Genomic DNA, 71212 nt, shown 5'->3' with positions numbered 1-71212 from the left:
AGGGACAGAGAATCTTTAAGCAGACTCCTTGCTGAGTGCAGAGCCTAATGCAGGCTCAATCCCAGGACCCTGAGATCTTGACCTGAGCCAAAATCAAGAGCCAGCTGCTTGTCTGACTGAGTCTACCCAGGTGCCCCCATTTGTTTTTAGACACACGATGTATAAAGATGTAATTTTATGACATCAACAACTGAAAGGGGTCGACAACAAAGCTCAAATTAGTTTTTATATGCTATTGAAGTTAAGATTATATAAATTCAAACAAGTGTTAAAACCCTAGAATGTTAAATGTAATCTCCATGGTAACTATAAGGAAAATAGCTAAAGAATATATCCAAAAGGAAATGAGAAGGGAATTGAAATGTTTCACTACCAAAAAAAAAAAAAAAATCTACACACAAATGAAGCTAGTAATGCAGGAAAAGAGGAATAAAAAAGCTACAAGGCATATAGTAAACAAATAATATGATGACAGAAGTAAGTCCCTCCTTATCACTGTAATTACTTTAAATGGAAATGAATTAAACTCTTCAGTCAAAAAAAAAAAAAAAACAGAACTTAGCAGAATGGTAAAAACACACTATCCAATTATACACAGGACAAGAGACTTACTTTGATCCAAAGATACAAACAGATTGAAAATTAAAGGATGGAAAAGATATTCCAAAAGAGAGCAGCATTGGCTATAATATCAGGTAAAATAGATTTTAAATCAAAAAAGTTTATGTGAGGCAAAGAAGGACATTATATATTAATAAAAAGCTCAATACTGCAAGAATATATAACAATTATAAACATTTATACACCTAATAACAGACCTTAAGTTTTCACTTACATCCTTGGTACAGGATGTAAGGGAGAAATAGACAGTTCTTTTTTTTAATTTTGTATTTAATTTTGTATTTATTTTTATTTTTTAAAGGATTTATTTACTTATCTGAAAGAGAGAGAGTGAGGGGAGGGGCAGAGAGAGAGGGAGAGTGAATCCTCAAGCAGACTCCCTACTGAGCATGCAGCCTGATGCAAGGTTCAATCCCAAGACCTCAAGATCATGACCTGAGCTGAAATCCCAAATCAGCCCCCCAGGTGCACCAGAAATAGTTCTATAATAATAGTTGGAGACATCAATACCACACTCTCAATAATGGACAGAATAACCAGGCAGAAAATAAGTGTGGAAATAGAGGACTTGAACAACTCATTAAACCAAAGGGACATGTACAGAACACTCTACCCAATAACAACAAAATACAAATTTTTCTCAAGTGTGCATGGGACATTTTCCAGGACAGACCAGGACAAGCCATACATTAGGTCTCAATAGATTTTAAAAGATAGATATGATACCAGGATTCTTCTCTGACCATAATAGGATGAAGTTGGAAACCAATAGCAAAAGGAAAACTGGAAAATTCACAAATCTGTGGAAGTTAAACAATACATTGTTAAACAACCAATGGGTCAAAGAAAAAATTTCAAGTGAAATTGGAAAATACTTACATATGAATGAAATGAAAACATAACACAACTTATGGGACACAGCAAAAGCAGTCCTAAGGGGGAAATTTATAGCTATAAACACATTTAAAAAGATGAAAAGATCTCAAATCAACAACCTCGTTTCACAACTTAAGGAACTAGAAAAAATAATAACAAACTAAACTCTGCTGGTAAAAGGAGGGAAATACTAAAGACTGTGGTAGAAATGAATGAAAGAGAGACTAGCATAGAAAAACTAGAGAAAAATCAGTGAACCCTAAAGTTGGTTCTTTGAAAAGATCTACAAAATTGCAAACCTTTAGTTTGACTGACTGAGAAAAACAGAAAGAAGGCTCAAATTACTAAAATCAGAAAATGAAAGCAGGGACATTAGTGATTTTACAGAAATAAAAATGATTATGAGATTACTATGAATAATAGCATTTCAACAAATTGGATTATCTAGATGAGATGGACAAATTCCAAGAAACACAAAACCTATCAAGACTATATCATGAAACACCAAAACAAATGATGTAATATATGGTGATTAACATAACAATAAAAAAATTTTTAAAAAAAGACTATATCATGAAGCAATAGAACATCTGAATAGACTTTTATTTAGTAAGGAGATTGAGTCAGTATTTAAAAATCTCCCAACATTAAAAGCCCTGGATCTGATGTCTTGACTGGTGAATTCTCCCCAACATTTAAAGAACCAACACCAATCCTTCTCAAAATTTTCCAAAAAATTTAAAAGCAAAGAACACTTTCTAACTTATTCTGAGGCTTATTATATGATATTATACTTATTCTATGATACTAAAGCCAAACAAGGGCACTGCAGGAAAAGAAAACTATAGACCAATATCCCTATGAATATTGATTCAGAAATCCTCAACAAAATACTAGCAAACTGAATTCAACAGCATATTATATACCATGACCAAGTGGGATTTATTTCTGAAATGCAAAGATGGTTCTATATACGAAAACCAATTAATATAATACACATTAACAGAATGGAGGAAAAACCCCACATGATCATCCAAATTGATGCATAAAAGGCATTTGATAAAATCCAACAATCTTTCATGACAAAAAAATCACTCAACAAACTAGGAGTGGAAGGGGACTACCTCAACATAGCAAAAGCCATATATGAAAAACCCAACGCAGAAATCATATTCAATGGTGAGAGACTGAAAGCTTTTCTTCTATGATTAGGAACAAGGCAAGGAAGTTCACTTTCACCTCTCCTGTACAACACAATACTGGAAGTTCCCTCAAGAGCAAGTAGGCAAGAAATAAAAATAAAGGCATCCAAATTGGAAAAAGTAAAATTATCTCTGCTGGCAGGTAGTGTGATCTTAGATCTAGAAAACCTTAATGATTCTCCCAAAAAATTTTTGTTAGAACTAATTAGCAAATTCAGCAAAATAGTAGGATACAAAATCAACACACAAAAATCAGTTTCTCTTCTATATACTAACAATGAACAGTCCAAAAAGGAATTTAAGAAAAACAGCTCCATTCATGATAGTATCACAAAGATGCTTAGGAATTATCTTAACCAAAGAGAAAAGACTCATACAATGAAAACTACAAAATATTGCTGAAAGAAATTAAAGAAGACATAAATGTGAAGACATCCCGTGTTTATGGAATAGAAGACTTAATACTGTTGTGATGTAGATAGTACCCCAAACAATCTACAGATTAAATGCTATCAAAATCCTGACAACTTTTTTTTTCATAAATAGAAAAAAAAATCCTAAAATTCATACTGAATCTCAAGTGATCCTGAGTAGTTAAAATCTCTTGACAGAACAAAGGTGGAGGACTCATACTTCCTGATTTCAAGACTTACCATATGTTACAGATATAGTAAATACAGATATTTACTTTACAGATAAAGTATGGTACTGGCATGAAGACAGTCACATAGACCAATGGAATAGAATAGAGAGCCCAGAAATAAACACTTGCATATATGGTTAAATTATTTTCCACAAGAGGTCTAAGAGTTAAAAAGATAGTCTTTTCAACAAATTGGGCTGGGAAAACTGGATATAAATACATAAAAGAATGAAGTTGGATTCTCACTCAATATCATATACAAAAATTAAAAATAATTTAAAGGCCTAAACTTAAGGCCTAAAAATAAAAAAAGAAAGAAAATCTTAGAAGAAAACATAGGGCAGAAGCTTTATGACATTGGATTTGTTAGTGATTTCTTGGACATGACATCAAGACACAGGCAACAAAAGCAAAAATAGACAAATTGAACTTAATGAGAATTAAAACTTTTGTGCAACAAAAGATACCATGAGCAGAGTGAAAGGCAACCCACAGAGTGCGAAAACATATTTTCATATCAGGTAACTGATAAGCCGTTAATATCCAAAATGTATAGAGAACTCCCAAAACTCAACAACAGTAAAACAAACAACCAATTCAAAAGTGGGCAAAGGACTTTTCTTCCTGAAAAGAAATTATACAAATGGTCAATGGGCACATGAAAAGATGTTCAATATCACTAATCATTAGGGAAATGCAAATCAAATCTATAATGAGATACTATCTCATACCCACTAGGATGGCTACTATTAAAAAAAAAAATACCCGGGGGCGCCTGGGTGGCTCAGTCGTTAAGCGTCTGCCTTCGGCCCAGGTCATGATCCCAGGGTCCTGGGATCGAGCCCCGCATCGGGCTCCCTGCTCCACAGGAAGCCTGCTACTCCCTCTGCTTGTGTTCCCTCTCTCGCTGTGTCTCTCTCTGTCAAATAAATAAATAAAAATCTTTAAAAAAAAAAAAAATACCCGGAAAGTAGTAAATGTTGGTGAGGATGTGGAGAAATTAGAATCCTGTGCACCATTTGTGTGAATATAAAATAGTACAGCTACTATAGAAAACAGTATGGAGATTCCTCAAAAAACTAAACATAGAATTACCATATCATCAATGGTGTTGGGAAAACTGGACAGCAACATGCAGAAGAATGAAACTGGAGCACTTTCTTATACCATACAAAAAAATAAATTCCAAATGGATCAAAGACCTAAATGTGAGCCTTGAAACTATAAAAGTCCTAGAAGAGAACAGAGGTAGTAACTACTTTGACATCAGCCATAGTGACTTCTTTCTAGATATGTCTTCTGAAATCAGGGAAACAAGGAAAAATAAGCTATTGGGGCTGCATCAAAATAAAAAGCTTCTACACAGAGAAGAAAACAATCAACAAAACTAAAAGCCAACTTACAGAATGGGAGAAGATACTTGCCAATGACATATCTGATAAAGTGTTAGTATCCAAAATATATGAAGAACTTATAAAACTCAACACCCAAAAACCAAATAATCCAGTTTAAAAATGGGCAGAAGACATGAATAGACATTTCTCCAAAGAAGTCATTCAGATGGCCAACAGACACATGAAAAGATGCTCAACATCACTCATCGTCAGGGGAATACAAATCAAAACTGCAATGAGATATCCTCTCACACCTGTCAGAATGGCTAAAATAAAAAACAAGAAACAACAGATGTTGGCGAGGATGTGGAGATAGGGGAATCCCCTTGCACTGTTGGTAGAATGCAAACTGCTGCAGCCACTGTGGAAAACAGTATGAAGGTTCCTCAAAAAGTTAAAAATAAAACTGTCCTATGGTCCAGGAATTGCACTACTAGGTATTGACCCAAGGAATACAAAAATACTAATTCAAAGGGATATAGCACCCTCATGTTTATAGCAGCATTATCTACAATAGCCAAAGTATGGAAACAGCCCAAGTGTCCGTTGACTGATCAATGGATAAAGAAGGTGTGGTGTATATATATAATGGAATATTACTCAACCATTAAAAAGAATGAAATCTTGTCATTTGCAACAACATGAACGGAGCTAGAGAGTATAATGCAAAGGAAATAAGTCAGTCAGAGGAAGACAAATACCACATGATCTCACCCATATGTAGAATTTAAGAAACAAAACAAATGATCAAGGGGGGGGAAGAGAGAGAGGCAAACCAAGAAACAGGCTCTCAACTACAGAGAACAAACTGATGGTTCCCAGAGGGGAGGTGGGTGCCGGGGATGGGTGAAATAGGTGATGGGGATTAAAGAGGGCACTTGTGATGAGTACCAGGTGCTGTGCGGAAGTGTTGAATCACTATATTGTACACCTGAAACTAACATAATACTGTATGTTAACTAAACTGGAATTTAAATAAAAACTTAAAAAAAAAGAATTACCATATGATCCAGAAATTCCACTTTTGAGTATATACTCAAAAGAATTGAAAGCAAGGTCTTGAAGTGATATTTATACACCCATGTTTATAGACGTATTATTTGCAATAGCTAAAATGTGGAAGCAACCCAAGTGTTCACTGAAAGATGAATAAATAAATAAATAGGGTAAATACATAGAATGGAACATTATTCAGCCTTATAAAAGAAGGAAATTATTGACATATGCTACAACATGTATGAACAGTGGACATTATGGTAAATAAAGCAAGCTAATCAAAAATAGACAAATATTGTATGATTCCACTTAAATGAGGCACTTAGACTGGTCAAAATCATAGAAACAGGAAATAATGTGATGGTTACCAGGGGCTAGGGGTAGATGGAAAAGAGGAATTTTTGTTTACTGGGTATAGAGTTTCAGTTTTTCAAGATAAAAGAAGGTCTGGAAATGGATAGTCACAGTCACACAACAATATGAATGAACTGTACACTTAAAAATGGTTAATATGATAAATTTTATATAATGTGTATTTTACCACAATAAAAAATTGAAAAAAATGATAGTAAAGGATTATAACCCACTGAGAAAGATGGAACCCCCAAGTCCATGCTGATAAAAACAAATAAAAGGAAATAAACAAATAATTGGAGAACAGAAAGCACTTGTTTACTTTAGAATGTCAATTGATTAATGTACAAAGAATGATATAATCAGAAAATCACTATTTGGCAATCAATATAGTAATACTTGATCTAGGCAAGAAACAGCAATGGATGCTAAAACTTGGCAGTGCATGTCTAATGAGGAATAAAATATTAAATAGTCTCAACATATTTTCCCACAAACTACTCATTAATTAAGAGGGAAATTTACAGTGTAGAAATCTGTCAGACACCACCTTAACCAAGCAAACAGTTAACAGAATTGATGATAAGACAAATCACTTCTGTGTTTCTTCTAATGCAATAACCTCAGAATAAAATGAGAGTTTGATTTTTTCCTTTTCAATTCTTCCACATATTATATCTTTTTTGTACTTGACTGAATTGGCAAGGTCCACAAGTAAAATGTTGAATAGAAGTGATAATAGTAGAACTTTTTCTTGATCTCAAAGGGAAAGCTTTCATTCACCATTCCTCCACTGAGTATGATGATTTCATACATATATATATGAATCATATATTTACATATATATAAAACATTTCTTTTATGTATTCATATATATTACATACACATGCAATCGGATAAAACATGTTTCCTAGGATAAGTTCGCTAAGAGATTTTAAAAGAATGGTTGCTGAATTTCACCAAATGTTGTTCCTGTACTGACTGATATAATCATACAATTTTTCTCTTTTATTCTGTTAATGTGATCAATTACACTGATTGATTTTTCAAAAGATAACTTGCATTCCTGGATTAAATCCAACTTATTAATGATTTAGTATCCTTTTTAGATATTGCTGGGTTCAATTTGCTAACATTTTGCTTGAGATTTTTGCATCTATGCTCATAAAAGCTATTTTTTTAAATATTTCTCATGATATCCTTGATGTTTTTGGCTTTCAAACTATACTTACTGGCCTCGAGAACTAGTCAGGGAGTACTCCTTCTTTTTCTATTACCTGGAAAATATGTGTAAGATTGTTATAATTCTTCTTAAATGTTTGGTAGAATTCACTGGTGAAGCTGTCGGGCCCTGGACTATTTGTGAAAATGATATTTTTATGGACTCCTCTGGGAAAAGAGTGGAAGCCTGAGAATCTTCCCTTGTCCAGGGATTTCTGAGGGGACTGAGATAGAGAGAGCTGGGGGGGTGTGGCATTTCAACGGCCTGACATTTTTCTAAAAGGACAGTGCCCTTTGTTCTCACCTCTCTTACCACCCTCTTCCTGAGCAGTAGGTCTACGGGGTAGTGGGTCGATGAGCATCAGTTCTCAGGCTACCTGATCCCACCTTCCCGAAGACCCAGACTCAGGTCTTTCAGAGGAGAAGCCTTGGTGTTGGGCAGAAAGCAATGAACGGGAAGAGGGAGAGGGACTGGTTCAACCAGACAGAAGTTCTTTGTTTGCTCTGTTTCTTTGCAAATGAGGCAACATTTGGAAACAACAAATATTGGTTCAGAGAGCCAATGCATTCCTGCCCGTCCCCTTAGGTCAGCAACTCACCCCTCACCCCCTGCACGTACACACAAGTTCAGCTCTTTCTACAAGAGACCCAATCCCACTGAAATTTAAGAGCTTTATTCAGTTTATGGTGGAAGATTTGGGTCATGACTTGGCTCGGTCTATAACTGGAAGCTTTTTTCATTCCCCTCAGCCCCTCTTACCTCCTTCCTTCCCTTCTTCCCTTCATTGCTCCCTTCCATTTCTGGATAAAGAAAGAGAAGATGAATATCCAGAAGGCAGCTGTAGCCTAGAGAAGGCTGGGACTTAGGAGATTTGAGTTCAGGTCCCAGAGCTCTATGAAGGAGGATGTGTCATTTTAGTGTAGTGTCCACATCTGAAAATTGGGGAACTGATCTCATCTCTCGAGGTAGTTGGTCAAGATCACAAAAATCTTACGCCAGAACAGTGCTTGGCACATGGAAGGACTGAAAATGTGATACTTTCTTTCCATCTGAGCATAATAAATTTGTGCATGCCTGAGGTTCTGCAGTTGGGGCACTCAGCCCACTCCCAGATGGACAAACCTCTCTGCAAACTGAAATGTGGGATGGCGTGTCTGTGAAGAAATGTCAGGGCTGGGAGTGCCCTGTCTGTCCCTCTCAGTGTGATCCCAGATGAGTCCCTTGGTCTCTGTATGTACCTATTTCCTGGGACAGTCAGTGTCCCTGGTGGATGGGTACATGCACTCTGGAAGCAGACTGCTTGATTTTGCATCTGACTCACCGGTTGATTTTGGACAAGTTATTAATCCTTCAAGGCCTCAGTTTCCTTATCTCATCTTTAAAATGGGGATTCTAGTACACCGGCCAGAAAGTGCTCCCTCTGAGGGGCTCAAGCTTGGTTGTGGGCCTGTCCCTGAAGGAGCTGCCTCAAGAAAGTCTCACTAACCCCTCTGGTATGAGAGTAAGTGTGCAGTAGAGGCCCAGGGGCGGGAATCATGGTCCATCTGCCTTCCATGGCCTCCACGGAGCTTCCCTGAGTTTGTGGGTTATTCAACATTGGGCAACTCTCCCTCCTACTTCTGGGCAGGCCCTGCAAGCTCACTGCATGGCCTAAGGAGGCATCAGCTGAGTGCAGTCTCCTGTGATGACTCCTCCCAGCCAGCCCTTCCCCTCACTTTCTCCCTCCATCTTCATCTTTGTACCTCAAGGTCTCCCACAGGAAGCCAGGCCACTCCCTAATATGCCTGCTGCAGGGGGATGTAGGAATATGCCCTTCCTGCCATGATTCTGGGTTTCCCACGGCTTAAGCAGGAGGGCCCATGAGGGGCAGAGACCGAAGGAGGGCAGCAGCAGCTACTCTTCCTCAATGGTGAGGCAGGCTGTCTAGGCTTGTCTTATGTCTCTACTGTAAACAGAAAGTCCCCGCTATAGCTATGCACTCTAAAGTGGGATGTGTGTAACCCCTTGTATATGAGACAATCTAATGGGGTATGGGAGAAGAGAACCTAACTTCCAGTTATATTTATTCTTAATGTGAAAGATTAACAAATGAACATTCACTACTATTTTGAATGAGGATTGGCACTGTCTCCCACTGGTCTGTAGGCCAGACAGACACAGGTCTTGTAGAACCTCTAAAGTGTCTGAGGGAAGATGGGGGAACACCTCAAAAGGGGAGGGGTGGGAAAGGGGGTAATGGATGGTTGTGACTCTCTGACCTGTCCTTTGTTCTTGGCTTTTGTGGTTCCACATTTTGTGGTTTTCTTGTGCCCAGGAAATTGGATGTACAGATTAGGTGATGTGGTATAACTCACCAAACCTCATAAAATGCACAAGTGCCTTAAAAACATTTCTGCAAAGAAACTAGAATTAGAAGATGATTCTGATATCACAAACACAAGTGAACAAAAATAAAATGACAATACTGGCATCTTAGAAGGACTGGTATAGATTAGTTAGTGTAGATAGAGCCCAAAACCACAATCATCTGATCAGACTGGATAAGTAACTTTTCGAGAAACCTAAAATTATCTTGATGACTTTCTGGAGTATTGACTTACATCTACTATCAGGACCCTTGCCCTTTCTCTAAGTATATTATTTTGCCTTGAGATATTATTCAGTGTATACAAGGCAGGATAAACAAAGGAACATCTAAAAAAGAATGTTTCATCTTTGTTTTATTGCTTTATAAATTTATATTCCTCACATGGTTGAAATGTACACAATATATTAGTTTAAAAAATACATACACAGAATGTATAACCTATTTTTCCTAATAAGGATGTGTAATCAAAGCCAGTTGGAAACTACTTAGCTGGAGGGAGACAGCGATGACCCAGCCATTGAGACCAGGCTACATCCTCCCCTGGGCCCCTTGCTTTGTGCTGGTGTATCACCTTGTTCTGAGTCTCTAGACTCTTCATCGCATTCTTGGGTAGCTTCTTGTGGGAGAGAATTTGTCTCCCCTGTGAATCTGTCCCTCGGCCAAGGTGTCCAGCCCGCTGCATGGAGGAAAGGAAGGTTTTTAATCCAGGAGTTTTAGTTTAGTGGGGCATATAGAGAGAGAGCAATTCCTCAGTTAGGAGGGCCTTTGAAAGCCCAGCAGCAGGGTTTCTGGGGACACCTGGGAACAAGCGAAGGGTGTTGAACTTGTCTTTGATTTGAGACCAGCTTTATTCTTCTCTGACACCCTCTCTCCGGAAGGTCTTTGCCTATCATTCTGCATTTCTACTCTAGATCTAAGGTAGCTCCTTCCCTCTTTTGTCTGTGGAATGAATACATAGGACTGGTGCAGGACCAGCTCTGGCATCCTGCGATTCAGGAGCAGAGCCACTGGCCCCAACCCCCGCCCCTACCCGCTGTAGCCCCGCTCCTGGCACGGAGAGAGCACGCATTAACAAAGGGTTGATTTTTCTTTAATTCCCTTACAATCAGCATTTTTGTGCTGGAAACCATTCGTGGGTCTTTCCAGAGCTCAGGAAATGGGGTGATCGGCCTGGGGAAGGAATGAAGGGGGAGGGATGAGGGGTGATTGGGCAAGAGGGCTGCGCAAACACAGGAGGTCAAAGATTCTGCATGGCCCGCTGAGCCGAAGATAAAGGGGCACCGGACGTGGGGAGACTGCGCAGAAGCCCACAGGTCTGTGCTCCCGGCTCCTAGCCACAGACCCAGGAAGATGAGGCTCGCCGTCCGCGCCCTGCTGGCCTGCGCGGTCCTGGGTGAGTGCCGGCGCAGGGAAGGTCCGCAGAGTCGCCAGCCCGGTAGCTCTTTGCACCCTCCACTGGGCCACACAGGCTTCTGGGTTCCACTCTTGGGCTGGAAGCCCGGAGCACTTCCTTCGCTCTTCCCCGCCGCATCCCTGCACCTGGTTCAGCACTGCCTTAGGTTCAGCTCTGCGCCTGCCCGCAGCTGCTGGTCCTGCTAGTGCCTCTGCCCCTTTTCGTGCCCTCCATGCTTCCTTGCTTCCTCTCCTTGCTCTCCTCCTCCTTGTCCAGTAAATCTTGTAGTATTAGAATACAATAAGAGCACTTCCATCATAGTTTATCAGATCCCTTCTATGAGGCCTCCTGAGTTGAGTCTGAACTGCTAAGCATGGCATTCAAGGCCTCCCAGATCTGACCGCGCCCCCTCCCCCTTGGCAGTCTGATGTCCCATGGGTGCCCTTGGCGCTGAAGATGTCCTGCTAAGAAGCAGGGCTGCTGAGAGGTTCAAAGCATATTTGAATCCAGGCTTCTTGGGTCCTCACCGGTGAGAGGGCTGGGGCTGGGAGGGTCAGGTGAGGGTAAATGAGGCCATGGATCCAGGCACCAGTGGAGTGGAGTTCGTTGCACACATCCCTGCTGTGGGGCCTGTGACTGGATGGCCTCTGCCACGCCCATCACCTCCTGAGATTGGCTCCCTTTGTCCTTTAACTTTTGCCTGCCTCTCCTGGTGCATTTGTTATACCTTTGGAGCCTTATGTTTAGATATTTGTCTCTCCTGGAAAAGTTTACCCTTGGGAGTTGGCCCTGCATTACTTGCCTTTGCCCCTGGCCCCCTCCCACCCTCAAAGCACCTCATAGGGCTGTGCAAGGTAAATGCAGGACTCAGGACAAATTCCTGCCCATGAGACCTCAGGAGGAGCAGTTTAGCAGGGGTCTGCCACTGAATCCTGATGCCTCCCATGACTTCTCATGGGCAGATGTGGGATAAAGGGTGGTTGGGGCATGGATTTCCCTGTGGCCCCTCCTTATGCATCCTGGAAAACTGTTGCCCTTTCCCTTTCCTGCTTTGTGCTTTGTGGATATTCATCAGCTTCCTTGAGTCAGCCCTGTGCTGTTATCCACAGAAAGTGGAGATGACAGAGGTCTTTGGGAGCAGTGCAACCACATGATTTTAATAGCTACAGACATGGCTGGTTTTAGTTTCTCCTAATGGCAGCCCAGAAGACTGATGAAAATTGAGAAAGGGGTCATTGGAAACAGAAAGAACCACTGAATATGTGGAGTTCTAGTTATTCCTGGGACAGAGGATGATAGATGAGTATCTCAGGCAAATTCATTATTTCATCAATCATTTATCCCTACCTACTGGCCAAGCAGATGGAAAATAACTCAGAATGTCATCTTCTTTTATTCCCTGGGCAGAGACAAAAGTCTGGAGACCTGGTTTCTAGGCCAGTATTGGCCACTAACAGGCTGGGTGACCTTAGGTGGAGCATCACTCTCTGAGCCCAGTTCCATCATCTTTAAAAGATGGTAATTCCTACCTTGCTAGCTTCCCCAAGTTGTCATATCAATCCAATGCCTTCAAGAGGCTGAAAAGGTCCAGTCACACTGATGAGGCTTATGTCCCTTGGCAGTCCCATGATGGTGAGATAAGGAGGCAGGGAAAACAGAAAAAAGCAGATTATTGTGGTCTCCACTTGAGAGCTGATGGTCAAGCCAGCATCCCTCTGGCTAGCACAGGGTGGTTAGCAGGTGACTAGGAGGCCATTAGGGTTCCATTCTCTTGTCCCCAGCCTCAGAAGGCAACAGAATCTGTGCTCTGTGGTGTTAATGGGAGGAGGACCAGATGGAGGGGATGGAGACTTCAAGAGCCGTCAGAGGGTGTTCTGTCTCTCCCACTAGCACAACCTCTGGCCTCTTTCTCCTAGGGCTGTGTCTGGCTGTCTCCCCTGAGAAAACTGTGAGATGGTGCACTGTTTCAAATCATGAGGCCAGTAAGTGTTCCAGTTTCATGGAAAATATGAAAACTGTCCTTGAAAATGGTCCTTTTGTCAGCTGTGTGAAGAAAACCTCCTACCTTGAGTGCATCAAGGCCATTTCCGTAAGTCACTGTTGCCTAAAAGAGAGTGGAATAAAATCCATACTTTCTCTTCTGTCATTTTGGAACAACTCTTTACTCACAGGTAGGAGGCTGGTGTGTGGAAGAGTCAACCCCCAGTGCTAATAAAAGCACTTCAGAAAGGGAAATTGGAGTGGTTATCTTTAAGGAGTCTTAAAATCCAACACACTCTGAAAAGGGGACTATTTTGAGGCACGAAGTTCTCTGAATTCAGGGAAAAAACAAGAATGTTTACTATCAAAATTTCCATATGACATTGTTTTGGAAGTTCTTGGTACATCATGGGAACTAGATGAATGATGCTCACAGGGAAGAGGAATACAGTGCCAACTGCAGATGTTTGCTGATCTCTTTGTTTTCTAGATTTTCCAAAAACACTTCACTCCTTCACTGTTGTCCCTGCACATCTGAATGTGGGTCAGACACTGTGCTGAGCAATGGGGCTGCGGCAGTGAATTTAAACACATGTGGTCCTTACTCTTGAGGAGCTTATAGTCTAGCCAGGAGAGAAGAAAAACATGCAAACAAATAAATTGTAAATTTCAAATTGTGTGATGTACAACAAAGGGAAAGAGTAGAATGCTCTGACAGAGGCTTTCAGAAGAAACTTGCTTTGGACTGGGTGTCAGGCACAATCTGCCTGACAGGGAAGCAACGAAACTAAGACCCCAAGGTTGAACATGGATAAGCCTGACAGGTGCCATTGTTGGAATACACCAGGCAGTGAAGAACAGTTTGTGCGAAGGGCCTGAGACAGCAGAGCTGGGCTTTCTGAAGTTGCTGTAGGGAAGTCAGGGTGACAGGAGTAGAGCAAGCAGGAGACTGGAAAGAGTAATGAGGTGGGAGAGATAGACTTAGCCAGATGGAGCATGATTGAAGGAATCAGTCATTTGGTAAAAACCACTGGCTTGTGTTTTTAAATTGGATCTCAGTTATGATCATGTTTTAAATTTAACCCTTGAATTATGACATTTATTCAGTTTTAGTCCATGTGTGCCCCTTTTTATTTTTAAATGTTGATAATATAAAATAATACTATCCATGAAACTAACATAGGTTCTCAAAACTTCATCAATACCAATAGCTTACTTCTAGGGCTGTTGTGTGGCAGCACTGGATTTTATGAGAATGGCACCCACACAGTGTGGTGTAACCCACAACTACTGATGTGTTTCTCCATCCCGAGCAAACTGAATCCTACAACTTTCTTGCCTTTTATTTTAGTTTTAAGATGTATATAGGTATGCGTGAACGACTGCACGGTTTTGATTCGTAAAACGTTTCATAAACATGGCATTACTATGTGTTGTCTTCTCCTTGTTTTTCACTCCTCGATATTATGCTAAGATTCACCCACATCGTTGAATATAGCCATTGTTCATTCATTTTCAGAGCTCTACAATAGTCTATTATGTTAGTATAACACAATTTATTTTTTCTTTTCTGGTCATTAGGCATTTGGGCTATTTCCAGCTTTTTGTTATTCTAATCAGGGTTTGACAAATATTTTTATACAAATCTCCTAGGACACAAATATTAATAGTTTTTCTTGAATATATATGTGTAGGAGCAGACTTGTTGTGCCAAGGGATATGTATGTGCCTTTTAAGACAATGCCAAATATGTTTGATTTTTTAAAAAATTAATGAATTAACATAGAGCGTATTATTAGTTTCAGAGGTAGAGTTTAGTGCTTCATCAGTTGCATATAACACCCACTGCTCATTACATCACGTGCCTTCCTCAGTGCCCATCACCCAGCTACCGTATCCCTCCACTTCCCTCCCCTCCAGCACCCTGTTTGTTTCCTAGAGTTAGGAGTCTTATGGTTTTTCTCCCTCTCTGATTCCATCCGATTTTATTCTTCCTTCCCTTTCTCTGTGATCCCGTATTGTTTCTTAACTTCCACATATGGGTGAAATCATATGATAATTGTCTTTCTCTGATTGACTTATTTTGTTTAGCATAATACCCTCTAATTCCATTCATGTCTTTGCAAATGGCAAGATTTCTTTTTTTATGGCTGAATAATATTCCATTGTATATATATATGCACCACATCTTCTTTTTTTAAATTTTTTATTGTTATGTTAATCACCATACATTACATCATTAGTTTTGGATGTAGTGTTCCATGATTCATTGTTTGTGCATAACACCCAGTGCTCCACGCAGAATGTGCCCTCTTTAATACCCATCACCAGGCTAACCCATCCCCCCACCCCCGTCCCCTCTAGAACCCTCAGTTTGTTTTTCAGAGTCCATCGTCTCTCATGGTTCGTCTCCCCCTCCAACTTACTCCCCTTCATTCTTCCCCTCCTGCTATCTTCTTCTTTTTTTTTTCTTAACATATATTGCATTATTTATTTCAGAAGTACAGATCTGTGATTCAACAGTCTTGCACAATTCACAGCACTCACCATAGCACATACCCTCCCCAATGTCTATCACCCAGCCACCCCATCCCTCCCACTCCCCACCACTCCAGCAACCCTCAGTTTGTTTCCTGAGATTAAGAATTCTCATATCAGTGAGGTCATATGATACATGTCTTTCTCTGACTGACTTATTTCAGTCAGCATAACACCCTCCAGTTCCATCCACATTGTTGCAAATGGCAAGATTTCATTCCTTTTGATGGCTGCATAATATTCCATTGTGTATATATACCACATCTTCTTTATCCATTCATCTGTCGATGGACATCTCAGCTTTTCCATAGTTTGGCTTTTGTGGACATTGCTGCTATAAACATTGGGGTGCAGGTACCCCTTTGGATCACTATATTTGTATCCTTTGGGTAAATACCTAGCAGTGCAATTGCTAGGTCATAGGGTAGCTCTATTTTTAACTTTTTGAGGAACCTCTATACTGTTTTCCAGAGTGGCTGCACCAGCTTGCATTCCCACCAGCAGTGTTTGATTTTTAAGTCAATTCAATGTGGGTTTTTTTTTAATTTACCCATGTAGTTAGTTACCTTTATTTCCTTAAAAATTTTTTTTAATTTAAATTCAATTTAATTAACTTATACTGTATTATTAGTTTCAGGGATAGAATTTAGTGACTCATCAGTTGCATATAATACCCAGTGCTCATTACATCAAGAGCCTTCCTTAATACCCATCACCCAGTTACCCCATCCCTCCACCCACCTCCCCTCCAGCAAATCTCAGTTTGTTCTCTATAGTTAAGAGTTTCTTATAGTTTGTCTCCCTCTCTGTTTCCTCTTATTTTATTTTTCCTTCCCTTCCCCTATATTCATCTGTTTTGTTTCTTAAATTCCACGTATGAGTGATATCATATGGTATTTGTCTTTCTCTGACTGACTTATTATGCTTAGCATAATGCCCACTAGTTCCATCCATGTCATGGCAAATGGCAAGATTTCATTCTTTTTGATGGCTAATATTCCATTACATATTCACACACCCCACATCTTCTTTATCCATTCATGTCGAGGGACATCTGGGCTCTCTCCTCTTTTTTGGGGGGGAGTGTTGTTGTCAATGTGATTATTTCAATTTCTACTCCTACCACCAGCATATGAGAGAATAATCCATATCATTCTGGGTGAATTTGGTATTTTATCATTATGAAATTATCTGGCAGTGCTTTTTGACTAAACTCTATTTTTCTGATATTAACATACTACACCAACTTTCTTTGCTTAGTAGTCGTCTCCTGTGCCTTTTTTCATTCCTTTATTTATTTTATTTTCAATATTCTGTGTGCTTCTGCTTTAGGTGCATCTTTTGAAAACTGTTGCTGGATTTTATTAATGCAATCTGACAATCATATTTATTTTATGTGAAATCTCATTTATTTTATTATTATTACTGGTAAATTTGGACTTATTTCTGCCATATTACTTTTTGATTTCTTTTAGTCCAGGCTTCCCCTGTTTTCTGATTTTTCCTTTTCTGATTTTTAAAAATTGAGTTTGCACATGTGTTTGTTCATTTGCATTGTTTTCCCTTTATTCCACTTTTCCTCCTACCGGTAATGAATTTAAACACTTTATTTATATTCCTTAATGAGTTCCTTAAATTTTTACTACATACTTTTAGCTTACCAATGTATTATAGTAAAATAATCCTGGTCCTCCTTCCCAAACAATAAAAGGACTCTGGGAAACAGTAGCTCAGACTTCCCTCTTCCCTGTTTAAATATTACCATTTAATATTTTATGTCTATCTTTTTTTTTTAAGATTTTATTTATTTGACAGAGAGAGCACAAGCAGAGGGAGACAGAGGGGGAAGCAGGCTCCCCGCTGAGCAAGCAGCTCAACGTGGGACTTGATGCCAGGACCCTGGGATCATGACCTGGGCCGAAGGCAGCCACTTAACCAACTGAGCCACCCAGGTGTCCCTTACGTCTATCTTTTTAAAACACTCAATGTAAATACTTCATGTATTTGTAGACACTATATATAAACATATTTGTGTATGTTTGTGTATGTCTATGTGTGTGTGTATACACACACCCAAAAATTTAGATAGAGAGAAAGAGAATACTTAGATTTATCTACATTTTTGTCATTTAGTCTGTTTCCCATTCCTTCTCATTTTTCAGACTATCTTTCTGGGATATGTGTCCTTCTTGAAATATGTTCTTTTGGTGATCCTTTCAAGCCAATCTCTTGGTGTTAAACTCTCAGGTGCTTGCTTGTTTTCTCTGCAAATGCTTTAATCTCTGGAATGATAATTTTGCTGAATGTATAATTCTAGTTTGACATTTTTACCCTGTTTTAAAATATTATTCCACTGTCTCCTGACTTCCATTGTAGTTGTGGAGAAGTCTGGTATTATCCTATTATTCCTTCAATCATCTCTGAATAATTTTGCGGTTTCATTTCCTTGGTCTGTGACATTCTATAGATTCACTGATATTTGCTGTTGTGAAAATCTTGGTACCTATCCTGCTTAGGGTATATCAGGTCTGTGGAATTGTGCTTTTCATCAATTCTAAAAATTTTGCAGCCATTATCTCTTTAAATACTGGCTTTTTTTCAGTCGCTCCATTTTTTTTTTTAATTTTAGGATTCCAAGATAACACATATTAGGTCTTCTTTAACTTTTTAATCCTTCTTTCACAATTTCCACCATCTATACCTCTTTTTGGCAGCATCCGGGATACATTTTTCAGATATAGCTTCCAGTTCACTAATTCTTACTTTAAACATGTCTAATCAACTTATTGCCCATTCATCACTTTTTTATTTCAATAGTTATATTTTTTGTTTCTAGAAGCACCAGTTCAAATAATTTTTCTTCTTATTTCTGATAATTTCCTTTTCTATGCTTTATCTCTGATTGCAGCCTTCAATTTGTATAGAAAAGTAAATACCTCATAGGCAGCTCTTTTCAACTTTGCATCAGACAGCTTCAACCTCCTTTGAGGGCCCAAGTCTGTTGTTCCTGTTGATGCTTGTGCATTGTGGCTTATATTCTTCTGAGTGTGTTTATCTGCATCTGGGAGGCCATACTTGATTTTAATCCTCCTCCTCCTTGCTGGTTCAAGTTCCCCTTGGAATCCCTGCTGCTCTAGTGGATCCCATGAGTTAGGCCTTGGCTCCTTGGTTCCTTTTCCTCTGAGGCTCCAGTGATTCCTGATCAGCATCTTGGTGTCTTGGCCACAAAGCCCCAATCTCATTGCTCTGGGAAAATTTGTTTGTTTGCTTATTTATTTTTGTTCTGTGGTGTGTGGGGTGGGTGGGGAGAGGCCAGAGGTTATACTTACCTTTTTTGATACCAAGGAGGCCACAAAGATTGTTTCTTGGTGTTTAGTTGTGGAATAGAGCTGTCCTTCACCAATGTGAATGTATCTAATGGCACTGAAATGTACACTTAAAAAAAGGTTAAACAGTAAATTTTATCTTATGTATATTACAATAAAACAACAAAAACAATCCCAACCCTTAAAAGTTGCCCCAAGATTAACTAACTAAATAACCAGCAAGTAACCGTAATGGAAGAAATGAACCCAGACGACCTGATTTTAAATCTAGCTCCATGACTTGTTAGCTATGTAGCCTGGAGAAGTGACAAACTTTCCATGCCTGTGTTTTTTCATCTGTAAAATGGAGCTGAGCTGAACAGTGGTGACCTGTGACATATCTGAGTAGTCCGTTAAACAAACAGTGAGCCATAATGGAAATAATAATCAGCATCTAACCCTTAGTTCATAGTATAAGAGAGGTAAAGCCCAAAGAAAGTACCAAATCCTTGAACAAGACTCTTGTAGTTATGGGGTCCCAGGACAGGAAGGAAAAGTACCAAGTACTGAATCAGAGTGGAGACAAGTGTCTTTAAGACTCCCCTCCCCCATAAGGAGTGCTTCACAAAGTGCCTGGAGAAGACCTCAGCAGAAGGCCCAAGATGAAGAGGTCACCAAATGAAAGCAACTGGATTCTCAATATAAATATGTGTAAGAGCATGGTTGCAACTTCCTTCAATGTCTGTTGTGCTTGGGTAGTGTACCCAGTCCAGGGTTGGGAGGGCAACTTTTCCCCATGAGGTCTGCCACGTAAAGCTTCTCTAATTCATGTTGATCTTGAAAGGTTTCTGAGCCAAGAAACAGACTCTTCACCAGGGGAAAGAGAAACATAATTCATTCCTTTATCTATGTGGGAGGAATAGGAATATGGTGGCCAAATCCCCTCACCAGGGAGGTGGAGTCAACTGAAGCTCTTGGTGTGGTATGTAGTTTGGCCAAGGTGAGGGTTCTTTTGGCCCCAGGTCCAAGAAGATCTGCCAGTCACCTTCACTTGCCTGGGTATAGGTGGACCTTCCTCAGAAGTAAGGACTTCATCAGGGTCTGGTCTGTTTCCTTTCAGGCAAATGAAGCAGATGCTGTGACACTGGATGCAGGCTTGGTGTTTGAGGCTGGCCTGAGTCCCTACAACCTAAAGCCTGTAGTGGCAGAGTTCTATCGGACAGAAGATGGTAAGTTCTTCCTGGGGACCCAGGAAAGAGTTTGTGGCTCTTGTTCTCTCCTGGTAAATGCTGAGTTTGTCTTGTCCAGGCAGGTAATGGAGATTAAATACTGATGGGCATTCCCTATTGGGTGTCAGTGGGGAATGAGAGGACCTATCAGCTGCCATAGGCACAAGTCAAGGCCTCTGGGGCTTTGGGATGGTTGAGGACTGGGGCTCCTGACACTGACCTTCTGGGCTAGGAAATGTGCTCCCTGGAGAAACAGAGAAGACTGTGTGCAACCTGACCTGAACCACTAGGGTTTAGAGCTACATAGAGGAGCCCTCCAAGAACCATAGGTGCCACATACAGGGGAGAGACCACACTAGAGTACATACTTGGAGCCCCAGCAGCCTTGCATTTCCTCTGAGAGCAACCAACTGTCCCTGGGCCTGTGTCAATGAACAGGAAATACTTAGAATGAATGTGGTCTCTGTGTTACAACTCCAATTTCTTGGTGGGCTTGAGTTGGTAGGTGTAGGCAGACACCCTGCAGGGCCATGGTAGGCCTGTGTTTGCTTGGACTATTATTACAAATGTTCTCTCTGCAGTCCTTTCTTCCCCCTGCTAGTCTAGGCAGGTTTTCCTGATCTCTCTCTCTTTGTGACCTGACCCAAAATATATGTGCCCTGTGGATTCCCTTTCTCTACTCAGGAGTCCAGTAGTGATGAGCAGTTTCCCTGTGGCCCAGGTTGAGGGTCTTTCATTCACACTGTCTCTTGACAGATAAAAAAACCCAGTATTATGCTGTGGCTGTGGTGAAGAAGAGCAGTGACTTCACACTGAATGAGCTCAAAGGCAAGAAGTCCTGCCACACGGGCCTTGGCAGGTCTGCTGGGTGGAACATCCCCATGGGCTTACTTTATTGGAAGCTGCCTGAGCCACGTGAATCTCTTCAGAGGGGTAAGTAGGCGAGAGGGTGAGTGCTATCAGGCAGGCCTACACAGGCCACACTGGGGTCACTCAGACATGATCAGGTGATCATGTGTGATGAGTCTGGGGGGTGGAGGTAGGGGTACACCGGCTTTAAACTGGTCAGTTCTGCCACACCAGCAGCCCTTGGGAGGTGTCAGCTGAGTTTTTTCTTCTCTGAGCTCCTAACACCCACCCAAAGGCTATCCCGAGGCGTTGGGGTTGGGGGGGGAAGGCCATCAAGCCCAACAGAAGGCTTCAGTCAGGGCCAAGTTTGCTGGGCCCTACTGATCACTTTCCTGGGGTTCTTTCCGGTCTGTGGCTGATGTGTTTCCCATTCTGCTGGAGCTTTTCTGGTGGCTATCTGCTGCCCATGAACTTGGCCTGTACCTCTCTATGTGGGTCTCCCATCTCTCAGATATGACTCCCAGAGGAGACCTCTCTCTGAGCTGTTCCAGTCTGACAACAACCTGAGACAGGCCTAGGTCAATGGCAGGCACAGGCCTGGTTCTTGGGGAGGGGGATGGGAGGACAAAGGTTAACTTGTCCCTTTTTGGAAAACCTTGATCTTGATCAGTGAACACACATAAGGATGTGCTGAGACTGGGTGTGCTGGTTTTGCTTTAGTCACTCTCTGTTCCTTAAGGAGTCTAGACTGGGAGCTGAGAGCTGTAATTGCTTGTAGCCAGGGTGGCTCATGACCTGTGCTACATGTCTTATGTTGAGCAGCAGCGTCCAGTTTCTTCGCGGGCAGCTGTGTTCCCTGTGCAGATCGGACAACCTTCCCCAATCTGTGTCAACTGTGTGTGGGGAAAGGGACGGACAAGTGTGCCTGCTCTAACCATGAACCATACTTCGGCTACTCAGGTGCCTTCAAGTGAGTGAGACCAGCTGCTGTTCCATGGTGGCCAAAGTGTCCAATGTCCTCAGGCCGGGAGACCCTACCTGGCCCATAGCAGAACCCAGCCTACAGAGGAGTCCGGGAGGCCTAATCCCCTCACAGTGACTCAGTGATCCAGCTGTTGGCCAAGCCAGTGCATATGCCTTTCTTGTGACATTTGACAAGGAAGCCCCTCTCCTGGAGATCTTTTCTATGTCTCCAGAGCCCTTGAACTTGCCCAGTGTGTTCTTTCGCTGGACTGGGCAGAGCCTAAGGGAACAGGCACATCCTTAGTGTCTGGACCATTCTTCAGTGACTGACCCTCTGCTTTCTATTGTAGCAATGTCTTCTGTTCAATGCACTGGCCTCTCTCCTGCCTTCCCTCATTGTCCCTGTGCAGACAGCTCATGTGGCTGATTTTTCACTCCCTCTTTTACCTTGGTTATATCCTAAAGTTTGATAGCCAACCAAGGGACATTTCCTCTGTAAGGAGACTAATGTCTTTATCTTCCATTTCAGAAACTTGAAAACTCTTTTCTGTATTAAAATATCTTCAGTGATTTTTTTTGCTACTTTGGGGCACATTATAAGGGATTTCTAGTTCCCATGAGCTCAACCCCCACCCCCCACCGTCTTAGTGGTATATCAGTGCCCCATAGTGCTTCCTCAGCTGTGGGTCGGCATAGAGGCCTCCACCAGTCTCTGCCCTTGTCCCAGGGCTGCGTGGTGTGATCAGACAGACCCTCAAGCTTGAAGTGAAGGGTCTTCCCTGCTGGGATCCTCCTAATGTATTTCTTTCCCACAGGTGTCTGATGGATGATGCTGGGGAAGTGGCCTTTGTCAAGCATACAACAGTGTTCGGTAAGTGACAGGAGAATCTACACATTCCCTCCAGGCAGTGCGTTTTCTTTTTTTTTTTTCCCCTGTACCCCTTTTCATGGACAGTAGTCAGATATGAGCATACTGTATTCCTCCTTTATCATTGCTTGGGTTTCTACTTGTGCAGAGTTGTGTGCCTATGGGGTCCTCACCTGGACTCCTGGGCTTCTTTCCATCATTCAACCGCCTGGACATGGGGATCCTTCTTCCTGGTCAATGTTGCCACAGCAAGGGATTGGGGGCATGTCTGGCTGAACTTGGCCTGAAGTTGGTCTGCTGAGATGAGACCTATTGTGGGGTATGGGGCAGTCACCCCTGTACTAGGCATCAGAAGCTTTCTTGCCTGTAACTTGTTGTGGGATCTTGAGCAAGTCAGTTCCCTTATGGGCTCTGGCCCTCAGTGTTTGCTCTAGGTATCTCAGCTCTCACATGCTATGATTCATTGGGATTGCAAGGGATGGGGAGACGGACTATAGTTCATGACGCTGTCCTGTCTGCAGTTGGCTCATCCAGGTTTTCTTCCCCCAGAGAACCTGCCAAACAAAGCTGACTTGGACCAATACAAGCTGCTCTGCCCAGACAACATGCAGAGAATGTCTGTAGATAAATATAGGGACTGCCACCTGGCCCGTGTCCCTTCCCATGCAGTTGTGGCCCGAAGTGTGGGGGGCAAGGAAGACTTGATCTGGGAGCTTCTCAACCAGGCCCAGGTACTGGATTCACTGTTCTCCCTCCTGCTTACTGCTCTCTGCTTGGATTTAAGGCATTTTCCTACATTCCCTTCTTGCCACTATGGAATACCTTGTTTTTAGGACATAGTGGGAACTGCGCCACATTCATCCACTTGTCCAAAAGTGCCCAGCAGGGACTCAGAGTCGCACAGAACCTAGTCCTGCATTATTGCCCGTCAGACCCTTACATTTTGGCCTAGTGACATGAAGATGCTCCTTACTGCTTAATTCTATTTCTTTCCATCTAAACCAGGACTTCTAGGCCAAGGGCAAATACTCCCTCCCCCATAAGGCCTTCCGTCACCTCTGCAGAAGGAAATGATCTCTTTCCTAATGTCCCTCAGGCTGACTGCAAGGAAGCCACACACATGGCCAGCTTTACTTAGAGCCTAGAGCATGCAGAATGCCAGCACTGAGCCAACCTCCTCTCATCTAGCCCTCCCGTCTGTCTGTCAAGGGTTTTAATGGTAACCACACAGTGTCAGCTTCTGAAGGAGAGTGCATTTCTTAGGCTCAGTGAGCTGTCAATGCAACCAGGGGGACAGGCACGGAAACATATCCTGTGAAATAGGTTGTTGCATGACTGCAAAAAGGCTGGGAGTGGGGATGGTGCCGGGTGGGAAAGAGCAGGTTTGACTGCCCTCTCTCCTGGAATCTTGAAAATTTCATGGTTTTAATTTCATTTTCTGGGGGTTTTGTTTTTCCTCAGTCCCCTTTTGCGGCCTTCCTTGCTGCTGTAGCCAATTACTATTGTGTTTTACTACACACAGGAACATTATGGCAAAGATAAATCTAAAGTCTTCCAGCTCTTCAGCTCTCCTTTGGGGAAGGACCTGCTGTTTAAGGACTCTGCCGAAGGGTTTTTGAGGATTCCCCCTAAAATGGACACGTGGCTGTACCTGGGATATGATTATGTCACTGCTCTTCGGAATCTAAGGGAAGATGTGCGTAAGTACTGGGGAAGGATCATGTAACCTTTTGGAGCCTGGAAACCTGTTTGGGGCAAGGACCAGCAATAGACTCTTTCCAGGTACTAAAAGCCCACCCTGACATTTCTTTATTCACCCTGCCTTCCTGCCCAGTGTTAGACTGATGCTAAATGGTGTCAGTCATCATGAGATGGGCCTGGACATCACCAAAAGGCATGAAAGGAAATTCATGCTTAAAATGACTTGGATTGATACTAGCATTATTTCCCTTGTGTAAATCAGGGCTACCCTACCCACTTTGTGAAGCCAAATAGCCTGTCACAAAGTAAGTGAAATAGAATAAAATTGCTACAGACTTGTACATCTGCAGCCAGTATTATGATCAGCATGTGCCATAGTGAAGCTGGAGCCCTGGACAGATTGATCCTGCTCCTGAATTTCCTTGGGTCATTGAATGTTTGCTTGATTATTCATTCATTCAACAGACAACTGTGCTAGGTGCTGGGCGTGCAATGGTGAGACAAATGTATATTAGATTCTGCTGTCATGGAACTTTCTCACCAGTGGAGAAGACAAATGTCCAATGAATAGTCACTCCACTGAATGATTGATTAAAAATGAGAGATTTGCTCAGAATAAGGGAAAACAAACTCAACAGAACAAAATATCATGGTCTGATGAGACCATGAAAACAAAGAAAAATAGCTCCTGGAGCTGCAGTAAGCCTTCCTTGAGGAAGTGACTTGAACTGAGCCCGACAGTCAAATAGATGTCCATTTACTCAGCAGACATTAACTGCACTGACCATAAGCCAGGCACTGCCTTTGAACAATGAGGGTGCTGTGGAGAGTAAGATAGGCACAGCCCTTGCCTGGGCTGAGCTTATGTTCTCCTGCAGGGAACAGACAAAAAACAATGCACAAATAAATAAGAACAACTCAGGTGGTTAAGTGCTATTTCAAAAAGAAGAAGGAAAAAAAACCAAAACAGAACCAAAAACAGCCTGAAGTGATTGAGGGTTTGGGAGGAAAGTTGGCTTCTTGGAAGAGATTATTTTAAGCCATACCTAAATGTTAAGAAGCCAACAAAGAGATTGTTACTGCCTTTGTTTTCTAAGATGATGAATTCCTGGAACGGGACCTGTTTGTATATTACTGGCAAATCCCAGCATTTTCATAAAGACAATTAGTAGCATTCATAACCAGCAGGAACTTCTGGGGCCTCAACTGAAATCTGGCTGTCTTTCTTATGCCCTAGGCCCGGATACCCCAAGGAATGAATGCAAGAAGGTGAAATGGTGTGCAATAGGTCACCACGAGAGGGTCAAGTGTGATGAGTGGAGTGTAAACAGTGGAGGGAAAATAGAGTGTGAAACAGCAGAGTCCACTGAAGACTGTATCGCCAAGATCGCGGTATGTCACTCCTGCCCCCGTAGGGCAGCATTTCTGCCACTGCTGCCGGCCTGTCCCTATGGCTGAGTGAATGTTCTTAGGGCTGATATAAGAACCTGTTCCCAAGGAACCTTGCCCTCATGTGGGAGCCCAGCCCCACAGGAGCTTCAGTACTTTTGAACTTATGGATCCGAAGGGCTCCTTGGGGCTCTGTTTCCTCGCAGTATTAGCACATGGTGGAGGGCGCTCTGAGCTGTGTCTGCTTACCGGAGGCTGGACCATGGTGTGGGTATGCCTGGGACCCAGGGTGTGGCATGATAGGTGTGACAGGGCTGTGCTGATTGTGTAAGCAGGTAGAAGTTTAGCTTTGTTGATCACAAGAGCATTCCATGTTTGCTTTTAGAGTTTTGAAAATCCTGAATGATATAAAAAAGAAAATGAGAAGTACTTGTAATCTTCTACGCAGAGAAAATCCTGTTAAATGGGATCATATCATATACACAATTTACTATACTTTTTTCACATATCTAGTTAGCTTTTCCTATGTCCCAAATCATTTTTCGAAAACATGATCTTTTATTTTTTTATTTTTTTTAAATTTATTTGAGAGAGAGCGAGTGAGAGAGCGAGCACAAGTGGGGGAAGGGGCAGAGGGAGATGGGGAGGGAGAAGCAGACTCCCAGCTCAACAGGGAGCCTGAGGCAGGACTTGATCCCAGGACCCTGGGATCATGACCTGAACAGAAGGCAGACACTTAACCAACTGAGCTACCCAGGCACTCGGAAAACATGATCTTTTAATGTTGTAATCTATTTTGTAGTGTGGATGTGATGCAATCTATTTAGCCATTTGTCCATATTATCTATAACATCATTTAGTCTGTTTCTGTCTTTTTTGCTGTTATGAATTATACTTGCATGTTTTACATTGGATGAATCACACTTGCACTTGTACTTTTTATCCAAATAGTTTCCCACATATTTGATTACTCCTTTAGGGTGTATTCCTAGAAAGTAGATTTCTAGGCCCAATGGAAAGCTTGGCAATCTTGTGGAATTTAAGCATCTCTATAATTCAGGGCTTCTAAACCTGAGAAATAGGTCATTCAAGAATATTTTACTCATTCATTAACACTTTGTCTACACCAAGCACTGAAATAGCACTCAGCCACATGGCCATGATTCAGGGCTAGAGCCCCATCAGGAGGCGCTCTATGCCACAGACATAGCCTCGTGTCCCTGACTCCACTCATCTGTCTTACAAATAAGCACTCCTGGTGTCAGAAAGTTGTTGTAGAAATGTCTCTGGGACAGTGTATCCTATGAGAGGACAGGAGGATTAACTGTGGGTCTATGCTCCTAAAGAAACTAAGCAAGGAACCCGAAATTAATCCTTAATTCATCATGGTTTGGGTGAAAATGAGAGTACATTTTATTTTCTCTGCTGGGTGTTCCTGACTGATAGATCCTTGGGGCTCTGGTACAGCACCTGCCATCTCCTGGGGCCTCTGTGGCCTGTGCTGGGAAGGCTGCCTCAAGGAAATGGCTGGAAGAGCAGGCAGGACAGGAGATGGCCTCTTTTCACCTGCTGTAATGTGCTGTGTCTTTGCAGAAAGGAGAGGCTGATGCCATGAGCTTGGATGGAGGCTTCATCTACATAGCGGGCCAGTGTGGCCTGGTGCCTGTCCTGGCAGAGAACTACCGTAAGTGGAGGGGGTGCCTCTCTGTGCTTTATTTCCTCTGGGCCAGGGAGAGAGGAGATGGGAAAATCATAGCCTGATTTACACCACATTGGCCAGAAAGCTCTTGTTTACTGAGCACCTCCTACTTCCTAGGTTCTGGGCTCCCTCATCTCTAATCCCCACAGTCACCTTGAAGGATAGAATCTTCTACCATACCTTCCACCAGGTTGATTGGAGGCTTTGCACTGGGAAGTTCCAGCTAAAAGTGACCTCTCTGCAGAGGACAGCTGGGATTCTCAGCTGGGATTCCTGGCAGGTCTTCTTGCTTCCCAAACTCACATTTCTGGTGCCCTGGTGCAGGGATTCAAGTATAGTTGGCAGGGACCACTGTGGCCACAGGTCAAACAGAGCAGGAAACTTGAAATTCACACTTTTGAGCTAAATTCCAGAGGCCAGTGAGCAAAAGTGAATTTGTATAATCCAGACAGCCTGGACTGTTTGGGAATTGGTGAAATGTAGATTGTCTTCCTGGTTCTTTTTATTCTGAGCTGCACATGGGAATGGCATGACTTCCAATGAATACATGTTTAATGACTTCTTCATTTTCTCCTCCAGAAACTACAGGCCCTAATTGTAGCAGCACAGCAGAGGAAGGTGAGTTGTGATTGGTAACCTCATGAGTTTAATTCTTATTGCTTTTGGGAAAGGGTAAGGTATGTTTAAATTCAAATCAAAAGTAGGTAAGGCAATGGAAGAGACCAATTTTCAGAATGCAAAAGAACCATAGAAGGATGATAATTGATAATATGGTTAATCTTTTATACTTGCCATGACTTGCACATAGGGTTTCTCATTTAATCCTGTAAGTGGGTACCGTCATCCCTTAAGGATGCCTAAGAGGACCAACAGCTCACAGAGGTTACAAGTTGTCAGGCTTCCTATACCCAGCAAGCAAGTTCACACCCTCCTCATCACTCCCAACTGCTTCACATTACATAAGGCCTGCACAGTTTTAGATGAGAGTTACACCAGCCAAGGAGTCTTGCTTATATGTGCCTGGCAGGGCTGAGCAAAGAGGCTCACATAGGCAGATGTCTAGGAGCATGAAATTACCCAGCCTCCCAGCCCAGGCTGGGCCCAAGAACCCAGGCCAATCTGGCTCTCAGCTAGTGCTCTGGTGGGGGGGTGGATCTGAAAAGATGGGACAGGAACGAGATAGGAAATCTTGCCAAGGTGATCACGGGGTTTCAGAGCCCCAGTGCTAAGACCTGTCTGGTCATTTTCCAGCCATTAGTGTGGAAGTCTGTCCTTGTGACTTCCCCTATTACAACCTCTCAGCCTCTCCTCCTCATTCTAGGACCCAGGCTCTTTAGCTGAAAATAGAAAGACTTGTTCTTGCTCCATGGATGATAAGGCTTCTCTGTTTTCTGCTGTAAATAGTTGACTAAATTAACTAATTTAAAAAGTTGAAATCATGGGTTGATCTATTTGTAGTTTTAAGAAGTAGCATGCATTTTTTCTGCTAAAGATGGCAGCTGTCTGGATTTTGAATTTCTACTTCACATACTTATTTTGGTGCAAACCTGTATTCTCCATATCCCAAAATACATGGCCAGAAGATTCCCTGTAATTTATTGGTCATTTACAACTCTTTCCTAATTGTTACTGTATAAAATTTTGGGAGTCACCCCCTGCTCCTCAGTATCCATTTCTCTGATATTCCACAGTGGAGGGTGAGTTGCTGGTTTATAACTTTTGTAGTTTTATGCATTTAGGGAAGGATTATACACCAGACATTGCTCTGATGATGATGTTTTCTTACTATTTTGTTTTAAATGTTCAGAATAATCTCCATCTGACAGAGTGACTCAGTCAGTTTTTGGGAAGACCCTTTCAAAGACAGAAGGAATGATTCAGGGTAATTTTGCTTTCACAGGGAGATGGCAGGCTTTGATTGTAGACTCATACTCTGGAGGGCCCAGGGGTGTTAATACTTTCTTTTTTGGTGTCTTTCTTGTAGGGTATAAAGCTGTGGCCGTAGTTAGAGCCTCAGCAGATGAAACCCTCACCTGGAACAATCTGCAAGGCAGGAAGTCCTGCCATACCGCAGTAGATAGAACCGCAGGCTGGAACATCCCCATGGGCCTGCTCTACAGCAGGATCAACCACTGTGAATTTGGTAAGTGAATCCTGGGAGGGTGCCGTGATCAGGACCAGGCTGGAAAGAGGTGTTCTGGGAAAAGAGTAGTATGGTAGAAAATGCTATGGCCCTGGTTCTACAGTCCTAAAATTTGGTTAAAGTGAACCTCAAAGAGATAACTAAAAGAGATGCTGGGGTTGAGAAGCTGAGTCAGAATGGTTCTTTTTGGCTCCATAAATGGCTTCAGTAAATATATGTTTACTTCCATTTCCCATGAAAAGAACCAGGTGAGCAGTCTATTCCTGATATGGTCATTAGAAGCCCAGGCTCCTTCTCTCTTTCTGCTCCACTATTCTGAGCATGGGCCTTCTGTCTTCAAGGTCAACCATGGTTGCCATCACATCCATAATCCAGGCAGCCTGGGTCATGTCATCTGTGGTCATTTTATTCAAGTATATGTCATCTGCGGTGATTTTATTAAAGAAGCTATCCAGGACATCTAAATCAGTTGCTTCAAGTAACTTTTCATTGCTCAAAACTCAGGCACATAGTCACACTTGGGTTGTCAAAGAGGTTCAGGAATGTCATCTTTTATTTGGGCATGTCTCTGTCCCAAATAAAGCTAGATCTTTGTTCAAAAATTAAAAATAGAATGACCATATGATTCAGCAATTTCACTTCTGGGTATTTAGCCAAAGGAAATGAAAGCACTAACTGAAAAAGATATATGCATCCCCGTGTTCATTGCATCAGTATTTTTACTATAGGCAAGATATGGAAACAGCCTGAGTGTCCACTGATGGATGAATGCATAAAGAAAATACAGAATTAACTATATATATATAGAATGCATAAAGAATGCAAAATAGACTTTTATTCAGCCATAAAAAGGGAAGAAATCTTGCCATTTGTGACAACATGGATGGACCTTGAGGTTATTATGCTAAGTGAAATATATCAGGCAGAGAAAGACAAATATTGTATAATCTCACTTCCATGTAGAATCTAAAAAAACCCAAGCTCAAAGACACAGAGAACAGACTGACAGTTGCCAGAGGTGGGGGGTGGGGAAATGGGCAAAATAGGTGAAGGGGCAAAAGGTACAAACTTCCAGTTATAAACTAAATAAGTCCTGGGGATGTAATGCACAGCATGGAGACTATAGTTAATAATACTGTATTGCATATTTCAAAGTTGCTAAGAAAGTAGATCTTTTTTTTTTAAAGATTTTATTTATTCATTTGAGACACAGATACAGACAGAGAGAGAGAGAGAGAGAGAGAGCATGAGCGGGGGGAGAGGCAGAAGCATGCTCCCCGCTGAGCCAGGAGCCCGATATGGGGCTTGATCCCAGGACCCTGGGATCATGACCTGAGCCGAAAGCAGACACTTAACCATCTGAGCCACCCAGGCACCCCAAGAAAGTAGATCTTAAAAGTTCTCATCATAAGAAAAAAATTTTAGGGGCGCCTGGGTGGCTCAGTCATTAAGCATCTGCCTTCAGCTTAGGTCATGATCCCAGGATCCTGGGATTGAGTGCCGCATTGGGCTCCCTGCTCAGTAAGGAGCCTGCTTCTCCCTCTCCCACTTCCCCTGCTTGTGTTCCCTCTCTCGCTGTGTCTCTCTCTGTCAAATAAATAAATTTTTTAAAAAATCTTAAAAAAAAGAAAAAACTTTGTAATGATGTATGGTGGTGGATGTTAACTAGACTTATTGTGGGGACCATTTTGCAATATATTGCAACATCAAATCATGTTGAACACCTGAAACTAATATAATGTTATATGTCAGTTGTATCTAAATAAAAAGTAATGGAGAAAAAATTAAAAGATTAAAACAACTAAGACTTTGTTACTAAGGAACAAGGGGTTCCAAATGGCTGTTGGGTGGACAATCCCTCCCACAGGCTTTCTAGGTAACGTGAGCATGTGGGATCCTGGGATCTCTTTAAGGTCTTGGCAGGCTCACTGAAGTACTGCCCAGCTCCTAGGCCCCTTTAAAGGGATGGGCATCAGTTTATTTTCTGTGTCCTCTGAATATCTTCAGGTATGAAAACTCTATGTGTCAGTTAACCACAGACAAATGTTTCCTTTCTTTTTTTTTTTTATTAAAGATTTTATTTATTTATTTGAGAGAGAGAGAGTGAGCAAGCAAGAGAGAAAGAGAGCACATGAGCGGGGGGAGGAGTAGAGGGAGAAGCAGACTCCCCAATGAACAGGAAGCCTGATGTGGGACTTGATCCCAGGACTCCAGGATCATGACCTGAGCCGAAGACAGACGCTCAACTGACTGAGCCACCCAAGCGCCCCAGACAAATGTTTTCTAATGGTTATTTACATGAGCTTTCTCCTTGCCACCTCCAAATATGTGCAACTGCTTTAAAAGGAGAAGTCTCTAGGGACACCTGGGTGGCTCAGTTGTTAGGCGGCTGCCTTCAGCTCAGGTCATGATCCCAGGGTCCTGGCATCGAGCCCCGCATCGGGCTCCCTGCTCCGCGGGAAGCCTGCTTCTCCCTCTCTCACTCCCCCTGCTTGTGTTCCCTCTCTCGCTGTCAAATAAATAAATAAAATCTTTAAAAAAAATAAAAATTAAATTAAAATAAAAGGAGAAGTCTCTAAAGACAGTTAGGAACCAGACAAGACCTGTGTGGGGACTTGGAAATGAGACCACATTTCTGCACTGGGGTATTCTCTGACACGAGAGGAAGCAAAATGTGGCTGGGGAGATATCCAGAAAGCTCTGGCTCCTCACCAGCAAGGGCATTACCTCTGCTTTTCTGAGCCTCCTGGCAATTTCACAGCCATGGGAGAACAGCTGAGCTGTGAGTAAAATCCCCTAGCCCTTAAGTGGGTTCGGAGTTTTAAGTTCTATTAAAGTCTCTTCTGAAAAATAGCAAGGGAAGGAAACTTCTGGAAATAGGTAGCACAAGCTTGAGGAGTGAGACCTCCACTTTTATCCTTTTTATGTCAATTTTTATGTAATTTCCCTCTCTTCTCTCTTTAGATAAATGGTGACACTATAGCATGTCCATGGAATGCTTTCTACCTGAATTGTAATGGTCTACTAACTTCTATTCCCAGCCTCAATTAAGTTTCTTTTTAAAGCCTGCAGGCTGGCAGGTCCTGAGTTGGTGGCAGGTCACTGAATATATTCCACCTATCCTGGGCCATACGCACCTGTTATGTGTTAGATGAAGGCTACTCATTTTGACTCACTTAGGAGGAGCTGACTTCCTCTGGTCCTTCCGTACAGATAAATTTTTCAGCGAAGGCTGTGCCCCTGGGTCTCTGCGAAACTCCAGTCTTTGTGCTCTGTGTATTGGCTCGGCAAAATTTCCAAGAAAGGAGTGTGTTCCCAATAACCATGAGAGATACTATGGCTACACAGGGGCTTTCAGGTGAGTCTTTTAACCCTGACCCAAATATAATAAACCCAGTCCTGACAAGATTTCTTTTTGGGAACTAAGGTGAGATTCTTACGTTCCTGGCCTGTTAGTCTTACATGTGTTAGGGTGCCACAGTTAGCAACTCTCTGTAGAACCCTGTGTGAAGGAGCATCCAAGCCCCTGCAAGACACTCTCTCCAGACTGGCAGTACAGTGCAGATTAGAAGTTCTCAAAAGGGGGTGATTTCCCCCTCAGGAGGAAGTTTGGCAGTGTCTGGAGTTGTTTTTGATTATCAAATGGGGTTGGGTGCAACTGGTATCTAATTGGTAGAGGCTGCTAGACATCTTACATGCATAGGACAGCACCCTACAATAAAGAATTGCCTGGCTCAAAATGTTACTATTGCCAAGGTGAGGAAACCCTGCCATAGTTGAATACAGGAGTCAGGGGTCTGGTTCATGCTCTTCCATGCACCTCTGGGGAACCTAGAGCCAGCCATACTTACCTGGAAATATACAAAAGTAAAGAACATGATTTCTACATTCCCAACTGCAATTCTATTTCATGGGATGTTTATTACTTTTATAAAGACACCTGTGTACCTTATGACCTTATTACTTTTTAAAAAGATTTTATTTATTTATTTGACAGAGAGAGAGAGAACAAGCAGAGGGAGCAGCAGAGAGAGGGAGAAGCAGGCTCCCCACTGAGCAGGGACCCTAGGATTATGACCTGAGCCGAAGGCAGATGCTTAACCGACTGAGCCACCCAGGCACCCTGACCTTACTACTTTTTAACTGTCTTTTCTGATTCAGGCTAGTGTTAGTTCATGAGTCCCTCAACTGCACAATGATGGTGGTATTGTAACTGAGCTTCTCAGTAGTGAAGGAGAAAACAAAGGTTATCCTAATTCTCCAATTAGAACCACCTTGTGAGTTTGTGCAAATACAATTCACAGTCCACAAGTTCCCAATTTTTACAAAGTAGAGTGTAAGGAATCACCTTAATGGGAAACTTCTCCTCTAATATCTCTACTGATGCCAGGGAAATGCTGTAGCTCCATTGGAGAAATGCCAGAATTTAGCACTCAGTGTGTGGGAACTGAGATTGTATAACCACAAAGCAATTGGAGGTTTTTTCTTGTCTTATTACTTACATGACTAATATGTAAGATTAGTGATAGAATGGGAGTCACAATTGCTGATATCAAATGGTTAGCCCTGGGCCTACAAGCTGACCCTCCTGAATGACACATATGTCTCTGACCTCCTCTCTTCTTTCTCCCTGTCTGGCACTCTGCAGGTGTCTGGTGGAGAAGGGAGAAGTGGCCTTTGTGAAAGACCAGACTGTCATACAGAACACTGAAGGTACATTCACATGCTCCTCTGTCCCCACAAATTGGGGTTGCTGGGCTCATTTATGCTTAGGATGCCTTTGTGGACATGTTATGGCCTCAAGTCCAGAGCTCTGATTCTCAACCTGTTTGTTCAGTGAGGAGAGAAGTGTTTGCCTGGGTAGGCAGAACGGTGAGGACTGTGAGGTTCTGGTGGTCCTGAATTCTCTCCCAGGAACCTTCCCATAGGTGTAGACATTGCCTTTCCCCTAAATACTTCAGAGCACATTTCCTAAGAATGAGGACACTCTTACATACCTACAGTGTGATCACCAAGATTGGGAAATTTATACTAACATGGATTTAATACTCACTGTGTTCACAGTCCATATTCAGATTTGGTGAATTATCCCCAAAAGGTCCTTTTTAACTATTTCCTATATTTCTGGGCCTAATATATATATTCCAAATATATTCTAGGTCCACTGAAAACACTTAGAGACAATAGTACACCAGTGGGAATAGTACACCAAGATCTTGGTTTCTAGAACCATACTCTGATAGAAGGAGCCAGGGCCCCTTAGAAAAAATAGATGATTCTAGGGCTGGGCTGGAAAAATATAAGGTGAGCCTGGAACATCGTGCTGAAGATGTTGGGATATGTCAAAATATACAGGAGCCTTCTTAAAGCCCTCCTACTGCCAAATCTGGGACATTTTGAGCACTAAAAGAAATAATAATGTTAGTAAGAATAAAGTAGGAATAAAATAGGAATACATGAGTCTATCCTGATTAAACAAATGAAGGTGAAGGGAAAGATCTTCCTTATTGTAGAACATGAATAAATGTAGAAATAATTATAAAGTTAAAAAACTATCATTTGGCAAATCATATAGTAATAATTGTTTCAAGCAAGAAGCATCAATGGGTACTAAAACTAGTGGGTGAATATCAGATGCTGTGACACTGAAAAACCAAACAAAATTTTTTTTTTAAGTTGGTAAGAATGAGCATTCCACCTGTCCCCTCTGTATCACTAACTGCTTAGAGAACCTGCTACAGGCCAGGCAGATATTACCTCACTTCCTTTCTCATGTTCTTTCACCCAACCTCAGCACTTCCCAGCAACTCATCTAGAGTGAACTAGCTCAGCACCGACTCCTCCAAGAAGCCTTCTCAGATGGCATCCATCCCACAATAGAATCTTCTGTCCCTGTGGCTAGTATTATTGAGTTTATCTCATTCTGTAATAAATTGTGGCCACAGAAACTCTTTTGAGCTCCTTTTTCCTACTCTTATATCCCAACAGTAACTATAGGAAGTGGCACACAGAAGCTGCTAAGTACTTACTTGAAGGAATACTGTATTGGCTAATTTTTCTTTCTTCTCTCCTAGTATTTATGCTTTTTCCTTTAAAGGCTGTCCTTTTTCCTACTACCTGAGTGTTACCCTGAGATTGGTTCTTTGTTATCCCTTGATTTTTTTTTTTTTGTACTCCTCTGAATAGGGCTTCTCTTTCTTGGCTTCACCTCTCTACCCCGCAATGACTCCAAAAGACTTACTCCCCGACAGGAATGTAGAGCAGAGGCCTAACCTCCCATCTAAATAACATCCCAGAGCCTCTATTTGCCATGTGGTCATTTTTATATACAAAGTTCACTGGCACTGCAACCTCAACCTCTGTAAGTCCAAACTCCTCATATTTCTCTCAAAATCCACTCCTCTTCTCAGGGCCTCTGTCCTTATTGAGGACTTTATCATATGCCCTGCCAGTCAGGCCTAGATTAGTCTCTTGATGGTCAGTACAGTGGTTAGTACATGTAACAAATGTTACACACCTAAAACCATGCCTCCTCCAGCCAGCTCTCCCTAATGAATATGTTCTCACCAAGCTGGTTCAGCTGACAGCATTTAAAGCGTGCTCTACAAAATATAAAATGTTATTATTATCTGTATCCAGAATTGGTATTTTTTGTATGTATGCTATTTTCCCCCTCCAATAAGACTGTGGCTTACAGAGGGCATGAAACATAGTGTTGAGTAAATTCTTACATTATGAAGTGGAGCAGAATTGGTTTGGAGAGAATGATGGTGGGTTTCATTTGTAAGGAGCTGAGTTGGAGGGACTGGTAAGAAAGGGAAGGAGAAATACTAGAAGGTGAGCAAAGGTGTGTGTAGTTAATTGTGGGAGAGACACAGGCAATTTGGAGTTTTCTATTAAAACTGTAATTACATATTTGGAGAGAGTAGGCAAAGAGGTATTTTTATTTTATATATAATATACAATTTTGTGATAGTGAAGTCACATAGTAGTTCAATTAGATAAAAAAAATAAATGAAAATTAAATGAAGAAAAAGATTTGCAATCCTGCCTTTTAGATGAGAACTAAAAATTGGGAAAACATATTTGAGAATTGCCTCAGGAGGAAGGAGTTGAAACCCTGAAAATGGGTGAGATTTTCTTTTTTTTTCAGAGAGAATACGGAAATGATGAAGCTAGGAGCTAAGAACAGGATATGCATCCGTATGCACAGAGGCATGTGCACATTTTCATGGGAACCAGTATGAGCCCGTCAGATTTAGAACACTGGTCCAGCTTGCAAAAGGGCCTCTGGTTAAGTTCTTTTGCTTGCTAATGCCAGATGGTATCACACAGAGATTATCAGCCTGCTTAGAGGGTCACATTCTTCGTGTGCTAGAGTAATAAGTCCAGATGCTTTGGAATTTAGTAGAAATGAAGATGTTTTTGAACATCATCCAAGAATATAACTCACTTTCTCCTGGTTGGGTGGGGCAGTTTGGAAGGAGTGGTTGCTAGGAATTCCTGGTTGAGTGTGAGTTGAATCTAACCTATGGACATGTGAGTGTCTCTTCCTCTCCCCATCACTGTGACCCCAGTGTGTGTACTTCTGCTGGCCAATGGCCCCAGGTCCTTCACAAGTCAGTGGGTTGGTCACATCCCCTCAATGAGGGCACCTTAACCAAAGCTGTAAGCTGTGACTGACCCACCTTCTCTGTCCCCAGGAAGGAACACTGAAGATTGGGCTAAGGATCTGAAGGAAAATGACTTTCAGCTGCTGTGCCCTGATGGCAAAAGGAAGCCTGTGAGGGAAGCTAATGACTGTTTCCTAGCCAAGGCCCCTAATCATGCTGTGGTCTCACGGAAAGATAAGGCATCTTGTGTTAGGGAAACATTACTTGACCTGCAGGTAAGGACCAGCCAGGGCCTCCCATTCTTTCCTCCTGGGTGGGTATGGATGATTTGGGGGAGTTCAGTGCTAAGTGCAGCCCATACTCAAGCATTTCCTTTCTGGAAACTAGGATCGGGAGGCCAGCGGATTGTGGAACTGGATTTCTTAGGCCCAGCTCTACTTATAACTCCGGGTCACTGGAGATTAGTTCCCATGTGATCCACCTGCTTTTGGGTCCACACATCTGCTTTCTTTCTCACCCCTGACCTTGCTCTGTGGTACCCTCATCTTCTCCACCTCTATCCTTTTTGAAAATGAAGGAGAGTGATCCTGTGTGCCAGTCTCCATGATATAAGTCATGAAAGGTGAAATGTATTTCTCTTGTTTAGAGAATCTGATCTATGGACAGGTCAGACTGAGAACCATCCCAACAGCCAGAGAAACACAGGATCCCTATCCTGAGGGAGCTTATCCTCCGGGGAGAACAATCAACCCAGGGCCAGCCTTGCCAGGGAGGTGGGGGGTGGGGTGGAGAGGCTGCCTGAATATTCTAAGAGTCCTCTACCTACAAACACCACTTTCCCCTCAACAACAGCTTCCTGCCTGCCATTAGTTTTCTTTTTTTTTTTTAATTAAGATAGCACATCTTTGTGAGTCCTCTTAAGGTAAATGGTAATAATAATTAGCATTTAATGAACATTTCTTAGGTGCTAGATGGAATGTTAAACTTTTCATAATCATGATTTCACTTATAATCCTACAAGGCCTAGAGTTAAGCCTCTTGCCCAAGATAGGATCAAAGATGCAGTCAAACATTAAATTTAACAACTACCTGTACCACCCCTCATGGGGGGGGGGCTCACATTTAATATCTTTCTTGACAGTAATACTTGGAAGGGACACACTTCTGTTTTCTCATTTCCTGGAAACAGTCCCCAAGGCCATAGCCAATGAAAGGGGGAAGGAGTGACTGGGTGGGTGGGAGGGACTTCCCAGAGGAGGTAAGACCAGGATGGACCCTATAGAGGGCCTGCTGGGGCCTCAAGAAAGCATGAAGCTGGGGCAAAATGGGTGAATGCCAGGTGAAGGAAATGGAAACATCCTGAGGCATCCTCTGCAGCTCCCTTTCTTCTTGGGGCTGGTTCCCAGCTTTTATCCCTCTCAACCCCATCCTTGTATTCTCAGCTGCTCACTGCCACAGGTCCTCATGCATTTTTCATCCATTTGACAGCCTTTGTTTGGAGGAAATGGAAACGACTGCTCGGGCAAGTTTTGTTTGTTCCACTCAGAAACCAAGGACCTTCTGTTCAGGAACGACACAAAATGTTTGGCCAAACTTCCAGACGGCACAACATATGAATCTTACTTAGGAGCAGACTATGTCAGGGCTGTTGCTAACCTGAGACAATGCTCCACCTCGAGTGAGTAGGGGGAGCAGCACGGGGGAAGCTGCCAAGCAAACACGGGGAGGGAGGGGGAGCAATTCTGGGTGGTGGGTAGATTAGGAGGAGTGGGCTGTGGCCCTCCTGGGATGAACAATGAAAATGGGCAAGATGAGATGATGAGAGAACACTGTAATCCCAGCACGTGTGAAAGCCTACTTATATGGGTAGATAGATGGTAAGGCAGACACAGGCTCAGGGCACTAAGGTAATGAACTGTCCAGACATGAAGAAATTCCATGTTATTACTAAGACAAGGAAGAGGTTGTATGTGCCCATGCCCATTGCTCTGCAGTAAACTCCTTTGTATACAGAGCTGCATCGTCCAATAAATACAGTAGCCTCTAATTACCTATGGTGATTTAAATTTAAATTAATTAAAATTAATCAAAATTAAAAATTTAGTTCCTTAGCCACACCAGCCACAATTCAAGTGTTCAATAGCTACACGCGGCTCCAGATAGGCGGGCAAACAGAACATTTCCATCATTGCAGAAAGTTCTTTTACACAGCACTACTCTTGTGAGCTTGAACAATGACAAGTTTTATAACCATAAAGTTGCCATACCTACTGCTCATCTAGAGCACTGGTTTTCTAAGCATTACAATACAATCAAACACACCTTTGCATTATAACTATGTTGGACATCATTTAAAGTCATTTGGAAGATGTGGGAGAAGAACATGTGAATGGAGGGAGATTGTGCTCTAACTTTTGTGTGCATATAAGTGAGCCATGGTCCTTAAAATACTGATTCCCAGGCCCTGGGGAATACTTATTCAGCAAGTCTGTGCCAGGGCCCCATAATTCCAATATAAGGAACGTGCTTACCCCGAGCCACTGCTGTGAGCATGTAGGTTACATTCACCTACGCTACATCCTCCATAAGGGGAGAAAGTTTGGCTCTGCTATTCTCTGCTCCTTCTCTAGCCCCTAGCATGGAAACTGGCATGTTCTAGGTGCTTGTTTTATTAGTTCCTCACCTCTCTAAGGAGATCTGAGAGGATAGTCCTACCAGACTCCTCCCAGCTACATGGATTTAGGTGTGGGAGCCCTGCCTATGAGACACAAGGTGGGGGATGATGCAGGGCAGGGAAACCATGTTACCATCCTTGGTGCATGGTACTGCCCAGAAAGACACAGGAGCTGTGCAGGCAAGAGAAGAAGACCACTGGGAGAATGGCCTGGTCCACCTATCAGACCCCAATGGGTCTGAGTGCTTTTATATCAGGCTTAACTATTCATTCACTCAACAGAAAATAAATATAGGTAGATTTTTGACTGTCCTACCTCTCTTCTCTGCCCCACAGAACTCCTGGAGGCTTGCACTTTCCACAGATCTTAAAATCCAAAAGGTGGAGCCATACCAGATGGAGAAGGGAGCTCTCGTGACCCATAAGCTTCCCTCTGGGTCTCACCGGCCTGAGTGGTTTGTTTGGTTTCACAGTTCAGTGGTGGTACCTCTGTAGAATATAAAATAAAAATTATTATTGGTGTTATCTTTTAAAAACTTCATTGTTTTCTAAATGTTTGGCCTGGAAGGATTTTTTTTTTTTAATACTATCTGACTAAATACATGTGCACTGAGCCCTTCCTTCAGAGCTCAATGTTCATCTGACCCTTTCCACAGCTTTGGTTGTGGTGCCACAGCCACACCTCCTGGGTACAGTTCAAGTAGAAATTCTTTCTGAAAGGGGTCTGCATGGTTATTATAATAGAATCAAGTGTATGTGGCTGGGTTGTGTGTGTGTGTGTGTGTATGCATGTGTGTGTGTGTGTGTGTGTGTGTGTTGCAAGGGAGGGGCAGGAAGGAGTATGCTGAGTGAGATATTGAGATGGAGTGTTCAAGGGAGTACAGAAAAAGAATATAGAGCAGGAGAGGATCAGTTGTCCTACCTCTCTTCTCTGCCCCACAGAACTCCTGGAGGCTTGCACTTTCCACAGATCTTAAAATCCAAAAGGTGGAGCCATACCAGATGGAGAAGGGTATCCATGAATCAGTTCCTGATTCTAGTGGGTTGGAAAAGTGAACCACTGGAACATCTGAAAATTATCGCTTGACCCTGATTCCCACAGTAATTCCTGCCCTATCTCCTTACCCTTTCCACGCCTCACTTATTAATGGTTGAAAACACAGAAACCAGTCTTTTGCTCCACTCACTTCCCTGTAGCTACCTTGGCCAAGGTCACTGCCCATCTGTCAACTATGAAAACCAATTTTAATTCTTTCAATCCTGAGTCTGTTAACCGCACTTGATACGGCTGACCACTCACCAATCATGTGACTGGTGTCCCTGAGTCTGAGATCGTTTCCACTATGCTTTGGAGCTACTGGGAATAGAAGAAGGGAAAATGTGTCTGGTGAATGAGACATTTTAATTAATGGAAGAAAGGGGAAAAATCGTGTCACTACATTTATTTCATTGTAACTCTCCATTTGCTATTTGAATGAAGAAGCACAACACTTTCAGCAAGCAGTAGTCAGTATCTGCCTGTCCTTCCTCTGGATTCATCTCCACACACCTCCTGGAAGTGTGTGTTTGTGCAGATGTGAGAGGACAAGAAGCAGCTGATCCTCTCCTGCTCTCATTCTTGAGAATGGCACTACCTTTCCACATTTCTTCTGTGCACATTTCTTCCGTCTTTACCCAGGAAACATACTGAAAAAAAAAAAGTCTGTGTCTTGTTAAAACTGTCTTTCTTTCATCATTCCCAAACTTCACCACCTAGGCAGAACTTTCTCATTCACATAGCTCTGACTAAAAATTCTTACACGGTGGGGACAGTCATGGTAGGTGTTCTCCCGTTTGGCCCTTCCTCCTTCCCTGCACTTTTAGCTCCTAGCAGAGGAATCAATGGTTATTATAAAGGAGCTCTGTGTGTGTGTGTATGTATGTGATGCACACGGTGGGTGGTGGATACAGAGCAGGGCTCAGGACAATAAGAAAGAAAAAGAGAATATGGTAAAATTACTGTCATTTCTGATAGTTTTAATTGATAATGCTAATTTAAAATAAAATAGTTGGTTTGTTTTCTTTAACCTCACATCCTAAACATCCTTTCTTAATCTGGAGTCCCTATTTGCCTACATTTATCAATGAAATGCCTGGAGAATGAATTGTACTATGTTAGAGCATAGAGTTAAGCATAAAGAAGCCCACTGCCTGGGCTTAATGGATAAATTCCTTAACCCCTGTCTCGTTTGCCTCTGTAAAATTGGAATAATGGGTTGCTGTGAGGATTAAGCAAATTAACAAATTAAAATGATTTAAAACAGTGCCTGGAACTAGCAAGCACTCATTAATGCTAGCAATTATCAGCATTACCCATCCTCTTCTCCATCTACCAGTCTTGCTTCCATACCCATGCCCCTACCCCCACCTTCATCTCACTGTTCCCTCTGAGTTCACTTTTCATTCAAGCCCTCATCACAGGAGCCCCTCTGTTACAAGAGATGCTGCTGACCACTTCCAGGACATGTCTAACTCTTGTGTCACTGACTCTTCCTTCCTAGGCATATTGGTGGGTTCCTTTCTCCTCACTTTTCTTTCTGTCCCTGATTTTAATGACCATTTATTTATGCCTGCAACTCAGATGAAAATACAGCACCTATTGCTGAAACTTTACATCTGTTTATTCTATCACCTGCTTAATATAAGATTTTAGAACTCCCAGAGGCACCTGAAACTCAATATATAGAAAAGAGAGGCAATTTTCATTCTGGTTATGCCCTCAGCCCCAAAGTCCTTCTCTAATTCACTTTATGCACTCTGATCTTTTCAGTACCCCACACCAACTGCTTCAGTTGCAGTTTTGGTAACTCTCCCATCTTAACTCAGCATACCCAATTAATCACCACATCCTATATATTTTCCTTCTCCACATCTTTCAAATCTGTGGCCTCCTTTCCGCACCTACCTCCACTCCTGGTTCAGACTCTCTGCATCTTTTACCAAAACACTGCAACAGCTCCCAGCTGGTCTCCCTGCCTCAGTCTTTTCCTCTCTCAAATCACCATTCTCCATTTATCTGCCAGTCATCTATGTTACCCCCAACTGAAACTTCTTATCTCATTCTGGATGAAGTCTAGGTTCCTCAGCATAGCACACAATCCCTTCAGGTCCTACCTGCCAACCTTTCCTGCTTCATCTCCTGCCACTTCTGCTGAAATGACATCAGCTTAGGGACAGACTGCAAACTGGCAGCCCCTAAGTGGGCCACTTCTGGCCCCCCAAGGTGTTTTATTTTATTTTTAAAAAAGATTTATTTGACAGAGAGAGACACAAGGAAAGAGGGAACACAGGCAGGGGGGTGGGGGAGGGAGAAGGAGACTCCCCGCTGAGCAGGGAGCCCAACATGGGACTCCATCCCAGGACCCTGGGATCATGACCTGAGCAGAAGGCAGACGCTTTACGACTGAGCCACCCAGGTGCCCCACTGAGGTGTTTTATTTGGGCGACAAGTTTTGTTTTGTTTTTAATTCTTTTCATTACTTGCTGAAATCTGAAAAGTAGGTCATTTCCCTTTCCGGCGTCTCTGGAAAAACTGGAAGAACGGGCCACTTTGCTCCCCCATGCCTGCCTGGCAGAGTAGAGGCTGTCCACTCTGAGCAGGAATGACTGCTGCAGTTTTCAACAGCTTCACCCCCACGCACTGATTTTCCTAGCTGCTTCCCGCAATGTCGAAATCTCAGTTGCATCCCTAGATTTACCGTATAGGGACACTGAATTGCTCGTTTTCTTCTACACAGAGTACTCTTTCTCCTTTTACACGTGCAGAGGCTGACCCATCCCTCCATGGCTCAGTTCCCGTCACTTTCCTCCAGGAGATTTCTCTGAACCAATAACGGACTAGGAGTCCCTTTCTGTATTCCCATATCGCACCATAATCCTCGGTCACATCCCATGCCACATTATACTCAGATGAAATGTTTGTGGAGTGCTTGAGTTCCTCACGAGACTCACCTCGCGAAGAGAGTGACTGGAAATCCTCATTGAAGATTTCTTAAGCCATTCATTTTATTCATCCATCATTCCGTCAACACCCATGAAGAGGGCGGCGATATTTAACTCATTTTTTAAAATTTTTTAAATTTTTTATTTTAACTCATATCTTAAGGGATAAGAGTGTCACTCGTGAAATACCGCGAAACGCCGCTCATTCGGCGGAAACAGCGTGCAAGACAACTGCAACTCCCATCAGGACCTTCGGCATCCCGGCCCCTGAAGGAGGAAATATAACTTAGGAACTAACACTCCCGTGATGCTCCGCTTCGGACGCCTGCGCAGAGTCCAGGGCCACGTCACTTTCGCGGCGCTGGAAACCACGCATCTCCGCAATGGCTTCCGTGGATTCCCGGCGGATGGCGAATGGAGGCAGTGTCGCCGGAGCCTTCCAGCCCCACCTAGACTCCTTGCGGCAGGAGCTGCAGCAGGGGGACCCCACACTGCTGTCAGCCGTGGTGGCGCTTCTCGCGGTGCTGCTGACGCTGGGTAAAGAGGCGGCGGGGTTCTGGACTTGGACTGGGCTTCTGCAGACCGCGGACGCGGGGCGGCGAAGGCACCTGGGGGGCATCTAGAGAGGGAGACTCACCTCATATACAAACCTGCTTTGCTGCCTGAAGCAGCGGGAGTAGCGCTGCATTAAAGAGGATCCCCTGCGACCCTTGGAGTGACGTCCTGGTCCTTGGGGGCGCGGATTACTCTTCCTTTATCGGCCCCTGTAAGCGCGCGGTACCCGCCCTCCTTCTTTGCTTTCACTACCAAGACTCGCGGTCTTTACTCCCAAATTTGCGTCCTGGGCGTTGGGGATACACAGTTAATAAGACAAGATTGCACTTGAGAAGTCCAGAATGAGCAGACACGGAAAGGTTGACAGTTGATAGTGGCAGGCACTCAGTGGAGTCCCTAATGATAGAGTAGGCAGTTAGTTAGACATGAGCTAGAGGCAAGGACATTGATAAATAGGTTACACATTAGAAGCCTGGGGGCACAACATCACACATTTATGGGGAATCCAAGAACCCAGACCTCCATTCACTCAGCGCAGACTCTCCCACCGGTAACACTAACAGTAACGATTATAATGGTAAAAACAATAAAAGTTAAGTTCCAGCTGAATGAGGTGTTCTGTGATAGACTTCTGTTAATTTCCCTACCCCAACCACCATACAGGTGTACTATTGATGATCAAGGCATAATTTTGGTTGTTTTTCTCTATTCTACAGTGTTCTGGAAGTTCATCCGGAGCAGAAGGAGCAGTCAAAGAGCTGTACTTCTTGTTGGCCTGTGTGACTCTGGGAAAACATTGCTCTTTGTCAGAGTAAATGTTTTGATTTACACCTCTTCTAAAGTTGATAGGAAATGTTAGGCCATCCCATTATTCCTGTGAGGTCATAGTTCATTTTGGAAAGGAAGCTGATGCTCACAATTGGGGACTTAATTCTTGATTCACTTGGAAAGACTTGAAAAACTTGAAAAGGCTCTTGAAAAATTCATAAACTGGAATTTCTTGACCATTTCTATTTTCTTGCACGTGCCAGATACTGACATTTAGTCTTTATCCCACTTAAGGGTTTTATGTAACTACTTTCATGTAGTGGCCAAGGATGCTGAAGATATAGAAGACAGTGATCTGTATAGGGTGTATAATTCTTGTGTAACAAACTCGTCTAAGAACTTGTCAAAGAAGTTTTTTAAAAGGTTGATTCTTTGACATATTGGGCTACTTAGCCATGTTTTCACTAATATTTAATCTGTTTAGTATTTTAAACGATTTTTTGTTATGGAGAGTAGCAGAGGTTTTCTTATTATTCCTTTTGAGAGGATAAAGTATTTCCTTTCCACTACAGAAAAATAATTTGTAATCATTTGTGATGATTAAAAATGTTTATGGAAGTTTGGTGAATTTGGCCACTAACCATTTGAAACTAGGTTTTTGGTTTTTGTTTTTGTTTCATTGTGAAGAGGGGAATGAAGATGCAATGAATTAGATTTTTCTACAAGGAAAAAATAATATCGTCCTTTTCAGTTTTTGCAAGCAATATTCATTTGTTTGACCTGACCCATTGGAGAGGTAGAACAAAATTACTCTCTTTAGGTTTGCTATTTATATATTTGTTCTGATCTTCCTCAAATTGTTTTTTTTTGTTTGTTTGTTTTTTTACAGTTGTTAACTGGCCTTTACAGAGATACTCAGACTTCTATCACCGACAGCTCTGCTCTGTACAGAGTCAACAATACCAGGGTAAGGGGTTTGTAGAATGTTGGGAGTCTGACAGTTTTACTTTACTTTGGTGTGTCAGGAAAGGACATTTGTAGGATGAATTAGTCTGAGGGTGTAGGTACCATTCATAGCTTATTTTTATGGATAAATAGAGTCCATGTGACAAATTCTGCTTTCAGCCATCCAAGCAGTGGTTTTAATCATGCCATCCCCTGTTTTATTGTACTTCATGCACACTGATGTTACATCACATTTTACTAGTTTTTGTTGCTATGTCTTCTCTTCAACTTTACCATGAGTTTTTGAGGGTGAGCATTAAACCTTTTCCTTTATATTTTGAATAGGTAATATATGTATGTGGGACAAAAATTCAAAAGGTTAAAAAGAATATTCAGTGAAAAGTAATTTTGCCTTTCCTGTCCCTGCTAGGTCTTCTCCTTAGAGGCAATAACTTATTTTCCTGTGGACCCATCAGATAGTCTGTGCATATGCAAACATATCTGTGTATCTGTTAATTTTTTTTTAAAGATTTTATTTTTAAGTAATCTCTTTACCCAACATGGGGCTTGATCCCACAACCCCGAGATCAAGAGTCTCATGCTCCACCAGCTGAAGCAGCCAGGCACCCCAATTATTTTCTTTTTAACACTTGGTTCTGCCCACTGTTTTTTGTTTGTTTGTTTTTTAAAGATTTTGTTTATTTGACAGAGAGAGACACAGTGAAAGAGGGAACACAAGCAGGGGGAGTGGGAGAGGGAGAAGCAGGCTTCCCGTGGAGCAGGGAGCCCGATGTGGGGCTTGATCCCAGAACCCTGGGATCATGACCTGAACCGAAGGCAGACGCTTAACGACTGAGCCACCCAGGCACCCCTGTTTGTTTGTTTTAAAGATATATTTATTTATTTGAGAGATAGAGTACCCATGCAGCAGGAGGGGGGTGGAGAGAATCTTCAGCAGACTTCCTCCTGAGCATGGAGCCCAACCTGGGGCTGGATCCTAGGACCCTGAGATCAGGACCTGAGCTAAAACCAAGAGTTGGGTGCTCAATCCACTGAGCCACCCAGGTGCACCATGTTTTGTTTTGTGTTTTTAACAGTGTGGCTGATACAGTTGGGTTGTTTTGTTTTTCTCCCTCATTTGTACACATAGTACTACCTGGTTGATTTGTGAACTACATAGTATTCCATTATGTGGCTGTACCATTCAATTAAGGTCTTATTTAATAAGAGCTCTATTAACATTTAGATTGTTGGTATAATCTTTTGCTTTTACAGTGTTACTTTGGACATGTGAAAGAGTATACATGAGTATATTTCAAAAATACCAGTAAGGAATAGTAAGGAATCATGAGAAGGACTTTTTATGTACCTGTGTAGCTCCAGAATGTGGATAGTGACTGCCAAGTTGATTGCAATGAATAATAAGTATTTGGTGAGTGGAAGAAAGGCTGGGGGGCTGGTTGGAGGGGTAGATGTATAGATGGATGAATGAGAATGGTTATCCTAGAGACCTTTTCTCCTTTTGTTTGCCCCTAGCCCCTTTTTCTGGTGCTTCCAGAATTAAACATTATAAACAAAGATAAAGAGACATTCTTCTAAATGTCTTACAGATATTTTTTGCTTTTTTCAATAATGGTACTCTTTCTAGCCCATTCCTTTTTAAATTCCCAAAATTTTAGATTTTGAAAGTTCAGGTTTGGGAGAGCTTTAATTCTTGGGAGACTTGTGCCAGATTTTTTAAGTGGGATATTCCAGGGTATACTTTAAACCTGTACTTTCCAGTGGAATAGCCTTGGCTCTGTGTGACTATTGAGCTCCTGAAATGTGACTAGTCCAAATTGAGGGGTGCTCTAAGTGTAGTATACACCAGATTTTGAACTTGGAATGAAAAGTAAAACATCGGGGCGCCTGGGTGGCTCCATCGTTAAGCATCTGCCTTCGGCTCAGGTCATGATGCCAGGGTCCTGGGATCTAGCCCCACATCGGGCTCCCTGCTTCGCGGGAAGCCTGCTTCTCCCTCTCCCACTCCCCCTGCTTGTGTTCCCTCTCTTGCTGTGTCTCTCTCTGTCAAATAAATAAAATCTTAAAAAAAAAAAAGTAAAATATCAACGATTTCTTGATTTTTTTTTACTTGTTAAAAAAGATATTTTAGATATGTTGGGTTAAATAATATATATTATTAAATTAACTTTTTATTTTTTTACTTTTTTAATATGGCTTTTGGAAAACTTAACGTTACATATGAGACTTGCATATTTTTATTGAAAATGTAGGGGTGCCTGGGTGGCTCAGTCAGTTAAGCAGCTGACTCTTGATTTCAGCTGAGGTCATGATCTCAGGGTTATGAGATCGAGCCCTGCATAGGGCTCTGTGCTAGGCATGGAGCCTACTTGAGATTATCTCTACCTGTCCCTCAGCCCCCACCCCCTGCCTGCTCATGCGTGCTCTCTCTAAAAAGAAAAAAGAAAAAATGTAGAACAATCCTCCCTTCTTTTTTTACTCCTCCTACCCCCCCACCCTCATATGTTTTAGATGTAGTCTCTCTCTCAAGTTAGTAATATATCTAGTAATATGTCTTTCTGAATTGCTTAGAGTGGTATAGTGCTAATTATGAAATGTGGTAATGGGTCCTAACCTGAGATCCCCAGACTCTTACCAGTATTTTTTTTTTTTAAGCTAGCATACATCATATTTTTACCCATTAAAGACTGCACAGACTAAGTAACAGGTCATAATGAATTCAGCTGTAATTATGTTAGATCTGTGCATGATCCTGACTCCCTCCTGCTGAACAGTGGTGAAGACTGGCTATGGATAAGGTAGAACATCTGAGAAATGTTCCTGGACCTGATGAGTGTAGCAGGATTATACCCGAGAGTCTTACTGAGCATAACCACACCCACATTGAACCTGAGCTCAAGAAGGAAGGCCTGGGGTGAATAGCTCTTAAGTGAGTGTTTAATGAGTCAGCTCAGTACGGGCACAATACCTCCCTGTTTCAGTGATTGACATAAAATATTGGCAGTTGGAACAGATAAACGGTGGGTCTAGTTGGCAGATATTTAAAAATTACGGTGGACACGTAAAGGGATGTTTTGTTGTTACAGAGATTGGGGATCCCTGTAATGGTAACATGCTATATGATAAAGTGTAGGTCTCCTGTTACATTATTTAGTTTGTGAATATTTACTACTATTTTCATATGTTTTTGTTTTTATTCATACTAATGTATTTCCCCAGCCTCAGGTGGACTGCACTTTTCCTGACTCCCCCCGACGGGGTCAGTTTCTCACGTACCCTTGGAACATTATCAAAGTTGTAACTTTACATTTATTTTTAATTTTACATTGTGTTGATCTTTCTGATTTTATTATAAACCCTGTTGGAACAGGGATTATGTCTGTTTGTGCTCACTGTTAAATCCCTGGAGCCTCTACTAATGATCTCTAAATAGAAGAGGCTTTGTGAACATTTGTTTGGTTCGTTAATTAATTATGGTGAACATTTTTTTGATTCATAATAAAATGGACCCTGTTCTGGTACGTGAAATCTCGTATGAGAAGTTTATGTTGTGAATGTGAATCAGGACCAAAACGTCATTTAATGTTATTGCTGCCATCCTTAGGCCACTAGCCTGACCTTGATTGATCTCCCTGGCCATGAGAGCTTGAGACTTCAGTTCTTAGAGCGTTTTAAGGCTTCAGCCAGGTAAGTAGGATTTGGAGTGAACTTGCCTGAATTTGTATATCAAGGCTACACGTACTTGCCCTGGTGGTATCCCCTCTATGGGGGAAAGAGCATGGACCCTGGGGACAGCCGTTTCTGGGTTGCAAGCCCACCTCTACTAGGATTTTATGAGGATTATATGAGATAGTGTTTGAAAGTGTTTCTCAAGAGTGTTTAGAAAGTGTTAACCTTCACCATGTTAGTAAATTTTTCATTTACTTTGAGGATAAATTTTAATAACATGTAGAACTATTAAAATCTGAAAAAGGAATTTGAAAGCTAGGTGAAATCCTAGAAGCTATTTAAATCCAGCATTATATATTTATGTTCTTAAATTACCTAAATTTAGTGCCTCAAAAGTACAGAACACTATTTTCATGTGTCTTTTACTATTGTCCTCGTGTTACTCTTCTTAAAATTCTTGTGCTTCAGTTGAAGATGCTTGATTCTTGTTTTGTCTCTAACACTGATAAGAACTTAAGAGGAAAATCAATATGCCACATTTCATTGATTTTTTAATACCATATTTCATTGATTTTAAGGCATTTTAATATCTATAAAATTAGAATGCTAGTTATGGTTGTTTGTGTCATAGTTTAATTGGCAGCATTTTCCTTTTCTTAGTTGTACTTGAAATAATAATGTGTCTTAATTGATGGAATCTTAGGTTTGATGGAATGAGGCAGTTTCTTTCCTTATTTTTGAAGGTGTCTTGACTTATATTTTGTTGTTGCTTCCTTGTCCACAAGATGGTGGTGATGAGCAATCTATCTGTTGTGTGAATTTAAAAAAAAAAAAATATCCTGTTTTTGAGGGCAGTTTTAGGTTCACAGCAAAATTGAGCAACAGGTCCAAAGGTTTCCTGTATTACTCCCCACTCCACACACATGCATAGCCTTCCCTATTAAAAGCATCCTTCACCAGAGTGGTTCATTTGTTACAACTGATGAACCTCTTAACACTGACACATCATAATCATTCTGAGTCTGTGTTTTACATTAGGATTCACTCTTGGTGTTGTACACTCTACGGATTTGAACAAATGTATAATGACATGTATTCGCCATTTATAGTTTCATACAGAGTATTTTCACTGCCCTAAAAATCCTCTGTGTTCTGCTAATTCATCCTTCTGTCCCCTAACCCCTGACAGCTACTCATCTTTTTAAGTCCCCATATTTTACCTTTTTCAGAATGTCATATAGTTGAAATCATACAGTAGGTAGCCTTTCAGATTGGCTTCTTTTACTTACTAATATATATTCAAGTTACTTCCATGTTTTTTTCATTGTTCAATAGCTCATTTCTTTTTAGTGCTGGATAATATGTCATTGTCTGGATGTACCACAGTTTATCCATTCACCTACTTAAGGACTTCTTGGTTGCTTCCAAGTTTTGGCAATTCTGAATAAAGCTGCTGTAAACATCTGTGTGCAGGGTTTTGTGTGGATGTAAGTTTTTGGGTGAATATCAAGAACTGCAATTGAGGAATCATATGGTAAGAGTATGTTTAGTTTTGTGAGAAATTGCCAAACTGTCTTCCAAAGTGGCTGTACCATTTTGCATTCCCACCAGCAATGTGTGAGGGTTCCTGTTGCTCTGCGTCCTCACCGGCATTTAGTGTTGTCAGTGTTCTGGATTTCAGGCATTCTAGTACATACATAGTGATATCTAACTTCTTTAAGTTGCATTTCCCTGATGACATTGATAGGATGTGGATCATCTCTTCATATACTTATTTGCTGTCTATAGATCTTGTTTGGCGAGGTGTATGTAAAGATCTTTGGCCCATTTTTTAATTGGGTTGTTTTTTAGTGTTGAGTTTTAAGAGCTCTTTGTATATTTTGGATTTCTTTATCAGATTTATCTTTTGCAAATATATCCTCCCAGTCTTTGGTCATCTTTTCATTCTTTCGATGGTGACTTTTGTAGAGCAGAAATTTTTATCTTTAATAAAATTCAGTTTATAGATTTTTTTCCCATGGGTTATGCTTTAGCGTTGTATCTAAAAAATCATTGCCAGACCCAAAATATCTAGATGCTCTCCTGTGTTCTCTCTCAGGAGTTTTATGATTTTGTGGTTTACATTTAGGTAAGTGATCCATTTTGAGTTAATTCTTGTGAAAAGGATATGGTCTGTATCTATTCATTGTATATATTCATTTTTTTTTTTTTGCATGTGGATGTTTAGCTGTTCCAGCATCATTTGAAAAGATTATCTTTGTTCTGTTGTACAGATCTTACTTAACAATGAGGTTACATTCTGATAAACCTAACAGTAAGTTGAAAATATCTCAAGTTGAAAATGCCTTTAATACACCTACCAGATGTCGTAGCTTAGCCTAGCCTACCTTGCATGTGTTCAAAACACTTACGTTAGCCTATGGTTGGGCAAAATCATCTAACACAAAGTCTATTTTATAATAAAGTGTTGAATATCTCAGTGTAATTTGTTGAATACTATACTAAAAGTAAAAACCAGAATGGTTCTGTATATTAGTTGCTTACCCTCCTGATCCAGTGCCTGACTGGGAGCAGTGGCTCACTGCTCCTGCCCAGTATCACAAGAGATTGTACTGCATATTGCTAACCCAGGAAAAGATTAAAATTTAAAATCTGAAGTATGGTTTCTTTGAATGTGTATTGCTTTCGCACCGTTGTAAAGTAAAAAAGTTGTAAGTTGAATTGTTGTAAGTTGGGGACCATCTGTACTGCCTTCCCTCCTTTGTCAAAGATCACTTATCACTTGACCAAATACATAGCAGTCTCTTTCTGGACTTTATTCTGTTCTACTGATCTCTTTTTTCATCAGGACCACACTGTCTTGATTACTAAAGCTTCATAGTAAGTTGGGCAGCGTCAGTCCTCCAGCTTTGCTCTTCAGTATTGTGTTGGCTATTCTGGGTCCTTTGTCTCTCCATATAAACCACAGAATCAGTTTGTCAGCATCTGCAGAATAAGTTGCTGAGGTTTTGATTAGAATCTATAGATCAAGTTGGGAAGAACGGACGTTTTGAAACTGTTTAGTCTTCCTGTCCGATTGTGGGATATCTCTGTTTATCTAGTTCTACTTTGATTCTGTTGATCAGTTTTATAGTTTTCCTCATATAGATCTTGTACATATTTTATTAGATGTATACCAAAGTTTCAGTTTTGGGGGGATGATAATATAAATGGTATTGTATTTTTAATATTTTATTGTTGTGATTGCTGTTTTTTACTGCTGTAGGATAATGAAAGCCTCTCTCCAGAATGGGTTCATATTTCCTTCTGTTGGGGACCCCCGGAGTTCATTGAGTCTGGCCCCATTTTTATATAAATCTTTCTGCATCTTACACCACAGAAGAGTGTAAATTCATTACCCCCCCCATCTGTGTGGCACAGGAGGCCTGGTATTTCAGTTCTTCTTGGATTATTTTCCCATACCCCCCTCCACTAGATAGCTTTTAAGTTGTAAGTTTCATGCAGGGGGTTCAGTTCCAGCTCCCCGACTGCATGTTGGCCATTGCTCATTTCCAGTCACACCTGAGTATTCAAACCCTGGTCCCTAGAGTCTGTGATCTGCTCTTTTTCCTGGACTGCTTTGCTTTAGCTTTGATACCTCTTTATTTGTGGCACGTGAGGATTCTCACTGTTGCTGCCTTAGGTTGGGCCCTACCAGGTCACTCTGCTTCTAGTTTGGTTACTCTCTTAGATGTATCTGTCTTCCATTAAGCACCAATATTCTTTGTAACAGAAAGGCACAAACTCTGTCAGTGTGTCATTCCCTTTTGCCGCCTGAGTGGTTTCTACCCTGTGTACCAGCCTACCTTGAGTTCCCTAGGCCATGCTGTTCTACTCCTTTGTGCTCTGCACATTCTACTTCCCACACAGTCTGTGTCCCAATTTTTTGCCTGGCTAAAATTCAGCCCAGTTGTTGACATCCTCCTTTAAGTCCTCTTGACCTGTTCTCGTTTAAATGGCCTTCCTCTTTGTTCCTGTCACAGCAGTTGCATAGGTCTGCTTTAGCATTTTATCACACAGTTTTGTATATGACGATTTCCTGGTCTTTGAGGGCAGCCATGATTTCCTTTTGTCTTTTTGGATCATTGATATACAGTAACACTTAGTAGTCCTTTGTTTTTTGTTGTTGTTTTTGCATTTTTATAAAACTTGATAAAAAGTAGTATTTCAAACTGTACAGTCACCAGAAGTACACAGTTACCAAAAATGCACCCACTTCACTTGGCATCTCTTCAGTAGTCCTTTGTTAAGTGAGTATTTGTATGGTGTGATTACATGTGTGCACACTTGCATGTGAGTCCGCTGTGTGTTACTCATTAGGATTGAATTGGATGAAATTAAGGATATAACTTTTCAACATAATGCTGCACTAGTGCATGCTTACATGCTGGTTTTTTCTTTCTCCCCCTCCAGGGCTGTTGTGTTTGTTGTGGACAGTGCAGCCTTCCAGCGAGAGGCGAAAGATGTGGCAGAGTTTCTGTATCAAGTCCTCATTGACAGTATGAGTCTGAAGAACACACCATCATTCTTAATCGCCTGCAATAAGCAAGGTGCCATCATGTTTTCCAGCAATAATAACAGATTTTTCTGGGATTGCTACTAAGAGCTAATAATAGTTACCTACAGTTGTTATTATTGAGGATGAGAGACAGTGGTTAAGGAACTGTGAAGGATTTTAAATCTTAAAATTGTTTATATACCTGCATTTTCATTAGTTTTACCAGGCTGTTCTAAGGAGTAACTATCACCAGTTTTTCTTTGATACAGTGTTTTGCATTTCACAAAATTATAAATCATTTTACTTTATTTACCAAGTTAAGTTTGTCAGATTGACAGTATGTCCTATCACACACAATTGTGGAGGTCCAGGGGGGGAGTCTCTCCTTTCAAACAAATTTACCTTCCAGCATGTTTTATCAAGGGGGGTTTGTGTTTTATGTTGTCTTCCATTAAGCACCAATATTCTTTGTAACAGAAAGGCACAAACTCTGTAAGTCAGTGTGTCATTCCCTTTTGCCGCCTGATAACCTCATAACCATTAAACATTTTCTATCACATCCGATAAAACTAGGCTTCAGTTTCATTACCTCTAACATAAGATAAACTAGTTGATTTTACAGTCTACTTTCAGATTAGAATTCTGATTCTACAAAGAGCCCAGTGCATTGCTCAGAAGTGATCAGATAGTAATAACCCTAACAGTACCTAATCTGGAATTGGTGTTAGGATCAATACCTGGCCTCTCTGTTTCTTCTGTTTGGTATAGGGAGAGAAGGTAATATTTATTTGGCTTTTGCTGGGTGCCAAACCAGTGTTCCTCTCTTACCAGGGTGCACTTGAGTGACTTACCATCTTAGTATCAGCTGGGAATGTGCTTAGTTTACTTTTATATGATAAGTAGGATATTTCTCTTGGAGTGAAGGCTCTTTTTACAGTCAAAAAACTGGTAGGTTTTCTTTCTGTTACACTGGCTGGACTTATATATATGTTGATTTAAGAGGTCTGTAAGATGTAGAAAACTTTCATGAAAGAGCTAATCAATTTTAGGGATATGAACGTAATACATTTATAAGCATTATTGTAGGAAAACCCATACATGAAAATTATAAAGCTTACTTTGGTAGTTAAGCTACTAATGGTAAAAAGTTCTTTAGGAAAAAAAAAAGGGAAAAAAAACTTACTGGTTAAATTGGAATTTTCCACATATGCAAGAAGTCTTTTGTGTGTGTGTGTGAGTTAAGTGTTAGAAGTTTATTAAGTGAAGATACAGAAAAAGCTCTCAAGAGTGAGAGGGGTACTGACAGGGTTGCCCTCCATATGTGCAAGAAGTCTTGGGAAAAGACCCTTTCTGGTTTAAACTATAACTGTGTCTTCATTTCTTTACAGACATTACAATGGCAAAATCCGCAAAGTTAATTCAACAGCAGCTTGAGAAAGAACTGTGAGTATGAATAAGTCATATTGATTATATCTTAAAACTTAGGAAATATGAATATACTGCTTAAGGTCTTTTGTTGTGTATGATTACCATAGCGCAAAAAATAGTGTGAAATATATTTGTTAAATAATTGACAAAAGAATTAATGGAATTCTAAAAAGCATCAGTGGGATGTTTATGGATATTTTAATAATTTGTGGAAAGAAGATCTCAGGTTTATTGAGACCATAAGCTCAATTCATTTTCCCACTATTTCTACTTCATTTATAGTAGATCTGAAAGGTTTTAGAAACAAAAAATTTGAAAGCCATGGAATTTTTGTTGACAGAATAAGAAAGGAATGCTTTAGAAGAATTTAAAAACCTATTATACTATTTTATAGCTTATTTTTATTATTTTCCAGCTACATTGCAATATTATTTAGCTTGATTTTAGTGTTTAAAAATTGGTAAAGTGAGCTATAGCCTTTTGAGTTTTAAGGAATCTAGCATGTGTGTACTCTGCCAGTTTGTAAGAGCTAGAGCTACCATCAGCATTATGATGAAGCAAGTTATGTTTTCTTGTTGCTGTTGTGTAGACTTTTTTTTAAAATTATTATTATTAAAGAAAAGAATCCAATGAGGAAAAATTGTATAAATACAACTTTGAGGGGCACCCCGGGTGGCTCAGTTAAGTGTCTGCCTTCGGCTTGGGTCATGATCCTGGAGTCCCAGGATCAAGCCCCATGTCCAGCTCCCTGCTCAGCGGGGAGTCGGCTTCTCCCTCTGCCCTGCCCCCTTCTTGTGCTCTCTCTCAAATAAATAAATAAAATCTTAAAAAAATAATTCAGCTTTGAGCACATTTTTTTCACCACTAGGATTTACTTACTGTTTTATACATTTAACAAGTACCTATAATTCATCTAGTATATGGCAAGCCCTACATTCAGGATGTGGCTATAGGGGGAAATGTGATGTGGTTCCTATACTCAGGAGCTTAGGGTTGACAAACTCCTGCTCAGGGTGTGCAAACAAGAAATAGTTTTACATTTTTAAAGGGCAGGTAAAAAAAATAAGAAAAGTAAAAAATATGTAACAGAGGGCGCCTGGGTGGCTCAGTTGGTTAAGCGACTGCCTTCGGCTCAGGTCATGATCCTGGAGTCCTGGAATTGAGTCCCACATGGGGCTCCCTGCTCAGCAGGGAGTCTGCTTCTCCCTCTGACCCTCTTCCCTCTCGTGCTCTCTATCTCATTCTCTCTCTCTCAAATAAATAAATAAAATCTTAAAAAAAAAAATATGTGACAGAAACTAAATGTCACCCATAAGCCCAAAACATTTAACGTATGACTCTTTACAGAAAAATTCTACCAGGCCTGGTCTGTCATTTTCTGTGGTTTCTTTCTTTTTATTTCTTTTAATTGCAAATGACATATTTAATTCCATATGCTTTAAACTTTTTAATATATGAATAGAAGAGTAAAGTTAGCTGTTCAATCAGATTTATCAAAGACCTCATGCTTTCAAGTTGAATATCAAAAGAGATTTTTTAAACCCCTTTATGGAGGGGTAATTGATATGTAAAAAGCTGTGCATATTTAATGTGTACAACTCCATGCATTTGGGGATAAGTGTCCACCTTTGAAACCATCACCATCATCAAGGCCGTAAAAATATCCATTGCTTTCCAGAGTTTCGTCCTGCTCCCTTTATTATTTGTGTGTGTTTGTGTGAGAGTGAGAGAGAGAGAACGTTTCATGAGAATACTTAAGATTCTAAGTATACAAGGCAGTATTGTTAGCTATAGACACTATGCTGTAGTGTATGTATGTATGTATGTAGTGTATGATCTCTAGTACATACTTATTTGCATAACTGAAACTTTTTTTTTTAAAAGATTTTACTTGAGAGCGAGAGAGTATGTGAGTACAAGTTGGGGGGAGAGACAGAGGGACAGGGAGAAGCAGGCTCCTCTCCCTCTGTGACATGGGCTGGGATCATGACCTTAGCCTAAGGCAGATGCCTAACGGACTGAGCCACCCAGACGCCCTTGCATAACTGAAACTCTATAACCTTTGACCTAATGGTCAGAGGCTCCCCATTTCTCCCTCCCCCCACCCCAGTAACCACCATTCTACTCTGCTTCAATGTGTTTGTTTTAGATCCCACATAGAAGTGTGCTCATATGTTTGTCTTACTGTGTCTGTTATATCACTCAGCATAATGCCCTCCAGGTTCATCCATGTTGTTGTAAATAGTAAGATTTCCTTCTTTTTCAGGGCTGAATAATATTCCATTGTATGTATGTTCCACATTTTCTTTATCCATTCATCCTTTGATGGACATTTAGGTTGCTTCCATATATTGGCTATTGTAATAATGCTACAGTGAACATAGGAGTGCAAGTACCTCTTCAAGATCCTGATTTTAATTCCTTTGGATAAATACCCAGAAGTGGAATTGCTGGATCATATAGTAGTAGTTTTATTTGTAATTTTTTGAGGAATTTTCATGCTGTTTTCCATAGTGGCTGTACCAATTTACATTCCCACCAACAGTGTGCCAGGATTGCCTTTTGTCTGCATCTCCACAACTTAACTTGTTTTGTTTTAATATTAGTCATTATCTCAGGTGTGAGGTGATATCTCATGGTGGTTTTGATTTGCATTTCCCTGATGATTAGTTATGTTGAGTACCTTTTCATGTACTTACTGGCTATTTGTGTCCTCTTTGGACAAGTGTCTGTTCAGAAATGTCTGTCCTTTGTCCATTTTTCAACTGGATTGTTTTTTTGTTACTGACTTGTAGGAGTTCCTTATATATTTTGGATATTAACCCTTATCCAGTATATGGTTTGCAGGTATTTTCTCCAGTTCCAGGTTACGTTATTGTTTTACTGATTTTTTCCTTTGCTCTGCTTAAGTTATTTAATTTAGCAATCACATTCGTTTCCTTTTGTTGTCTATGCTTTTGGTGTCATATCCAAAAACTCAATGCCACAACCAAGGTCATTGAGCTTTTCCCCTGATGTTTTCTTCTTTGATTTTTATGGCTTCAGGTCTTATGTGTAAGTCTTTAATCCATTTTGAGTTGATTTTTGTGTATGGTAGAAGATAAAGGTCTAATTTCATTTTGCATGTAGATATCCAGTTTTCCTGGCATCATTTATTGAAGAGACGATCCCATTGTATATTCTTGTCATTCTTATCAAAGGTTAATTGACTGTATGTGTGGCGGCATTTATTTCTGGCCCCTCTACTTTATTGGTCTATGTGTCTTATGTCAGTTTCATACTGTTTTGGTTACTGTAGCTTTGTTATATAATTTGAAATCTGGAAGTGTGATGTCTCTGGCTTTTTTGTTTTTACTCAAGATTACTTTGGCTATTACGGGTCTTTTTGTGGTTCCATATGAATTCTATCATTGTTTCTTCTATTTTTGCAAAAAATTCTATTGGAATATTGATAGGTATTGCATTGAATCTGTAGAGGGCTTTGCAGCGTCCTGACATTTTAACAATATTTAATTATTCCAATCCAGGAACAGGGGATATCTTTTCCTTTATTCATGTCTTCAGTTTCTTTACGAATGTCTTATAGTTTTCAGCGTATAGATCTTTTGCCTACTTCATTACATTTATGCTTAAGTATTTTATTTTTGATGCTATTGTGAATGGGATTGGTAATTCTTAATTTCTCTGATAGTTCATTAGTAGTATATAGAAACATAACTGATTTTTGTATGTTGATTTTGTATCCTGCAACTTTACTAGATTTGTTTAGTAGTTGTGGTTTTTTTTGGTGGTGTCTTTAGGGATTTATATACTTAAGATTAAGTCATCTGTGAACAGAGATAATCTTACTTCTTTTCAGATTTTCATGCTTTTTATTTCTTTCTTTGCCTAATTGCTCTGTCTAGGACTTCCAGTGCTATGCTGAATAGAAGTGGTGAGAGCGGGCATCCTTGTTTTGATCTTGGAGGAAAAGCTTTTTCAGCTTTTCACTGTTGAATATGGTATTTTCTGTGGGTTTGTCATATATGGCCCTTATTATTTTGAGCTAAATTCCTTCTGTGCCTATTTTGTTGAGTTTTAATCATGAAAGGATGTTGATTTTTGTCAAGTGATTTTTTTCTTTATTGAGATGATCGTTACGATTTTTATCCTTCATCATGTTAATGTGGTGTATCACCTCTCTTGGTTTGTGTATGTTGAACTCTCTTTCCATCTTGAGTAAATCCCATTTAATCATCGTGTACAATCCATTTAATATGTACTTTTGGATTTGGTTTGCCAGTATTTTATTGAGGATTTTTATATCTATGTTCATTAGGTATATTGACGTATACATTTCTTGTAGTATCCTTGTCTGGCTTGGATATCAGGGTAATGCTGGCCTTGTAAAATGAGTTTGGAAGTGTTACCTCTTTAATTAGGAAGAGTTTGAGAAGAATTGGTGTTGATTCTTCTTTAAATGTTTAGTAGAATTCACCATTGAGCCATTTGGTCCTGGGCTTTTCTTTGCTGGTAGTTTTTGATTACTGATTCAGTCTCCTTCCTCATTATTGGTCTGTTCAGATTTTCTATTTTTTCAGGATTCAGTTTTGGTATGTTGTGTGTTTCTAGGAGCTTATCCATTTCTTCTAGGTTGTCTAATTTGTTAATAATAGTCTCTTATCCTTTGTATTTCTGTGATATAAGTTACCCCTTTCATTTCTGATTTTATTAATTTTAGTCTTCTCTCTTTCTCCTTGCTAAAGGTTTGTCCATCTTGTTTATCTTTCAAAAAAACAACTCTTCGTTTCATTGATATTTTCTAGTCTGTATTTCTTTTGTTTCTGCTCTGATGTTTATTTTTTCCTTCCTTATGCTAGCTTTCGGGTTAGTTTGTTCTTTTTCTAGTTCCTGGAGGTGTCAAGTTAGGTTGTTTATCTGAGATCTTTCTTTTTTCTTAGAATAGATATTTATTGCTATAAATTTCCCTCTCAGAACTGCCTTTTGCTGCATCCCATAAGTTTTTGGTGTGTTGGGTTTCCATTTTCATTTGTTTCAATATTTTTTTATTTGCTTTTGGATTCTTCCTTGACCTATTAGTTGTTCAGAAATGTGTTATTTATTTCCCACATATTTGTGAATTTTCTAATATTCCTTCTGTTATTGATTTCTAGGTTCACACCACTGTGGTCAGAAAAGATACATGATGTGATTTCAGTCTTCTTAAATTTGTTGACTTGTTTTGTGGCCTAACATGTTATCTATCCTGGAGACTTCTATGTACACTTAAAAAGAATGCATTCTGCAATTGTTGGATGGGGTGTTCTGTATTTGTCTGTTAGGAATATTTTATGTATAGTCTTGTTCAAACATGTTGTTTTCTTACTGATTTTTTTTGTCTAGATGATCTGTTCATTGTTGGAAGTGTGGTATTGAAGTCCCCTGCTATTATTGTATTGATATCTATTTCTCTCTTTAGTTCTATTAATATTTGTTGTATGTATTTAGATTCACTAATGTTAGGTGCATACATGGTTACAATTATTATATGCTCTTGATGAATTGACCCCTTTATTATTATATAATGACTTTCTTTGTCTCTTGTGACAATTTTTGACTTAAAGTCTGTTTTGATGAAATAGGTATAGCCAGCCCTGCCCTTTTGCCCTATTCATTTGCATGGAATATCTTTTTCTATCCCTTCACTTAGAACCTTAAATCTAAAGTGTGTCTCCTGGAGACAGTATATAGTTCAATCTTGTTTTTTTAATATATTCATCCACTCTGTTTTGATTAGAGAATTTAAACCATTTATATTTAAAGTAAATACTGATAGGAAAGTACTTATTCTGTTTTGTTGATTGTCTTCTGTTTTATAATTCTTTTGTCCCTTCTCTTTAATGATTTGTTTGTGGTGTTATGCTCTGATTTTTTTCTCTTTCTTTTGTGTATCTACTATAGGTTTTTTCTTTGTGATTACAATGAGACTTTTGTAAAATGTAGTATTGGTAATCTTATTTTAAGCTGATAACAGCTTCCACTGCATACAAATATTGTACACATTAACTTTGTCCCCTTCATTTATACTATTGATTCCACAATTCACATTTTTATCCACAATTCACATTTTTATATTGTATATCCATTAATAAATTATTGTCATCATAGTTATCTTTAACACTTTTGTCTGTAGCTTTTATGCTAGGGTTAAGTGATTTATGTGTCATCATTACAGTATTAGAGTATTCTGAATTTGAATATACTCTTACTGTTATAGTGTGTTTTACACTTCATATCTTTTCATGTTGATAGTGTCGTTTTGTTTCACCTTAAAGAACTGCCTTTAGCATTTCTTGCAAGGGAGGTCTAGTGGTTATGAACTCCCTCAGATTTTGTGTGTCTGGGAAATTTTTTCTCCTTTATGTCTGATGGACAGTTTTGCTGGGTATAGTATTGTTGGTGGCAGTTTTTTTCTTTCAGTACTTTGAATATCATTCCACTCTGTACTGGCATACAGAGTTTCTGCCGAGACTAAGAAATTAGTCTTATGGGGTTTCCCTTGTTTGTGACCATTGGCTTTGCTCTTGCTGCTTTCAAAATTCTCTTTGTCTTTGACTTTTTGTCAACTTGATTATAATGTGTCTTGGTGAAGCTCTCTTTATGTTTAATCTATTTGGGGTTCCCAAGTTTAATGGATCTAGATGTTCATTTCCCTTTCTAGATTTAGGGTTTTTCTGTATTATTTCTTTATAAATAAGTTTGCTGTTTGTCTTTCTCTGCTCCTTTTGGGACTGCCATAATGCATGTACTTGATTCCTTTAATGATGTCTTATAAGTTATGTAGTCTCTCTTTACTCTTTTTTTCTTTTTGTTCTTCTCATTGGGTAACTTCAAATTACCTGCCTTCAGGCTCTCTGATTCTTTCTTCTGCTTGATCAAGTCTGCTGTTAAAGATCTCTGAATTTTTCGCATCAGTCATTGTGTTCTTTAGCTCTAGAGTAGCATAAAAACTTTTTATGGCTTCTCTTTGTTGAGCTTCTCATTTTTTTTTTTTTAAAGTAGGCTCCATGCCCAATGTTGGGCTTGCACTCATGCACCTGAGATCAAGAGTATCATGCTCTACCAACTGAGCCAGCCAGGTGCCCCGAACTTCTCATTTTTATTCATATATTACTTTTCTCATTTTGTTCAGTTGTCCTCTTTTATAGCTCAGTGAACTTTCAAATGATTATTTTGAATTCTTTGTCATGCATTTCATAGATCTCCATTTCTTTAAGGTCAGTTATTGGTGCTTTATTTTGTTCCTTTGATGGGCTTGCTGCTGGAGTGTTTGGGCAGACTGGCTTGGCTCCTAGGTCCATGGGTGTGTGGGCCAACTGCCTGGGTTCATGGAAGTGGGCCCGGCACCAGGGTCCATTTGGGTAGCCTGGCCAGGTGCCTGTGTCTACTGGGGCAGGCCTGGTGCTGGGGTCCACTGGAGGTGGTCCTGGAGCTTGGGCCCATAGCAGTGGGCTGGGGCCATGGGGGCCAGCCTGGGGCTGGATTCTGTGGCATAATGAGTGTTTACTTCACTGTCCTTCCCCCCAAGTGAAGCATCTCTCTCCATGCTTGCAGGAAAAGTAATGTGAGTCATGTGAAACTGTCCTTCCTATTCCCTTTCAATGCATCCTTTCTTATTTCTGTATAACACCCAGGTGCCGTAATCTTGGACCTGGATTCCTTCTCTCTCGTGCATGGGTGGTTATTCAAATTGATGGTTCTGTGAGAAGACTTGTGCTGGGAACTCCTATGCTGCCATCTTGCTGATGTTAGTGTCAGTGGCTTCTGTCCCTTCTGAATGAATATTTATCATTTTTCCCTTACTCCTGATGGTTTCTCTCTTGAGACTATAAATTGCTTGTTGTTAGGCTAAGGAAATTAGAACAACTAGAGGATTTAGTTTTTCTAGAAATCCTGTTGCAATTGGTGGGAATTGGGGGAAAAAGTGATCATAATACTTGTGTATCCATTTTGTTTTTTTCTTTTTAGCAGTATAGTCCATGTATTCCTGTGTTCAAAACATGTATTTTCCTTAGTCCATTTGCTTTTCACTCTAAAGAGCCATATAAAGGCAATACAGGTAGAAATTATATATTATAAGGTAGTGAAGTAAAATGTTAAAAAAGTTGCTAGGTGAGGGGCGCCTGGGTGGCTCAGTCGTTAAGCGTCTGCCTTCGGCTCGGGTCATGATCCCAGGGTCCTGGGATGGGGCCCCGCATCGGGCTCCCTGCTCCGCGGGAAGCCTGCTTCTCCCTCTCCCCCTCCCCCTTCTCATGTGCTCTCTCTCTCTCATTCTCTGTCTTTAAAATAAATAAAATCTTTTAAAAAAAAAGTTGCTAGGTGAATATCAGTTAAATTAAGAGTCAGATTTTATTTTATTTTTAAAAGTTTATTTTTGTTAGTAATCGCTACACCCAATGTGGGGCTCAAACTCATGACCCCGAGATCAAGAGTCGCACCCTCTTCTGACTGAGCCAGCCAGGTGCCCCAGGAGTCTGATTTTAGATTAATCCTGTGTTTGTGAGAATTACGCCCTATCAGCTTTGAAGCATTTTATAGTCTTCTGAATAACAAGGCTAACTATGTTCACCTTATGGCAAGAGCTGAGTACATGTTATGCTTGGCCTTTTTTCCTTTTTAAGTTTTTTTTTATTGTAAAATATCTTACATATGACACGTAAATTGATTTTTTTTTTTTTTTTAGATTTTATTTATTTTACAGAGAGACACAGCAAGAGAGGGAACACAAGCAGGGGGAGTGGGAGAGGGAGAAGCAGGCTTCCCGCGGAGCAGGGAGCCCGATGTGGGGCCCCATCCCAGGACCCTGGGATCATGACCCGAGCCGAAGGCAGACGCTTAACGACTGAGCCACCCAGGCGCCCCTTTATATTGAATTTAAAGAATATTAAAATGAATACCCATGGACCCACCACCTTGCTTAGAAGGCCCTAAGGGCTCCTCCCCAATATCTTGAATTTAGTATCTAGAATTTTATATTAATTGTTTTTTAAAATACTTTTTCCATGTGTGCGTGTTTCTTTCTAAACAAGGTATTAGTTTTTCCTGCAGATTCTTCACGAATTTTCATGCAGTCTTACAGCTCCAAGAAATGCTTTATTTTGTAAGGAAGCACACTGAGAGCACATCCATTGCTTCTGGACAGCAGAAAAGCGGTGGGAGGAGTAGGCACATGAGCATTGCTGTGCACTCTTTTTGGGGGCCAGCAGGTGGCAGTAAGACAACTTAAATTGGGAAGGTTTTCATGGGTAAAGAGGTTGGAGAGTAGTAATTGTGCCCACACTGGATATGAGAATCTGGAGTTTGTGGTTTTACTAAGCTCTGTATCCACATAGACTCGTGATAAATATGAATACTGCATTTTCCCACACTTAACTTTCAGAGACTTAAGTTATATAACACTTATAGCATGTATTTAAAAAGTATGTTCAAAAATGGCATCATGCAGATGATCCTAGTGGAAGGGGATAAGGGAGCCCTGGGCTGAGAGACGGTTGGTGTGACCTGGGCACATGATTAACCTGCTCTTGTCAAGCCAAGCTCGGCTAGACCCCCGTCTCTCCTGTCTGAGAGCAATCTGTGAATGCAAAGGATTAGTCAACAGTCTTCATAGCATAATTGACAGTTTTATGTCATGAGTGCTGAAATGTTTAGGAAAGAGTGTGGCTTCCTAAAGGCCTTTAGTTGTTATATAGTTACTCCTCTCCTTCCTGACGCGTTTTTCTTTTGTCTCATAGCAACACTTTACGAGTCACCCGTTCCGCTGCCCCCAGCACACTGGACAGTTCCAGCCCTGCCCCGACTCAGCTGGGAAAGAAAGGCAAAGAATTTGAGTTCTCGCACTTGCCCCTCAAAGTGGAGTTCCTGGAGTGCAGTGCCAAGGGCGGAAGAGGGGACGCTGGCTCCGCCGACATCCAGGACCTGGAGAAATGGCTGGCTAAAATCGCCTGAGGGGTGGGGCCGGAGCTCAGGACAGGAGAGAGAGAGAGAGAGAGAGAGAGAGAGAGTGTGTGTGTGTGTGTGTGTGTGTGTGTGTGTGTGTGTCTGACAGTTTTGGAAAACAGTGTGATAGCCTGGAGTTGATAAAGAAGGGGTACAAAATGTAATTAGAAACATTTTCTTGTTCTGGAAACAAATTGTTGAAAGTAACTTGGAATTTTGGTTTTTAAGTTTAGTTCTCCCTCAGTGCTTTCTAGTCACTTACCTGCCTCTGTGTCTTCCCTTGGTTAAGGTTTAGGTCGTGGCCCTTTAGTGAATGCTTTACCTAGGGTGAAGGTCTTTGTGACCATAACAAGTGGATCTGCATAGAGAGGATATTATCATGAGAGTATGGTTATCATCTGAAAAGTTTCTTATCCTTTGCTTCTGTGTGTTAGTCCCTTTTCCTGAAAACAAACCTGTCTGTGTATGGAACCAGTTGATTCCATTTGCCCTTGACATTTGCGGGCAGTCCATCCTCTAGTCCTTTGTGAATTGTCAGAGGTGTGGGTGTAGAGTGCAGTCTCCCGACACGCAGAGACAGGTAGGAGACAGCAAGGCTGTGTTGACGGCGGGTCTGTTCTTCATCAGCTTGGTGACTTGTCCAAACTCCAGCCTCATAGTACTTAGGTTTCAAAAACATGCCCTGAACCCCTGGAGTCATTCCCAGATGATAGAACTATGAATGCTAAACCCTACATGCCAGAGGTCTAGTGTGTTCTCGTGGTTTCCCTTAACTGAGGAGTATATGAAGATTTAGAAGTGTTGTGAGTTTTTGGATGGCTGAGGGCTCCTGGGCTACGTTCCTGTGCTGTTTGACCAGCCCGTTTTGTACTCAGCTAGAATGTTATGGAGCGCATGTGAATGAAAAAAGTTCTCCATAGTTTTTTAAAGTGTATATTCACTGGTGGTTAAAAGAAAAGTCAGCTTTTTCAAAGTGATGTTCTTTGTTGTCTTCTTGAATGTTGGCTCTTTTATGGCTTTTATAAATTATTCATGTGTTACTTAGTAAATAAAACAACCTGTCTGGCTCAAAGCAACCGAATGGAATGGTAGAGTGAGTACAACTGGGAGCATGTGTTAGGGTGCAGGCCGAGTTCCACGTTTCCAGGGCCTGAAGATTGCAGCGTACACAGGAACAAACTGCTGTCCCTACTTCACACACTCAGGGACAAGCCCCACTAAAGCTTCAGAGGGGACAAGGGTAGCTGTGGGTGAGGGAGAAGCTAGTCCCAGAACAGTGTGGTCAGAGCCATGACAGGAGAGGAGCTCGGGGTGCTCAGCGTGCGGCAGGGGCACCTCACCTGGCTGTGAGAGTCAAAGAATAGAAGCATGGAGCTGAAAACATCCCAAGATTAGTGTGTCCCCCTGTGTGTGCACTACAGCTCAAGCCTGCCTCTGCCTTCCCCCCTTCCTGTGGATCACCCTAGCTCTGCTCGAGAGCCCTCCAGCCCCCAACCCTAGATCATACGCCTTGCTGCTCGCCTGTGGAGGAAGTGCAGGCGGAAATGGAGAAGACATTGGGCCTTGACCCTGGCAGAGTTCTTATTCGAAAGCCTCATTGCTGCTCGTGTTCTTACCATCCTTTGGATTCTTAGTTTTTGTCCTTTCCTTATTAGCCAACAGTAATTCAAGGAGACAGGTAAGAATAACGAACCAGAAATCAACGGAGATTGTGATGAATGTGACACATTCACATAGTCACAGTAGGTGCTCATGTGAACAAAAATCAGTGGCTTGACACTTCTGTTAAGAGACATGTGTTCTCTTAGCTTCATTTTGTTTTTTTCTGGTTAATAAATTGTTTTCTTTACTGGGGGAAGCTGTAATACACCAAAAAAGTAAAGTTCTCTCTCAAACTGATTCTCAGACACTGGTGTGCGTCAGAATGATCTGTGATGCCCGTCAGACAGCTGTTCTGAGGACCCTGCTCCTAAACACTGAACTCAGTGGTAGACCTGGTGTGGTCTCGAGTCTGCGTGCTCAGTGTGCCCTGTACCAGGCACATGGGGCTCCTAGGAGCACCCTCCGAAGTCACCTGCCCTGGAGTATCACATGTGCCTTCAGTAGGCTTGGTTTTTAAGTCCTTTGGGCCACACGCCCTGTTTAGTTTTTCTCACAGGGTATGAAGTAAGCAAGCAGGTGAGAGCACCTCCCGGGTGCTCTCATCCTGCTTCCTACTGCCGTGCTAGTCATCCCATTGTGCGTTTGGGCCAGGATGAGATCATGGTGACCAGTCCTTGGGTGCTGGGAAGGGGTTTCGAGAGTTCCTGTGTGTTCTCTAGTCTGTTGGTATCCTCTTGTGGCCCTAGAAGTCCTTCAGCCAAAGTAGTCCCATTTCTTCATGAGATGGGAGGCAAGTGTGGGGAGAGATGACTCATGGGGACTGGCAGACAAGGCACAGCTGTGGGTCACAGATGAGACTGTGTGGCCTGCAACAGTTCCTTGGGAACACAACGGTGTCTGGGCCCGTGGGTGTGTGTGGGTCCCACCACTTGCTCACGGGCCAGCTGCCACCTGATACGAATGACCCCGTTCCTTGCTAAGGGGAGAGGTGCCATTATAGGGAGGTGGCTGCGATGAATGTGCCCTGGGCACGCCACTGCTTCTGGAATGGCGTCTTCCACAGGGTGTGGAGCATGCGTGCAGAATGAGGGGTCGGGGTGCTGGCCCTACTGTTTATTCCAGCTCTTTTTTCAAGCCCTTTGCCAAAGGTTCTGAGGCCTTGGTAGTCCCTCCACTGCCAGGCACCCGCCCATTTGCTGGGGTCCGAGTCAACAACAGCTGTTGTTAGTGGGGCGTGCCACTTACCTCTTCCCGTGGCTTCTGTCTCAGTGCCTCCTGGGATCCGTGTCTCCCTGGGGTCCTGATACGTGGGAGGCACTTAGTGTTCCGTTGACTTAAGATTATTGTGTTCAACTGAAATGTGTGTTTTTGTGGTATTTTTGGTATATTTATCGGCATACTTATTTTGGCATTTCTGAATTTGAGGTTAGCATAGGATTATTAAAGCCCCTTTCTCCACTCTTGCTCACGGGACACAAACGCAGCTGCAGTGATAAGGAAACCCCCCCGGAGCAGCATCCCTCAGTGCCACGCGCGGCACGTCGGACAGGTCATTCACCACCCCTTCTGTCATCTTCACGTTTGTGTCTGGGGAATCCCAGGGGGCTCCGTTCTTCTGGCAAGGGCCGGGGCTGCTGGAGGGCTGTGTGTGTCAGTGCTGTGTCCTACATTATTCCCTCCCCTTGCCAGCTCAAGTCCTGTCATCCTGAGCACGGGAATCTTGGGAAATGGTTGTGGGCTTGGAACAGCTTGCCCCTGACTTCAGTCTGGTTTGTACAAGTGTGTGCACTTGGGCTGTCAGGCCTCTGCCCCTTGACATCCCCTGGACCCTCCTCTACCTCATTATACATCTGGCAGCCAGAGACGTTAGGCTTAGTGGGCAGAACATCTATTTCCTGTCCCTCCTAATTTAGAGGTGGCAGATGGGGGGGTGTTCCAGAAACTTTAGAACCTTTGAAAGGGAAAGATAGGTAGTGAGGTTGAACTTGAAGAAGAGAGAGACCTGGTGAACTTGGCTTACTCCGTAGCTCCAGGATTCCCAGCATTCTCAGGCCAGAGCAGTTCTGGGCCTGATCTTGGCCTTTGTGTCCTCTCTCGATTGGTCCCACAACTGTCCAGGCCTTCAGGGCGTCTTTTAGTCTGGAGATGATTCACACCTGAAGGGGCCTCTCAGGGATGTTCCCTAATTAGTGTGGGGAGAAGCAGGAAGTGGGATGTGGCTGCTTGGTGTCACCTGGAGGATGATTATGGTTCACCTTAAATTCTTTAAATGGCTTTCTGGAGACCACCAGAAGGGAGAGAGATTCAGTCCCTGCACCCACCCTTCAAAACCCCCAGCCTTGGCAAGTGGAGACCAGGGATGACAGAGGTTATCACACAGCCCTGAGTCTCCGTTCAGCCTGGGGCTTCCCTTTCCATGAGCCTTTAGGCAGAGTGATGGAAATGAGTGACCGTTTCACCTCATTAGTGTGTCTGAGGCTGTGGAGAGCCCTGGTGAAGAGGAGGAAGCAGAGGGCTCTGGGTGGCAGGCCTGGCCCCCAGACGGGATGAGGGTTTGTGGAGCAGGCACACGAGGAAATCTGTTTTTGCGCAGCCCTCCCCCTCTCCCCCGGCCCCCCATATATGACTGCACCACTTAGAAACACTGGACAAGATGTTTTGTGTTGAGAATCAGGACAGTTTATTGTTTGATCAACATGCTGAGTCTTCCACATTTTACACAGTTTTATGTAAAGTCAATGTGGCCGTTTATGCCTGCTGAGCCAGTCAACGATGGAAATGCCACCCTCTGTGCTCCTCATGGCCAACCACTTTCAAGGGGATGGGTGCAGGTACGTGAGGGGACAAGCTGACACACCACACGATGCAAGCTGGCCTTCCGCGTCTGGAGGCTTCCCACTGGAAGGAAGTTTCCAAACCCCACTGCAAGGATAAGCCATGCCCTGCAGGGAGTGTCAGCCACGCAGGGATCTGGCGCCGGAGAGTTTACACATGAGAGCCCAAGGTTTTGGAACACCTAGATAGTTCACTTCAGACAAAAACTCAAAAGGGTGCCCTGGTCTGTGGGTGCCCATGATGATCAGAGTGGGCTTGGGGACTGGCCCTTCTTGGCAATGGAGGGGCGTGAAATGGCCATGCATTCTCTCCCAGCTCACTGAGCTACGCTGGCCAGAGTCCTAACCAGAGTAGAGGTGGTCTGAGGAGCACCCGTGCCCAGCAGCCCTTTACGTGCAAATGCACGGTCCCATCTGCACACCCAGGTTGGCGATGGCTGAAGAATGGAAACACCTTGCCTCTGACCACTTCTGGCTTGCTGCGTGACCAGAAGCAAGTGGCCCTTCTCTGCCTCAGTCTTCCTGCCTCTGAGACAGGAAGGGTTGTGAGACCGCCGCGTCATGCTGCCGTAGCTAGGGGGGATGCCTCACATGCTCGGGGGAGAGGTAGTTTGGAAATTAGTGAGCATACAGCCCTGCTTGGTGGATGCACAAAAACTTCTCTGCTCGGCTGCCCCTCACGTGGCTCGGATGGGACTCGGTCCTTGGCTACCTGTCCTCACATCCTGACACCCTCAGCTGCCTTCTGCCGTGTGAAGGAATGAGGCTGCTGTGCCTGCAGGACACCGAAGCCAGCGGCGCCGTTCTGTCACAGCTGGTCCTTGAGGGCAGGGGCTCCCAGCACCGGCTTGCCGTCGAGAGGCCAGAGACGCTG

At 41.8% G+C, this 71212-nt stretch overlaps 1 protein-coding gene across 1 annotated transcript; it reads left to right on the top strand.

Moving 5' to 3' along the window:
* Positions 1-10912: 10912 nt before the first annotated feature.
* Positions 10913-66978, top strand: LOC112831669 (serotransferrin-like). Its single transcript, XM_025882032.2, is given in 26 exon segments — positions 10913-11069; positions 12986-13158; positions 20013-20121; positions 20878-21054; positions 21793-21940; positions 22749-22804; positions 23351-23532; positions 24324-24501; positions 25740-25894; positions 27485-27575; positions 28170-28208; positions 29575-29733; positions 32947-33091; positions 34382-34446; positions 37437-37621; positions 38835-39024; positions 41522-41530; positions 42783-42789; positions 44292-44365; positions 44368-44538; positions 45273-45367; positions 46214-46291; positions 49895-49977; positions 54412-54548; positions 55885-55939; positions 65698-66978. Coding segments are annotated over 26 exon segments (3018 nt in total). The 5' UTR covers positions 10913-11026; the 3' UTR covers positions 65912-66978.
* The last annotated feature ends 4234 nt before the right edge of the window (positions 66979-71212 follow it).

This window comes from Callorhinus ursinus, unplaced genomic scaffold, assembly GCF_003265705.2.
Source record: "Callorhinus ursinus isolate GAN/ISIS: 27379988/994484 unplaced genomic scaffold, GSC_fseal_2.0 scaffold1, whole genome shotgun sequence".
Taxonomy (NCBI): domain Eukaryota; kingdom Metazoa; phylum Chordata; class Mammalia; order Carnivora; family Otariidae; genus Callorhinus; species Callorhinus ursinus.
The sequence above is the reverse complement of the archived record's forward strand: the minus strand, read 5'-3'. Positions and strand labels throughout refer to the sequence as shown.